Source organism: Rhododendron vialii, chromosome 9a (assembly GCF_030253575.1).
Source record: "Rhododendron vialii isolate Sample 1 chromosome 9a, ASM3025357v1".
NCBI classification, from domain to species: Eukaryota; Viridiplantae; Streptophyta; class Magnoliopsida; order Ericales; family Ericaceae; genus Rhododendron; species Rhododendron vialii.
In genome coordinates, this window is record NC_080565.1 from 25,183,882 (window position 1) to 25,255,970 (window position 72,089).

General features: G+C 36.8%; 3 protein-coding genes across 3 annotated transcripts; all 3 read left to right on the forward strand.

Moving 5' to 3' along the window:
* Positions 1-14,029: 14,029 nt before the first annotated feature.
* LOC131301858 (21 kDa protein-like) lies at positions 14,030-14,979 on the forward strand. The gene has a single exon (XM_058328340.1). The coding sequence runs from the start codon at positions 14,045-14,047 to the stop codon at positions 14,726-14,728; it is 684 nt and encodes a 227-aa protein (XP_058184323.1). The 5' UTR covers positions 14,030-14,044; the 3' UTR covers positions 14,729-14,979.
* A 24,867-nt stretch (positions 14,980-39,846) lies between these two features.
* LOC131301857 (pectinesterase-like) lies at positions 39,847-42,538 on the forward strand. Its single transcript, XM_058328339.1, has 2 exons — positions 39,847-40,828; positions 41,601-42,538. The coding sequence occupies exons 1-2, from the start codon at positions 39,946-39,948 to the stop codon at positions 42,290-42,292; spliced, it is 1,575 nt and encodes a 524-aa protein (XP_058184322.1). The 5' UTR covers positions 39,847-39,945; the 3' UTR covers positions 42,293-42,538.
* Positions 42,539-61,201: 18,663 nt separating this feature from the next.
* LOC131299735 (pectinesterase-like) lies at positions 61,202-63,348 on the forward strand (the record flags this gene model as incomplete). The annotated part of the gene is made up of 2 exons (XM_058325316.1): positions 61,202-62,054; positions 62,493-63,348. Coding segments are annotated over 2 exons (1,545 nt in total), but the record flags the coding sequence as incomplete, so codon positions are not given.
* Between the last annotated feature and the right edge of the window lie 8,741 nt (positions 63,349-72,089).

Here is a 72,089-nt window from a genome sequence, read left to right on the forward strand (position 1 = left end):
TCCATGTTGATTTGGTTAGTAGGAACAACTTGAATTTGAGTTATAGTTACCCAAAAAAAAAAGTTCCATGATTCTAATTCTAGGTTCCTATGGACTGGAATGTGTCTATTTGGCACCTAACAACAATTCTAAATTGAGCCACACAATAGGAATAAACAAGATCACGATTTGGAGTCTATTTGGCGCCTAACAACAATTCTAAGTTGAGCCACACAATAGGAATAAACAAGATCACAATAAATCAAATATTCACTCCGTCTGGCGTCCAAAAATCTTATTCTATTAAGAATAGGCATCCAATTTTTGGATCAAACAATAAAAACACTTCCGTATAATTAAAATTAAATCTGCTCGCAATAATTTAAAGACCTAATTGAGTTGTTTAATTTGGTGCAAAGAAATCTCTAAACTTGTGCGAAAAAATAAAAATACTTTATTTTTTATAAAATAAAAATTACATGTCTTTTCGTAATTAATAGACTAAAATTTTGGGACTGAAGTACTATGCCCATATTCACTTTGGTTCGGGCCACATTGCACTAACCTTAAATTCACATCATACACTTACTGAATACTACAATAGTTTTTTAGGTATTTTTTTTATTGTACATGGCATAGCTATACTACACACATTATGTTATAGGGATAAGGTTTTAGGAAGCTAAGGAATTGAGTTCACCCACAATTTTCAAAGCCATCCTCAACCTCATCCTCATGCCCTGGCACTTGTTGTATCTTATCCCAATTCCTTCACGAGAACTATGTTTTTCTGTTCCCCGCATAATGTTGCCACAAAGTCACATGGATTTGTTTGTACCTCGAGTTTGTTCTCATGATATCCGAACAAATTAAATAAGTATCATTTTCGCACCATTGTTTGCATCCAGCTCAAGTCAACGTCTGGGTCGGGGTGAAAGACAATCGACTGCCTTTTGTTAGTTTTTCTTGTTTTGCGATAGTTAGATGATCAGTTTGGCTTCATCCAATATATTTGTAATGAACTATGTTATGTAAGTGTCGTTGGGCTATTATTAATATAATCTTCTCTATTTTTTCTAATAAAAAAAAGGATACGGTTGTAGAGACCCGAGAAAATTACCAAAATATTTGCTTATCAAAAAAAAAAAAAAACCAAAAAATTACTCCAGTAGAAAAATGAAAATGAGGACACAATAACAAAATACCGGTTAGTTGATGTAAGCACACATGAAATTAGTAGAGAACACATATGTTGGTCTATGTTTGAAATGAAGACAATCTTCAGCAGATGGCTTGCAGGCCTCAGGCGACACACAGTAAATGAAAGGCCGATGTTCCTTGAGAGTCGATGAAAGATGTGTGTCTTCAGCAGATGGCTCGCAGGCCTCAGGCGACACACAGTAAATGAAAGGCCGATGTTCCTTGAGAGTCGATGAAAGATGCGTGTAATTCCCACCTTCAATATAGTGAGAACTGGTGTGACTCCCAAATAGATGTCATGCTGCCAAAGATCAATCATTTATATGTGTCTTTCGTCTTTTTCTATTCCTTTTATTGTGTGATTTCTACGTTCCACAATCACTAAAACCCGAGGGTCTGAGGATTGATTGTGTTGTTTAACTCCTACTAGTCTGGACCAGCGCATCTCGACTAGTCCCGAGATTTTCAATTAATATGACCAGATAAATTTCCGGTAATGTTTTGGGCAAATTATAGTTAACCCCTCTAACTATGCCTCGCGTACACTTACCCCCCTTTAACTTTTTTTTTGGCACTTAACCCCCTCAAACTAACGGAAATTCAAACGGTCATAACTTCAAACGGTCATAACTTTTTCGTCCAAAGTCGAAAATATGCAAATTATATATAGATTTCAAGATCTTGGAGTCAGCTTTCTAATGACACCAAACTCACATCACGATTCAAAGCACACAGAAAGTTATGATCAAAAGAGTAAGCGCTGGTAGACAGAAAGACCGTTTTGATCATAACTTTCTGTGTGCTTTGATTCGTGATGTGATTTTGGTGTCATTAGAAAATTGACTTCAAGACCTCGAAATCGATATGTAATTTGCATATTTTCGATTTTGGATGAAGAAGTTATGTCCGTTTGAAGTTATGACCGTTTGAATTTCCGTCAGTTTGAGGGGGTTAAGTGCCAAAAAAAAAAAGTTAGAGGGGGGTAAGTGTACGCAAGGCATAGTTAGAGGGGGGTAACTATAATTTGCCCTAATGTTTTTAAAAACTTTACTGACCGGGAGAGTCAAACTTACGAGATAAGGGGAATAAACCCCTTATTTGCTCCTTATCCAAAAAATATACTCTTCCGCTTTGTCTTTTTCTTTTCCTCATCTCTTTATTCGTTTGGAATCCAAGAGGGTAATAAGAGTCATGCTCGATCCCCTGGGAGAAACCAACTACTAGATAGATAACGGTTCAATAAAGTGATGATCAGCTTTGACCAAGGGTTAACAAGCAAGCTGGTTAGTGCATGTGAGCTTTGAAACATTTACTAGTATTTAGGAGTATTTATTACATTACTTTTGGAAAGTAGAGCAAAATTTCAATGATCTTTGAAACAAAGTTGGCATGATTTGCGGTTGCTCAATAATCTACACCGGATTAGGTTATGTTAGTTATCTAGTCATACTTTGATTTGACCTCAATTTCCGACATTTGGGGCCCAACACATGGAGTTATTGTTTTGTTTTGTTTTGTTTTAAAATTGCAAGCGTCCCGAGACACAATACTCGATTTGATTTGATTTGGTTAAGCACGATCGATTCTGGGTCAGCTTGCGTGCACTTCGAACAAATTTTTATAGCCTTTTCACACACTTACGCATGGAGATGAGTTACTCCTAAGGTCTGTTGATAAAGAATCAAACCCAAAACCTTAGGTGAATGCAAACCCCCAATTATCCATATTAATGTTGAGAGTTTAGAAGCATACACGATGTCAAAGCCTAAAAGGAGCGCAGGGATGCTAAGCTATGTCCACATTTTACTGGACATGGAGATATGTGCGAAGGAAGGAATATGTTCGCCTCTTCAATTGGAATGTTCTATTCTAGGAAAACAAATTCAGTGCAAATGTAACAAATTTTATATAAAGTCACTGACAAAATAAATGCCACTAATCAGAACTAAGTAGTAAATATTTACATCATGCCTTTTTATGGGTTAAAACTAATTTTGTTTAGCTTTTACTAATCCACTATGCTTTATTTAACTATTGGAAACTTATTTTTCTTAATTACTTTTTAAGATGCGAAAAAACACTAACCAAGTGTTTAAAACCAATGCGTAAATAATTCAAGCCAGTATTCAAAAATGCTTCCTAATCATCCTATCCTAGACGGCGGCAATGCCATTTAACTTGAAGGCCCTGTTAATCCAAAAAGAAAACCGAACTTGAAGGCCCCAGGTCATGATCTTGGTCTCGTTCCGCTAAAATTCTTACAGTTACGGACTATTTTTTAAGTACTTATTTTCGGTTAAGGTTCTTATTTTTTAAGACAAATCATTTTCTCATAATACATCTTACATTTAATTCAAAAAATAAATTTTTAGTTAATGGAACACACCGCGTAAGGCTTGGCCCGCCCCACGTTAATCCAACCATGTTTTGGTTCCTACTACTTTATGGGATTTTGTATTGAATAGTAATACCACCATATAATATGATCGATAATATAATATACACCTAACGCTGAAGTAAAATGCAGCTACTAGAGACAATGAGGCATATTTTAACATTCTTATATCTTTTATTTTCTATTCTAAGTGTCTATCCACACAGGAGTCAATGAGTTGTTCAACGAGTCTTCCTAGTTTTTGCAGTCAAATATTAGGTCTTATTAATTATCGTCTAAAAATATAAGTTTATTTTTCCTATGCTGGAAGGATGTTCCCACAAGTACTATATATTTATATACATATATCCTTTGCTATGAATGAAATGAGTAGTTTTGAGTGTTTGAGTTTAATAGCCAATGGCTTTTGAGAAGATTAGTTCTTCTTGTTAACTCTCAGCCTTCGGTGAATTTCGATAGGTGGCGAGTTTATTTAAGCCTTGTATCCCTTATTACACACCTCAGGTAATGATTATCTGTATCCCCTGGCATCCTATCTTTGTTGGTCGACATATATTAGGTCTTATTAATTAACATTTTGAAAATATAAGTTTATTTTTTCTATGTTGATCGAGGGATGTTCTAACAAGTTCTATATTTATATATCCTTTGTTATGAATGAAATGAGTAGTTTTGAGTGTTTGAGTTTAATAATCGAAGATGGACACTTAATTTTGCAGAATGAGCCTATCTAAAACATAACAGTAGTACTTGTCATTGATGAAGTTGAGAAGTGTTTGTCACATGATGTAGAAGTGACTAAATAATTTAGTTAGAATCAAGCACCAATTTTGGATATGTACGCAAATAGTGAGTATTTTACATTTTGTCATATGTACGCAAATAGTGAGTATTTTACATTTTGTCCAACTTCATCTTGAAAATTTGTCTTCCCTAATGACATCCAATCACACAGTGATACATCAAACAATTTCATGTTAAGGACTTTAACTCAAAATTCAAATTGCACATCAAGAATATGAAGGGACCTTGATTTTTATCACAAAATCAAAGTTGGAGAAATTTTTCCACATTACAAAATTCGATCGAGGAAGAATTTTCTCCGACTAGAGGAGAATGATGCAGAAGTATAATGAAGCTGCTAGAAACGATGAAGCATATTTTCATACTTCTTATCATGTCTTTTATTTTTAATATATATATATATATATATATATATATATATATATATATATATATATATCCACATAGTTTTTAGTGTCATTTAGTCATTTAAAGAGTCGGTGAGTTGTTCAAAGAGTCTTCCTAATTCTGTAGTCAAATATTATGTCTTATTAATTATCTTCTTGAAAATATAAGTTTATATTTCCTTTGTTGGAGGGATGTTCCAACAAGTACTATATTAATATATCCTTTGCTACGAATGAAATGAGTAATTTTGAATGTTCGAGTTTAATAGCGTATGGCTTATGAGAAGATTAGTTCTTCTTGTTAATTCTTATCCTTTGGTGGATTTCGATATGTGGCGAGTTTCTTTAAACCTTGTATCCCTTTTTAGACACCTCAGATGATGATTATCTGTATCCCCTGACGTCCTATCTTGGGTGGTGAGCTTACCCCTTTTTATCCTTTTATCATTTTCTTTCCTTCCTTTCAATATTGATTAGAACACAGCTATCTTCGTAGAGTTTTCATTCCATTGCGTTTGAAGATATCGATAAGAACATGTTCAAAGGAATTTTTACAACAAGAAGAGTAGATTGAAGTTTTCCTCCAATTTACGATGAGAACATCGAAGATGATGGACACTTGATTTTGCAGAATGATCCTACCAAGAACAATTAATACAGTAGTTGTCATTGATGACGTTGAGAAGTGTTAGTCACATGATGTGGAAGTGACTAATAATTTCATTGGAATCAAGCGCTAATTTTTGATGTGTACGCAAATGATGAGTATTTGACATTTTGTCCAGCTTCATCTGGAAAATTTTGTTTTCCCTAATGACATCCAATCACATGGCGATACATGAAACAATTTCATGTTGAATACTTTAACTCAAGAATCAAATTGCACATCAAGAATTTGGAGGGACCTTGATTTTATCACAAAATCAGAGTTGGAGAAATTTTACCACATTTCAAAATTCATAAACGAATTTTCTCCAACCAAGAGAGAATGATGCAAAAGTATAATGAAGCACGCAACTAGAAACAATGAGGCATATTTTTATTCTTCTTATCATGTCCTTTATTTTCTATTCTAAGAGCATCCACAATGTAATAATCAAAACTAAAAGGTTGCTAAAATTAGCAATGTTTGCTCAAAAAAGTGCTCACATTGTAATAACCAAACTTAGTAACCTCTTAGCAAATCATCAAATTTTGACATTTGAATAACCAAACTTAACAACTTTTACTAATAACCAAAACTCAATAACTAAACCCAATAACCAAATTCAAACTAAAAAATTAAAAAACATCTTACATTAGAATCGTCTCATCGTGACGAATAATTTGGTGTGGTCGGGTGCATGATTAGAACTCGTTTGTAATTGGACATAGGTGCATTGCGTATTGTGGGGGGTTTTTTTTATAGGGATACAAAAATAACCAATGTGGAGATCAAGTTTGTTATGTTTGATTATGAACTAAATGAATAATCAAATGCTGACGTGGCACATTTTGATTATCGATTTTGATTATTCCCATTGCGGATGCTCTAAGTATCTATCTACACAGTTTTCAGTGTCATTTAGTCATTCGAAGAGTCAGTGAATTATTCAAAGAGTCTTCCCAGTTTTTGTCGTCAAATATTTGGTCTTATTAATTATCATCTTGAAAATATAAGTTTATTTTTTCTATGTTGGAGGAATGATCTAAGAGCATCCGCAATGGGAATAATCAAAATCGATAACCAAAATGTGTCATGTCAGCATTTGATTATCCATTTAGTTCATAATCAAACCTAACAAACTTGATCTCCGCATTGGTTATTTTTGTATCCCTATAACCCCCCCCCCCCCCCCCCCCTCACAATACGCAATGCATCTATGTCCAATTGCAAACGAGTTACAATCACGCACCCGACCACACCAAATTATTCGTTTCGATGAGACGATTTTAATGTGAGATGTTTTTTAATTTTTTAGTTTTGAATTTGGTTATTGGGTTTGGTTATTGAGTTTTGGTTATTGGTAAAAGTTGTTAAGTTTGGTTATTCAAATGTCAAAATTTGATGAGTTGTTAGGTGTCTAAGTTTGGTTATTACAACGTGAGTACTTTTTTGAGCAAACATTGCTAACTTTAGCAAACTTTTAATTTTGATTATTACATTGTGGATGCTCTAACAAGTCCTATATTTGTATATCCTTTGTTATGAATGAAATGAGTAGTTTTGAGTGTTTGAGTTTAATAACCTTTGGATTGTGAGAAGATTAGTTATTTTTCTTTACTTTTATCTTTTGCCGGATTCCAATAGGTGCAAGTTTCTTTAAGCCATGTATCTCTTGTTAGACATCTTGAGTGATGATTATCTGTATCTCCTAACGTCTTATCTCATATGATGAGCTCACCCTTTCTTGTCCTTTTATCATTTTCTTTCTTTCCTTTTAGTATCTGCTGTCAACCCCATACCTCCCATCATGGGCAAGGGAGGAGGAACTCATCATGTAGGCTATCACTTTTATTGCTTTATTAATTGCAGAAGAAAAAAGTTTTTTTTTTTTGGATTTCATGAAATTACACAAACCACCATATTTCAAAATTAGTACCAAGAAAACAAGAAAAGGCTCACAAATAAAAATAATAAAGGAAGAAAAAGTGGGTGATTCAAAGATCATGATGGCCTGTGCTGGTTGATCAGGGGCCAAACAATCAGTTAAAGCTACCACAAAAGTGGCACGCCTGGGAAACATCGATCGTATGTACTTATGTCATTATTCTTAATTTTCTCTGGCTAAAATGTAAGTATGACTAGATTGGGATTGTATTCGGTTCTTTTAGGGTACGGAGGATTGTATTGGTTTAGTGGAGATATAAGAGGTAGAAGAGTCTTTCGTTTATACCTTCCCCTATAACAAGTGGTCGGAAAGTTTGCTCGATGATAGATTTGGTCCTGTTTCGCAAAGGTTCTTAATTATTAAGTACTTATTTACCGCTTTACGATACAGGTCATTCTCTCGCAATAACTTTGACACAAGTCTTGCAAAGATTTATTTATGCGTGTGTGTGAGGCGGAGGGAGGTAGCCAATCTGTTTATATGTTGGTATTTCCAAGTTTTGGATTCCCAACATGTGAAGCAAGGCTCGCCCAAAACGTGGTTCTGTCACAAAATGTTTTACTATTTCAAGAAGAGATTTTAGTCCCCGATGTTTTACTTATTTATCGCTTTACGAGAAAAATCATTCTCTCATAATAAATTACTTTTAATTTAAAAAATAAGTATCTATTTAAAAAATAAGAACTTAATTAATTTTGTTAACGGAACGGGGCCGAGTGGGGAGATCTAGCAATGATTTTTTTATTTTTGAAAAAGAGCAATGATTCAATTTCACACAAGAAAGACAATCGGGAGAATTGACAATTGACAAAAATTACGTGCAAATCGATTGATTGCAGCTCGTTGGATTTTTCTCTGATTCTTGTTATTCCCTCCGTCTCATATTTCTTGGTCTATGCAGAAATTTCAACTTAATAACTTTAGGATTTAAGTCAAGAAATCCCCTCTTCTGACCTAACTACAACCTCTCTGTGTTTGGACCAAAAAATAGAGTGGGGATAGGTGCAACGATTCAATTCACACAAGGAAGACAAAGTGAGAGATTTGAAAATGGATAAAAATTACGTGCAGATCGATGGATTGTAACTCGTTGGATTTGACTGACTTCTATTATTCCCTCTATCTCATTTTACTTGATCTATACGGAAAATTCAACTAAATAAGTCTAAGATTATTTAAGTCAAGAAATTAAAGTCCCACTTCCAAGATACAACCCTCTCAATGTTTCGATAAATAAAAAAATGTACCATATATACTTGTATATATTGTATCTGGCCATGACAAAGTTTTTCACATTTTCTCAAAAACAAGAGTAATTATATACTCACATATTTATCAATTTAAACTTCGTGGAGAATGAAAAAAATTGAGATCCTTGACAATGACTAGCATTAATTACCTGGCTTCGTAATGTAAAAAGTCGAATGGCCACCATATTTTGAATATTTTATTGAATAATTTGACAATTGCCAAATTTTCCACATCACTTTTAAAGTGTGAAAAAGGTAGTTGTAATGGGAGAAGAACTGTTGTACCAAAATGGCATTGCACTTGTGGAGCAACCGCCATCCTATTGACAAAATAACATTGAAATTTGTCAAAAATAATTTCATACGGCGTCATTTTGATACTAATGAACTTGCTCTAATATAAAACTATTATTCACACCTCATGATATAATCTATACTTTCTTATTTATAAAAAATTTATCTGTAAAATGAATCTTGTTTGATAGATCTCACTTAATTTTATCAAACAAATTTTTTTAAACAACAAGAGGTAATATAAATCGAGAGGTACTTTAATAGTATGAATCTACAATTGGTGCCTAGTCAGCAAGATTGGTTGTCTGCTTCGCTTTACTGCCTTCCTTCTAATCTTTTTTATCCCAGAAAAGTAATATAAATTCTCCCTCCGTTCTCATTCTTAGTCTCTTTTGTAGATTCCAAATATATAAGGGAACACATACACTTTTAAAACTTATTTTTCTTATTTTACCCTTCAATCATTACATTTTCTTACTTTTTTTGTACTACGAATTTTAAAATGGAAGGGTAAAAGAGGAAATCCCATGTATATTACCCATTTAATTTTGAAGTGGGACAATCTTTTTGGGACAAAAAAAAGTTTTAATTGGAATCAAAGAATGGGGACGGAATGAGTAATTTTTTAAAATGTGTGAGTAGTGATTTCGAATATTCTTTCTGGGTCGAAGTATAATACTCTTTCCGTCCGGATTTAATAGTCACTCGTTCAATTCTAATCGAATAAAAAATGAATTATATCTTTAAATTGGTAATACATTTTATAGTATATAATATGGATCTTATTTGATAGATCTCAATTAGTTTTATAAGATAATATTTTTAAAATTACATAAAATATTATAAATTATAAGATATAATAGATTAAAAAATGACACGAACTCTTAAAAAAAAACTATTAAATCCGGACGGAAGTAGTAACGTACTAAAAATATAAGGAAACTGATTGGTACACCTGACTAAGCCTGTACCCTAGAAACACCCAATCGCTTCTCTGACGAGGTAGTTACGATGGATTGTTAACCGCTTAAATTATTTTCCCCGGTCGTGCGTATCGACCATTAAAAATACAGTAAATAAATTCGCACCACCACCACCACCGCACGGTGCGCACCATTAATAGCCGCCGTTCTTTAAAAAGGGACCGACCGAAATTGGCGGCCGGGTAGTGCTCCTCTCCTTTCCCCACTTCCACCCACCCTCGCCCTCTATTTTTAACTGCCCCAAAACGCCCTTGTTCTTCTCCACCAATTATGAAGTTTTGTCAAATCCATGTATAAACAATTCGGGGGCGGGCCCGAGACAGAGAGACGGGAGATGATCCATAAGCCTCACAGAATGGGAGGGGCTATAGTGAACCCGTCGTATTACACCGTATAGTACAGTCGATCCGATAGTCTATCTCGGTACGAATAACTCGGATTTAATCCAAGCTCTTACAAATTTTAGCCGTCCATTATTCGGATGAAAATCAGAGCCATCCATTGCCGAGATAGACTATCGAATTGGCTGCATTACACATGTAATACGGCAGGAGCACTCCAACACCCAAGTCCAAGACTCACATTATGTAAGAGAGAATTACAAGTTGAATTAAAGATTTTTTCTCACATTGTGGCAAGTGAATGAGGTCAACCCCTGTCACTTACAAATTTTTTCCACTGTACATTTAGACCTCTATCAGTTGCTGATAAATACAGTAAAGCTACAGGTACAGCAAGTAGTGTACAACAGTCGCGCATAGACCGCTTTTGCGTCCGTCTTGAGTCCCGCAAAAATAATCGGAGCAGCTCATTTTGTTCGAAACTAGTTTTTTACAGGGATCCTAAACGAAGTTTTTTGAACAAAATAAGCGGCTCCGATCATTTTTGCGAAATCCGAGACGGACGCAAAAACGGTCTGTGCGCGGCTGTTATATACTACCTGCTATACTTGTAGCAGCGTTTTGATAAATAAAAGGAAAGAAAAGTTCAAGAATTTTTTAATTTTCTAGGAGTATGTTTTTATGTGTTTAGTTAGCACGAAAATTGTGAGGCTCACGTCTCTAACCTTTTACAATTCTCTCATACTTCTTGCAGGAGAAGTACGTGATTTTACAGGGTTCTTTTCAAAAAACAAAAACTAGTTTTTTGCACAATTAAATTATTCGTTTTCACTGTACTCAAAAAAGTTTCTAAAGGAATTTATGAGCCCTGCCATGCGTACAACGGTTTCCCTAGGGAAATCATACCAACGGACACACCAGGCCGTCTTCAGTTATTGGACGGTCAATTCGAACCATTCAAAAATTCTAAAAAAAAAAAAAACGAGGGAACCTTCGCGAAAATCAACGACATCCGATATGTGTAAGATGTTTAATCTAAAAAGCCTATTTTTTGCTGGAGACGACCCCGATGCGACCGTCGGTATGATTTCCAAATGAAAACCGTGTGCCTATAGGAATTCCTTATTTGCACTAATTTCTTGACAAGCTAGTGAACCTATAGGAATTCCATATTTGCACTAATTTCTTGACAAGCTAGTGAACGTAGTTAACAACATTGTGTTGTTGGTTGGTTGAGTTTTGTTCACCTTTTACTTAAGAAAGTGAACATTATTCTCCTTCTTATTAGTTTAAATAGTATAGATTTCATCATAAAGTGATGTCATGCTTACCAAAAAATATATTATACGGGTGAGATCTATATCATTTTAACCAATAAAAAGTAAAATACTATTCATCATCTTTTAAGAAAGATAAACAAAATTGCACTCTCCGGAACCACGGAATAACTTCTTCGGTCAATGCACTACAACTACAAGTGAAGCAATTGACATAAATTAGAATTTCTTGTTGTTAGAGGAGTTGTAGAAACTGTGACACACCTTTTACAGAGATGGGAAATTAATTTAAAGTTAGCGGCACGAGATTCAATACAAAGGTGTGTCGATCAATAAGTCTTTATTCATCTTATTTGGTTGTATAAAAATTGAAAAAAATATTTTTACATGTAAAATATTTTTTATTAATTGGATAGAAATGATTACACTTTTTTTTTGATAAGTAAAAAAAAAAAAAGTTAAATAAAAAATAAGTAAAAATGATTACACTTAAATCTTCCATAAGTTATTTATGAACCCCTGCCTTCTATTGCAATTCTCACTGCTCAGTTTCCTCGATCGTCAATCCTGATCCACGTTCAATTCCCTCTCTCCCTCTCTCTCTCTCTCTCTCTATACACTATTTTGTCGATTTCTGAAAATATTTTTCAAGTGCTAACCAAACACTGGAAAATATAAGTTTGAAATTTGTTTTCTGAAAAATAACATTTTACATCGAAATAAACGGAGCCTAGATTTCTTAGTATTACCAAATTTTAAATTAATTCATCGGCAAATTATCTTGCAATCGTACTTTTCTCGCCTGAAAAACGAATGCTGGGAGCGTGCTGCACAGCTACGTGCTGTGCAGCGTGCTACGCGGCTGCCGGTGCCGCCTTGCCGGCATCGGCCCGACAATCGGAGACGTCCACTGCGTAGAGCTCGTCGAGTACTACAAGTATACCAAAAATCAACCCGATCAAATATCGTTAAATACTTCATCGGAATACATATAACTTGGAAAAAAATGAATCCTAATAGATACAAAACACTGGATCAAAACCACTTAATCCATTCTTTTTGAATTATATGTGTTCCGATGAGGTATTTAACGATATTTGATCGGATTGATTTTTGGTACACTTGTAGTACTCGACGAGCTCTACGCAGTGGACGTCTCCAATCATCGGACCGATGCCGGCAAGGTGGCACCGGCGGCCGCGCAGCACGCTGCACAGCACGTAGTTGTGCAGCACGCTCCCAGCATCCCTGAAAAACCACGAGTTGTCAAAGAAACGTTCCCCAAGCATATTGAGTTTTTTGAAAAATAAAAAGGATAAAGCAGGAAAATTTTCTTTCAAGGGAGGCGTAAAATGGGTGATTCCTACTCCATTTCACCAAAAATACCATAAAATCGTTCTCATCCGAATTGAGGTATTAATATTGCATGAAAACAATTTTGCAGATAACGAATAAACTTACAAACCATTTTCCCAAATTTTAAATGATTAATGTATCAACATGGAAAAACTACTTTATATGAAAGTTATATAAATTTTTTCTTCCCAGATATTTCTATTCTAATACAATACTCCAATTCGGAGAATAAAATATTGCAATGATGAAAATCTTTAAAGGGTTTTATAGTTTAATATTTGAGTGCACTTTGCACTATAACCTAAACAAAATTTTCAGGGGCCCAACCGTTTGATTTTGTCAATCCCATTAATTTACTTTATGGCCCTAAGATTATCTCCAACTTTTACTCATAATTTCCCAAAATAAAGTAACAATTTTAATAAAACTTTCCTATATTATAAAGAACTTCAATGAAAAAGATTAAAATCATACTCCTATATGATTTCATTAAATGTACTACTGAAACGAATGAATAGTGATTCAAAAAATAGAGCTAAAATTTTAATTGTTCCTGAATCTAATTAGTTTTTAATTTGGTATTTATTCGATAACAAAGAATAAAGTGAGTTTTAAAGATTTTAACTCAAATTCTCAAGTTTGACTTAAAATTTGTTTGGAACCAGTTACTATCCGGACTTTGAAAGGGACGAACTGGCACGTCTTGTTAGATTCTTTGTAGAGAGGATGAGGTAACATCACAAGCTGTTGTACACCTTTTTTACGAACATTATTTTTCCAATGTTAATTTATATAGTACTTGATAAAATTTAAAAGATGAACAATTCGAATCATTAAAGTGGACTTAAAAAAACTCACTAATGGTGGAAAAATGACTGCTCCAACATGAGAAGTATGACAGTAGGAAGAGTCCCTGAATCCCTAAATTTCTTAAGGCATAAGGAGTGTGAAAGCAGGAGGAGTCCTTCGATTCCTAAATTTCCGTAAACCCGAAGACATAAGGAGTATGAAAGCAAGAAAAGTTGCTGAATTCTTAAATTTTTGAAAGCCTAAAACGGTCGCACCTCATATAGCTCAAGGCCAATCCTGCTACAGACTAATAGTTTAGAACAATGACACTAACAAGGGCAAAAAAGTAAATCCGGGGCAACCTAGGAAAGGTGTACATATATATATATACACATAAACATGTTCCATTCCATTCTATTCCGTCTCATCATCGAAGCAGCACACAACACTTCTCGCATTATGAAAACCCAACACCCTCTCTTCTCTCTTTTCTCTCTCCTTACCCTTCTCTCACCTCTCATCCTCCTCCGCCCAACTGCCGCAGCCGCTTCCTCCGCCCCCGCTTCCAACAGCACAGACTTCATCCGCTCGAGCTGCGGCGCAACCCTCTACCCGGAACTCTGCTACAACTCCCTCGCCGGCTACGCCAGCGCCGTCCAGGAAGACCCGGCCCGGCTCGCCCGTGTCGCCATCGCGGTCAGCCTCACCAGGGTCCGGTCCGCCTCCCGGTACCTCCTCAACGCCTCCCGCCGCGCCGACTACGGCCCCGACCCCCGCGCCGCCGCCGCCGCGCACGACTGCGTCTCCGTGTTCGGCGACGCCGACGACCAGATCCGCGGCTCGCTCAGGCAGATGCGCCGGCTCGGCTCAGGGGGCGAGTCGCTGCAGTTCCAGATGAGCAACGTGCAGACGTGGATGAGCGCCGCGCTGACCAACGAGGAGACGTGCACGGACGGGTTCGAGGATGTGGGCGATGGCGACATGAAGACGGACGTTACGGAGCGGGTGGTGAAGGTGAAGGAGGTCACGAGCAATGCGCTGGCGCTGGTGAATAGCTACGCTTCCAAGGTAACGACGCCGTGACCGACGTCGTTATGGGTAAAATTGATTAGGACGTTAATTACGTCGTTATGTGCAAAGGGTATATTATAGGATTATAGTAATCATCACTAATCAAAAAGAAAAAGAAAAAGAAAAAGAAAAAGAAAAAAGATAGGAGTACTTATGTTAGGTGAGTAGTGGGCTTGTTTAATTTCTTTTAGGCTTGTGAGTGTGTTATTACCCCTTGATTGGAAAGAAATTAAGAAGGTTTGTTTAGTCCTTTTGTCAGAAAATTGTTATTATTTTTCTTTTGATTGTTTTTTTTATTTTATTTTTTCGCTTTTTATGATCTGTTGGGAATGATTTTCAAACTGAAAATTAAAATTTCAAGACAATATATTTGAGTTTTAGGATAAAAGTTAAAATTATGTTTGACTACTGGGTGGTGACATAACATGCAATCTATTGCAATAAATAACAAGTCCACCAAGAGTCCTCCTCCTCCTCCTCCTCCTCCTTAATATAAACACCTTATTAAAGAGACAGGGCATGCAGGAGACAGGAATTCTCAACAACATCAAAACCTTTGTCTACCGTAACAACAAGTTAACAAAATGTCATAATCAAGGTCTCGACTACCGGGAGGAGTATATAATTCTAAACGTCAATTAGAAAATATGTCCTAAATAAGTACCACATAACCATTTGCAGAGGATCGTAGTGGTACCAATTAATTTAGAGACCGAAATTAAAATTTCGGCTCGTGCGATGGGTACGAGGGAATGTGTTTAACTCGATCAAATGGCTATGACGACAACTTCAACTTAGCATTAATTAACAAGAAACTTCAAGCATTTTATCATCTAATCAACCACTTAGGTGCCGTTCTGCTTTCTTTTTTTTTTGAAAACCTTCTTTTTCAAAAAAAATGTAATTTCAAGCTCAAATATAATGAAAATGAAAAATAATTTTTTAAATTTTTTTGGCACCGTTTAAAAGATCTCAATGAGATCTATCAAACAAGATCCATATTAACAGAAAAATTATTTGCATAAATACATAATTTTTAAGCTTGAAATTACATTTCTTTTCTAAAAGTTTCCTTTTAAAGAAACCGGAACGGGGCCTTAACTTGTACACCCATGTCCACCCATCACAGACAAGTTTCAATTTCTACAGTTTCACTTAGCTTTCATATGAACATGACCTACTCATATCACGGTTGACATAGCCATGATTTTCTCTACTGGGTCTGTAATAATTGTTGCTAAAAATGTAGTGCTTACCGAATTATCCGGCGTTAAAATCATTTGAGATGGTTGGTGAAAATGTTATTGATTGCTGAAGGACAATGATTAAGGATAAAGAACAAAAATGGGAAGGCAAAGACCCAGTTGGAGAAAAAAAGACCCCTTGATTGGCTCAAATTTCGTGAGGAAAAAAAGAAAAGTAAAGAAAAGATTGGCTCAAATTTGAAAAGAACGACGTGAACTCTTTCTTTAAAAATAAAAATAAGACTCTTATCAGTATTCATTTTTCGATACAGTCTTCTTTTGATCAATAATTTTTTATTTTTGCAAACATTGAACTTATAGAAAAAGATGAATACGGACTAACTCATTAGGCCAGGATTTCCAATTCATTATCCTAAAAAATGAAACTAATATAGCTGTCACGATGTCCATAACTCCCACTAGAACTCGGAGACCCTGTTGTCTTCTAGGGACAGCAGAGCTGTCCATTGCCTAGCATAGACAGCCCAGATGGGGTCAGCACCCATGTCCCGGGTCCATTACTTATTTTTTTGTACTCAATAAATCAAATACACTAAAATCTTGAAAAAAAAAACTATATTTATAAATAAAAAAAAGTAATCTTCTTTAATAAAAAAAAGTTATGTGTCCAAATCAATTCCTTGTCTCTTATTGAACCACATATATCTTGAAGAGTCCTACTATTGGGACAGATCAGATGTACCGCTTTTATACCGATTGACGTGGACTGTGGGCCATTCTCTAGCTCCTCTCTCTTGTTAACCAAAACTTCTGAAATTTTTGAAATGTGGGGCCTACACCTTTAGGGCACACGCGACCTTTACCAAAAACTGCTCTCTCTCTCTCTCTATTCACTAATTCTTTTCTCTCCACCATGGACGCCCACCTGCACGCCAAAACCACCAACGCTCTGCGCCCACGACACTGAGTCCGACTGCCACCATTGTCGTCGTCCCACTATAAGAACCATCTCTCTTTACATACTGCATCAGCCGCTACGCCATCATCGCCAAAAGCAGCTCTACATCTTTCTCTTCGCTGGCAACGCAGTCACAGATGCTCTGTCAAGCCTCTATCAATAAACACAAATCACCTGTCCCCAAATCAAAAGTATCAAAGACATAAACATCTTTCTTTTTGCTCTGTTTTGAAGAGAATTTTGGGTCTATCAAGCCTCTATCAAGAAACCCAAATCAACAGTAAGCCTCTGTTCTTGCTCTTTTTGGAGCCAATGTTGAGAGGTCTGGATTCGTAATTGAATAACAAAATTTTTTGAAGGATAAGATTAATTTGGAGTAAGGAAATTTCATGAGCAACTTAATTTGAATTGCACCCTCTTTTTACTTCCTTCCAACTATTTAAAATTTCCCTACGTTTGGGGAGAAGTTCGATTGGCATTGGTGTTCACTTGCATCTTGAATAATGATTTCAAGTTTATTGATGCAAATTCAGAGGCTATGGAATAGGCAGAGGGGAGGAATTACTTGCATCTTCAATACTGAAGCCAAATAAGTTTAGTTTTGGGTCCTCGTTACCTAGAAGAAGCATCGTTTTACTTGTGGGAGAGAGAGAGAGAGAAGCTAATGTTCTAGGTTTTGCTTAAGAAGTAAGTAGGAGGAGAAGAGTGTTGGGAAGAAGAGAGAGAAAACAAGTTTAGTCAGAGGTGGGCGGGGGGTGGGGGTGGGGGTGGGCGTGGGCGCGGGCATTGGTGGAGTTGGTGTGGGGGTGGGCATCCATGGTGGTGGTTTTGGGAGAGAGAGGGATTTTGGACTTCGTAAACTCAGAACCTGAGTGTGAGAGAGAGAGAGAAAAAAAGGAGTTCGAAGATAAAGGAGGTGTAGTGGCCCTAGTGGGTAAAGGCATGGACCCCATTATTTTCAAAAATATTGAAAGTTTACTGGTGCCAGTTTTGCAAGAGACGGAAAGAGTACAGAAGGGCCCACAGTACACATAATCGGTAGATTATCGGTTCGGCCGATCGGTCCTTATAGCTTTTTCGTATCTTGAATCATGACAAGCAATCTGCAGTATTTATAATGCAAAGACAAAGATTTAGACACATTGTACGTATTCCCGGTGTGTGTATATATATATCGGGACGGTTCAATGGACAACTATTTAAACACCTAAAAAAACACCTTATAGTTTTCGATCAAATTTTGATGATCCGAGCCGCTCAATGTAATCAGAACGTGATTTTAAAGGTACCCGCAAGAAATCAGCAAAAAAAAGACCGAAAAGGGCTTGATCTGAGCAGTTTTTAGCTTAGATTTAATGAACGGTTCAATTAAAAACTGCTTAAAACAAGCACTTCTTCGTCATTTTTTTTGCTAATTTCTCGCGGGCACCCTTAAAATCATATTCTGCACACATTGAACGGTTCGGATTATAAAAATTTGATCCGAAAATATGTGATTGAGATTTAAGGTGTTTTTTTAGGTGTCTAAATAGTTGTCAATTGAACCGTCCTGTATATATATATAGTCCCCTTCTTATAAGGACTACCTTATTTTAATAAAAAGAGGACCTCCCTTTCCCGATCGAATTTCGATAATTCGAGCCGCTCAATGTGTTCAGAACGTGATTTTAAAGTTACCCTTTAAAAATTAGCAAAAAAAAAACTGGGAAGGGCTTCATCCGAGCAGTTTTTGTTTGTTTTTTATCTAATGGTTCAAATAACAACTGCTCAATCAAGCCTCTCCCGATCATTTTTTTTTGCCGATTTCTCATGGGTATCCCTAAAATCACGTTCTGAACACATTGAGCGGCTCGGATCATTGAAATCCAATCGGGAAAGGCGAAAAATGGGAGGTCCGCATATAAGGTTCTCATTTTAAGGTCCTTACCTGAAGATTTCTGTATATATATATACACACACACACACACACACACACACACACAATCCGTCTCCCGTAAGGACCACTTCATTTTAATAAAATGCGGACCTCCCTTTCCCGATTGAATTTCGATGATCCGAGCCGCTCAATGTGTTCAGAACGTAATTTTAAGTGTATCCGCGAGAAATCAGCAAAAAAAATGACCGGGAAGGGCTTCATCCGAGCAGTTTTTGTTTGTTTTTTATCTAATGGTTCAAACAAAAACTGCTCGGATGAAGCCCTTCCCGGTCATTTTTTTGCCGATTTCTCGCGAGTACCCTTAAAATCACGTTCTGAACACATTGAGCGGCTCGAATCATCGAAATTCGATCAAAAAATGGGAGAAATGAGAAGGTCAGCATTTTAACTAAAATAAGGACTCCCTCATTTGAGACTGATATTAACACAAGGGTGTGGGGACAAATTGTTGGAACGGTTCAAATTCATTTGATCCAAAGGCTGTAGTGCATCCTCCCACTTCTTGGTTAAGTGCCCATGGTTTTCACATAAATCACACAACTGCCATCCCCTTTCACGTGTTTGTTTTTAATCCTCATTCCCTTTCCGTTTTCTTCTGTTCAGAGAGAGAGAGAGAGAGAGAGAGAGAGAGAGAGAGAGGAAAAACGAGGAGAAAAGAATTGAAATTCAAAATTCACAGTTCTCTCTCTCTTTGTGTTCCAGTGAAAACTCTTTTATCCTAATTGTCGCTTTGTGCCGTAAGCACGGGTAATTCTCTTTTATGCTACTAAAAAGAGGATCACATGCTACACATTAATGAATCGATTTAGTGTTTGAGCCACTAGCAAGTGCCGTAAGCACGGATAATTCCAACCGGGATGTGTAGTGCCGTAAGTACGGGCAACCACTAGCATATATATATATATATATATATATATATATATATATATATGGATAGATGAGCAGTCCGTTTCACATGAAGGGATCCTCATTTTAGTTAAAATGAGGACCTCCCCATTTCTGTCTTTTCCCGATTGAATTTTGATGATCCCAGCCGCTCAATGTGATCAGAACATGATTGTAAGGGTACTCTCGTGAGATCAGCAAAAAAAAATGACCGAAAAAAGCTTGATTTGAGCAATTTTTATTTGAACCGTTCAATAAAAAATTGTTCGGAACTCACTACAAGAAAAAATATGTTTAGTGACGAAAAAGTATCGACAAAATTTAATTTCGTCGCTAAATGAGTATATTTGGCGACAAAAAAATAAATTCGTCACTGTTTTGATAACTTTCTTGATGAAATTATTTTGTCACCAATTATAACTATTTAGCGACGAAAAAGATATTTTTGTCACTAAAGGCTCCTATTTGGCGACGAAATAAAATTTTCGTCGCCAAAAGAGTAAAAAAGGAGACGAAATTATTTTTTGTCGCCAAAGATAATTATTCGGTGACGGAAAAAATATTTTGTCGCCAAATGAACTAATTTGGTGACGAAAAATATTTTCGTCTTCTTTTTATGTTTTCAATGACGAAAAATTTATCCTTTGGTGACGAAATTTATGAATTACGCTTTGTCTCCAAATATATTTCGGACATAACTCTTTGCTCAGAACTCCGATTGAGATAATTTAAATTGGGTTTGAACAATAACATAAAGAGCTACGACTTTCATGTTTATTAAAATTGCTAATTTTAATGTTTAATAGTTCAAAATGCCATTCAAAATATATTTTAGTGTTCAATATATGTGTTATATATTAAATATTTCAAACATATGCTGAAAAGTTTGTGTGGTGTAGTTGGTTAAAGCTTGCGTGCAAAACTTAGGAGACTCGGGTTCGAAACTCCGCAGGAGCAAGAAAGTGAGATTTTTTTCACATATAAAAATGTCTTTCGCGACGAAAAATTTCGTCACCGATGGGCCACCTTTGACGAGCTAAAGGGAATAATTTGTGACGAAATTTTTTGTCATCAAAAAAGCACAATAGGTGACGAATAAAATTTTGTCACCAAGTCATTTTTCCGTGACGAAATTTTTCGTCACCAAAAGGCACTATAGGTGACGAAAAATAGATTTCGTCACCAGGTAGGAATCCTCGACAACCTTTAGTCGACAAATTTTTTTTCGTCACGTATATTATTTGTGACGAAAAACATACAATTTGCGACGATTTTCATTCGTCACCCAATGCAATTTTTCTTGTAGTGACTATTCGGTTGAAGCCCTTCTCGATCATTTTTTTTGCTGATTTCTCACGAGTACCCTTAAAATAACGTTCTGAAAACATTGAGCGGCTCAGATCATCGAAATTCAATCGGGAAAGGGGGGTCAGCATTTTAACTAAAATGAGGACCTTCTCATTTGAAACAAACCGTATGATACAGTATTAAACTAATTTATTTAAAATCCCGTCTATACAAGTCCACGTCACCTGGCTGAAGGCTTTTAAGATTCATTTTTCAAACATTTTTGGTCACCTAGCTACATTTGGGGGTTTTGAATTTTTGGTCCCGACTGAAAGGCACTATGCTATTGTTTTATAGTTTTTGAATTTTGAACTTAAAACATCTACCTACAAGCCTTAAAAAAATGCAACTTCGGAGGCTGATTAATTGTGCATGCATGGGTCGGGTTGGGCAAGTTAGGAGTGTCTTTTTCGACCAATTTGTACGTACTTGGTGGGTTGATAATTTTATAACCAGCCGCCAACTCACCGACCTTTAAAACCAACGGATTGGTTGATTTTGTTTTTGACAGTTTTGAGTATCTTTTGAGTACTTAGAGGGTTAATTAGGTGGGTTGAGCGGGCCGGAAATTAATTCACTATTTGAGCAAAGCATGAAACCAGTAGCTAATAGCCAGCATAGGCCATGTCCTAATTGTTCATACAAAAACCAATGAACTAGTCGCTAATACTCCATAAAAACCTATAGACCACAAAATAGTTCATTTCGAAATGAAAACTTGATATATACTCCAGTAGATATTACACATATGGATACTCCAATAGCTGTTATTTGATACTTATATCTTCTTGTCTTATCTCTTTTTGATCATAACTGATTTATGTATATGTTTTCTGATTTTCTTGATGAGATTTTGTTAAAAAGATTACTTTTCATATTGATTTTGCCAAGAGAAACCTATCGACAACGCGCGTGTTTTGTATGGATCAAATTCAGGAAATTTAATTAAGTTAAAAGAATAAGTAAATTAGAAATCACTTCTTAGTCTCCTTTTCTTTTTCTTTTTCTTTTTTGAATTGTGTTAAAGTTTGGCCCCAATTTTTAATTTTTTTTTTCCTTTTTGAGGAATCAAACACTAGTAGAATCGATTCAAAATGGTGGTTTAATTGGTGGGAGTGTAAAATATTAGTGGTTCTATGGACGAGGGAGGCAAAAGTCACATTCAAGGCACATCATGTCGATGTGTAACCTTAATTAGGTTAATTTAGTTTCATCTGCCACTTTCTTTATCTAAAAAAGAAAATTTTATTGATGAACTCGATAAGGGTACAAGAGATGGAGGAAGTAAGCTAAAGCCTCGCAACCATACCTTACAACCAAGGGCAAAAACAAAAGAAGAGAAAATGACATCATCCAACAAAGCATTATTGGATGATGGAAGGAAAGCCGAAGCCATTGGAATGATTATTTTTAGTTGGTAGTAACATGGTACTTAATCACCAATTTTCGGCAAATGTCCCATTTTAGTTTTATTTAAACCATAACGTTATCAGGTATAGTGGCGAAGCCAAAACTTAAAACTGGATACGGTGTTTAAAAGTTAACCATTAATTATGATACCAAAAAATAAATTTTTTGATTGTTTAACTATCCACCGTCATATAACGGAATAAAACTCGACATTCTTTTAAATCTTGAAATTCATCACAAGAATGATTGTAATTGAATTCCAGAGAAATTTATTGAAAAGAATGATTTTGCTATTGAATTGGACCGAGAGAGGAATAAAACAATTTTTATCTACAGAGAGGGTGTTCTTGTGTAGCCCTAGTTTATTACCCCTATTACTTTTGGAACGGGGGCCACCGCCCCGCCAATTGCCTCCGCCCTTGATCAGTTATCATAGAATAAAAATGCTCATACTTCCTCCGTCCCAAAATAGATTACAATTTTTGAAACTCGTGTCATTTTTTATCGCTTATATCTTTCAATCTCTAATTTTTTTCATGAGTTTGAAAACTTTATATAATAGAACTAATCGAAAACTATCAAACAAGATCTATAATTTTATTGCATATTTTTTGAGATCTGTATTGAAAGATATAAGGAATTGAAATTAGTACGGATATAAAAAATTGGCATCCGATAGTTTTTAAACTCATGAAAAATATTATAGATTGAAAGATATAAGTGATGAAAAATAACACGAGTTTCAAAAATTATCAAAAACATTAGTTCTATTATATATACAAAGATATAACGTTGGATGTTCCAGCCACAAAGTGACCCGGTGATAACATAACATAAGAAAATAATGACGGTGGTAGAAGCCAATAATGTGACATCAATGCATGAAAGGAATGGGAGAGGCTAGAAATTAAAGCATAAAGCACGTTGTGGGCGCTGTTCAAAAAAAAAAAGTACGTTGTGGGCTGGTTCTTTTTGGAAGGTTTTGAGCCTTCTGGTTTGGAATTAACCAAACATGCATACCCATATGATCACAGTGAGAGAGAGAGAGAGAGAGAGAGAGAGAGAGAGAGAGAGAGAGAGAGAGAGAGAGTTTATTCAGGGGTAGTTGGACAACTTACTTTAAGGCTCACGGGTTGCCTTTCACAATCATGTGAATGTGATTGGGCCATGTTCTTTTCCCAAACTACGATTTTGTAAGGTCGTCAGCTCTCGCGGCAGAGGCGTGGGCTGTTCGTGTGGAGTGTTTTATGGGGGTAAACAAGCGGAATAGAGCTGAACTTTGTTCAATTTTCGAAAAGTTCGTTTAAGTCAGGTTTGAGTTCGGCTGAGGCTCAAGTCGAGCCAGGACCAGTGAGCTCAAGTTAGACTTGTAGAATAATTCAAAAGCTTGGGCTCGACTCGTGAAGGCTTATTAAACTCAAATTTAAGCCAAACCCAGCTGAATTTAGACTCAAATAGTGGTTGTCAGTAATTCTTTTCAAAACTCAGGCTCGGCATGGCAGGGCTTGTCAAACTCAAACGGAGCCGAATTTAACTAGGCTCTAATCAGTTCGTTACTAATACATTTTTGTGAGTAATTTTTTTTTTTCAAGTATATATACTACATCAATATTCCCTGACATATGACAACACAAGGGGGAAAAAAAACATCGTGATCAAGACGAAGACATTTTTGTGCGACAGAATAATACTTCTAACCAAGTTCCCAACCTCCCTAAGACCACAAGAGCATCCACAGTGGAATAATCAAAAGTTGCTACATCATCTTTTGGTTATCCATTTAAGGGGTTGCTAATGTTAGCAATGTAAAGGTCCACAATGGTACAATCAAAATTAAATAACCAAAACTTGCCACATCACATTTTCAACTTATAAAATCTAAAAATTGTGACATAAAAAATAATTTTTTCAAAATAGTTTTCAAACTAATAAAAACAGGTTATTGGAAAAAAAAAAAAATTTTTGAAAACTTTGATTCTAAAAAAAAAAAATTTTGGGAAAAATTAAAAAAAAAACAGGTTTTGAAAAAAAAATATAAAGAACAGTTTTTGAAAAAAAGGTTTTAATAAAAAAAACTGTTTTGGGATATAAAAAAAAGTTTTTGCAAAAAAATAAAAAACAGTTTTGAAAAAAAAACAGTGTTTGCAAAAAAATAAAAATAGTTTTCAAAAGTATTTTTCTTAGAAACATGTTGAAAATGAAAGAGAGAAGGTTTTTGTGTAATGATGGTGTACTTGATTGAGGAAATGTATAAACAACTTAATTTGGTTATTGGCAAAATGTTGCTAGTTTTGATTATTCAAGGGCAAAAATTTGATAAGTTGCTAAGCAGTTGCTAAGTTTTGGTTATTCTAATGTGAGCTTTTTTTTTAGCAAATGTTAATTTTAACAACCTTTTGATTTTGATTATACCACTGTAGATGCTCTAAGTCTTTTTATGGTTACGTTTATCGTTTATCACCAAAAAACATGTTTCATTTGCTTCAGGTATGAGGATTTCTACCAATTCTTGATTTTTTTTTTTTCCCGTCAAATCTCATAGTAGGGAGCGCTATCATAATGATATTTATCTTAAGACATTACCTATCGACATTATTATTTTTTTGAGCGGTCTTGCTAACATCCGCACATTAGGCAAAGGATAATATGCCAATTATTTCAAAAAAGTTCAAATATTAATATATTTTCACAAATATCAATACATTTTTGTTCGACATCAATGTACATTTTACCTATTATCTGAAACTCTCTAGGCTGAGGTAAGAATAATCTACAAGGCGAAATAGGGATGGAATACCCTTCCAAGTTCCAAGTTCCTACCATAGGGCCAGAAAGGCTAAATGGATTATATCATAGTGCAATTTTGTTCACCCTCCTTGAAAAGGGTGAACATTATCCTCTTTTTTATTGGTTGAAATGATGTAGGTCTCACCCGTGTAATATACTTTTTGATAAACATGACATTACTTTGTGGTAGGATCCACACCATTTCAATTTCAACCAATAGAAAAGAAGGTAATGTTCACACTTTTAAGTGAAGAGTGAACAAAACTCAACTCATCATGTCAGGATGGAAATTTCCTCTTTGATTTTGCAGAGAAAAAAAAAATTTCCTCAACATTTGCTTTTTCATGGGGTTTAATCACGTGGAAGAGCTATATTAATGACTTGTGATTTATCTTCTTTTAATTTCAGATTTAATTTTATTTGGTTTTTGTTAAGTCAAGCTTTTGATTTTGTTTTTGGTCATTTGAATCAAACTTGTTAATGACCCAAAAGTTGAAACAAGCCCATCTACAAACATGGCCTGGCCTAAAAGACAGCACAAACAAAGAGATTACATTGTGGGCCTTATTATGCTTCTGGGTTGAGATAGACGACATTCGCTCAGGTTCAGTATGATGTAATACCTGGGCCAGACACAAATAATTAAGCTCGGCCTTGCAATAAATATTTGGGATTGGCCAGCTTAAGTAATCACCCAACGGCCTGTAGTAAAAAAAAGCCCAGAGTGCTAATTGAGAATTAGTGGTAACATCTGCAGCATTTATGCAGAATGAGTAGACGTGGGCATCGTGTCGTATCATGTTATCATGTTGTCTTCGTGTTCGTGTCAGAATTCTTTTAACTTTAACCTGACCTATTTACGTTAGCTTTTCGTGTTATCGTGTCTTGTCATATTTGTGTTCCGTGTAAAAAATAGCCGACCCGCTAACTTCGTGTCGGGTTATCGTGTTCTTTTATAAATTCACACCCCGCATAGTGTAGTGTCGTGTCATCTCGTATTCTTGTCCGAATTCTCTCAATCCTAACCCAACCTGTGTTAGCTTTTCGTGTTTTCGTGTCGTGCTATATTTGTGTTCTGTGTCAGAAATAGCTAACCCTAACCTGCTAACTTTGTATTAGGTTTGTGTCGTGTTAGAAATTTCCACCCCCTAAGAATGAGTTAGGATTTCTCTCAAAAAATTTCTCTATAGCTTAAGGACTTTAGATAACTTTAGACAAGTTATACATTTCCATTAAACGGACTTTTAGTTAATGTATGTAAGAAGGTTTTGTCTCGAAATCCTTGTTTTTGTGGGCTTTAATCTGATTCGTCTCGACGAAGCGAATCAATAATCCACAAAAGTTTGACACAAAACTAACAAAGGCAAAAAAAAAAAATTAAGTAAATACGAAACTCAAACAGCTCCTCCAAAATCCCAAAAAGCTTGGGATAGGGAAAACTTAACCTTAGATTTTCCATGAAAAGAGCAAAGAAAATTTAGCATTTGAATCAGGGCCTGGTGAACTGAAAACTTGGGTGAGTGGCCGAGACCGGCCCAAAACATTTTACAATGAAGTTGTGAAATTTAACCAACAAGCTTCACTCCATATGGATGTGGTATCAATGGCGAGGGGCACCAAATCCATCGAGGCTTCTACTCATAACTGGGCTGGACTAGACTAGAAAATAGTGCTAGTTGGATTCCGGTTCGGTTTGGTTAACTTCAATTTTTCCCCCTCATAAATCGAAGCCCAATTGACTTGTAAATTTCTTTAATACAATTCAAAACCAAACCGAACTGAATGACTTATAAAACTGACCGGGATTGCAAAAAATTGTTCGGTTCGGTGGGTCAGCTCAATTGTTTTGGTGTTCAATTTGAGGCAAAACATGGGTGTGCTTTCTGGTTTTCAATTTGTTGGTTTTGCTTTTGTATTTCTGATAAATCAACCGGACCAAAACCGATTTATCCTCCACCAAAACGGAACAGTTTTCTCCCTCAATCGGTCAGCAGCGGTTTCCAATTTTCACAAACTGACTAGTCAGTAGCTCTGTTCGGTGAAAAAGTTGGAAAAAACCAACCGAACCGAACCGAACCGAACCGATTTCATCTCTATTTGTCTGCCAGAAACACGAGTGTAATAACGATTAGTGAGAAAAGAAAAAAAAAATTTGGTCCCCTCATAAATCATTAATTAGGAGTTGTGGAATAGGGTCCGATTACATCAGTATAGTTTGATTTTAAAGATTCCGAAAGCAATACTACCATTTTGAGACTCATTTCGGTAGGAATATCTATCGGGCAATTAATTCCGATCAGCAACTCGTTCTGTGAGATTACTGATTGTTTGAATTTTGACGTAGAGTCATGATATTGCAGGCACTTTAACTAATTAGCAGGGATTCAAAAAGTTACTAAATATCATGATCTAATTATGTTGATCATCAATATTAGAGTATAGTACTGGTTGATTGCTAATCAAAATGCATTATGAAAATGAAACTGAACGATTTTGGCCAACGAAATTGATAAAGGCACCGACCATACGGGAACCGACGGTGCACAGACGGCACGCAGGGTGCACTTTGAGTCCCGCACCGGTAATTCGAGCCGTTCAATAATTATAAAATAATTTTTCGAGTGGCCCATTAATAAATCAGCTCAATTTGATATATGTAAGTGCTTGATCCAAATGAAAAATTGAAAGATTAGATCAAGCAATCTAAATAAAAAATTAAAAGATTGGATCAAGCGCCTACACATGCATATCGGATTGAGCTGATTAATTGGGCGGCCACCTGAAAAATTGTTTTATAATTATTGAACAGCTCAAATTATCCGTGCGATATTCGGAGTGCGTCCTGTGTTCTGTCTAGGCATTGTCGGTTCCCCATATGGTCGGCACCTTTATCATTTTCGATGGCAAATAATCGTTCAGATTCATAATCGATGTGGTTGGTTCCCATAGCAGCGTCGTTTTGCCATTCACGGCTTTATAAGATGGATGCATCTTTTCTTTAGCTTGGATGGGTGAAAAGTGTATTAACTTTCATTTATGCCTTTACCAAATGACGAACAATAGCTTTCAGTTGATGTGTAATGTGATGAATTAAAGTACTCTGGTATGTATTAACTACTGGCTAGCTCTTATGCCTTTTCCATGGAGTATGACTTATTCACGGAGCCGCTATAAAAAAGTAATTTACAAAGTGTTTAATCTCAGCCGTCTGTTTCAGCAATGAACGAGCCGGATTTTAATGAAATTTCTTCGGATAAAACTTTAAACTCTTTTCCGAAAAATTTCATTAAAATTCGGAAACTGTCCAATACACTTTGAACGGACGCGATTCACCTTCCTAAACTACTATTCACAGAAGGCTAAGTGAAATAATTTTTCTCTTTTTAATTAAAATGCAAAATATCAAAGCCAAACAGTTGATGGAACCCCCCAATTTATTTTGAAGTGTGGTTTAAGTCTTCCAAAATGGAGGGTACTTGTAATACGGCTCCTTGGTTAATGATTTGACACCCGCAATTTCTACGAAGCACACGGAACTAGTCGATTAAGTTTAGCTTAAATCAAGTCGGAGTATTTAAATTGGATCAAATAATTTGCGGGATGTTACGTTACGTAGCATATTTGTTTTGTCTGAAAGACAACACAACCTGATCGTCGTAGTATTCCGAGTACGATTTGAAAGCATCGATATTTTTTTTCCTTAACATTGTAGGATGTTCGGTTGGTCAGCTTTACCTGCACCTTCACTGATTTGTGAGGTACCAATGTCACTGTCCACTAACATGGACTCATTTTAAAATCAGGACAAAGTCCATTGTTGACAGACCCCACAAGAATTAACAACACCTAGGACGTTTCGAACTTAAAAACTAAAAATGAGCAAATCCCGAAGTCAATAAGTACTTTTAATTACTTGGCCAAACCCCTTAGTGTTAAAAGGGTAAAGACCATTGGTGTGTGTTTTTTTGGTGGGTAAGTAAATTTTTTGGGTTGAGTAAGTAACTATCCACATTTACAAAAGATTTATATTAACAAAATATTAGTCAAGTAAGAAAAAGCCAAATAGCGGGAGCCCAATAATTACACAATAAATCAAGCAAGAGGTCCATAATGGGAAGAAACACACCTCTCAAAAAAGTCCAAAATGTATAGAAATAGTCGGCCTTTTGTGTTTTTTTTTTTCAACCGATACAAGAGATCATTTAATTCATTTTATATTAGATATGAAGTACATAGTACAATCCTGAGACACTACATTCATTGTGAGGGTCTACGAGATAATCAAGCCCAATAACTTAACAAATACAAGAAATAAGTCCATTATAGAATAGAAACAATGAAAGAAAGGAAAAGTCCTCTAAGGGAATAACACCCACATGCAGGTAGGGAGACTCGAACTCCTAACCTTATAGTGAGATGTAAGAGTCCTGACCAACTGAGTTAGCCCCAATAACCCCAGTTAGTTAATTGCTTGTTGAGTAATGAGCACTGAACCTAACTATGGGAACACAATTTGGGGAAGACCAAATGTACAGTACATAGTGTGAGCAAATTAAATAGTAGGTTTGATTATTTGTGTGAGACTTCGAGATCGGTCTCATATCCAATTGGTGCACACCAAATTTTATACCCATTTCTTTTTCTTTTATTTTGTCAAACGAAAATTCGTACCCATAGTTTTTTCTTTTTCCTTTTCTTTTATTTGGTCAAACGAAACCCATTGTTTTTTCTTGTTCTTTTTCTTTTATTTGGTCAAACGAGAAAATTCGTACCCATAGGTTTTCGTTTGAGTGACCAAATACCAATGTTCTGTTTAAGCAACCCACTGACACCTTATTCTTTCTTTTTCTTTTTTTGTCAAAGATTATTATATTATTAATGATTAGAGGGTCAAAAGACCAATACATCAAAAAGGGCTCTCATCTCCTAGAATCAAAGAAGAAAGCCAAGGGGGAATAAAATTCCCAAGTACGTACCCCGTTCTCTCTCATAGCATTCTTGGCCACTAAGTGAGCTACATAATTGCCACATCTCCTAACAAAACTAGCCTTCAATCCATCGAAGGACAACCGCAACTTGTTCACATCAGAAATGAGAACACCCACTTCCGAACTTGTTTCCACTTGCCTTTGAATCAGATTGATCACATGCTGCGAATCCCCTTCCAAATGAACCAACTTCAAACCCAATTCCTGTGCAAGAATAAGACTCTCTCTGGCTGCCAAAGCTTCTATCGCCACTGGATTTGTTAAGTTGCCGTAGTGCACTGCTCTGGCTGCTCTAAATACCCCAAATTCTGAAAATAAACACAATTGTGGAGTAATTTTCTGATAATTTCATTCATCGTAGTTGTACAATATATATAGTACAAACATTAACAAGGAAAGAATACAAGATTACATGGAAATATTCTACACTTATGGCATAAAATAAGATTACACAATTAAGGATATTGACCAAATCAAATATTGACTAAATCATATCCTTAATTCTAGCACTCCCCCTCAAGTTGGAGCATGTATATCGCACATGCCTAACTTGTCTAAAGAGTGACTAAAAACACTGCTGGCAACAGCTTTGGTAAGGACATCGGCTAGTTGGTCTGCAGACTTCACAAACGGGAAAGCAATGATTCCGGCTTCAAGTTTTTCTTTAATGAAGTGCCTATCAATTTCCACATGCTTCGTCCGATCGTGTTGGACTGGATTATGAGCAATCTCTATAGCAGAAGTGTTGTCACAATACAGCTTCATTGTCTCCTGAGAGTGAATACCCAAATCCTTAAGCAAGTTCCTCAACCATAGTAACTCACATACTCCAAAAGCCATGCCTCTATATTCAGCTTCTGCACTTGACCTTGCTACCACCTGTTGTTTTTTACTCCTCCAAGTCACAAGGTTGCCCCCTACAAAAGTAAAGTATCCTGATGTAGATTTTCCGTCGTCAGATGAACCAGCCCAATCTGCATCAGTGTAACCTTCTACCTTCAAGTGATTATTCTTGCTGAACAATAACCCTTTACCCGGAGCAGACTTTAAATATCGCAATATGCGTTCCACAGCATCCATGTGAGGTTTACGAGGATCATGCATAAACTGGCTTACTACGCATACTGAATAAGCAATATCTGGCCTAGTATGGGACAAGTAAATTAATTTTCCCACAAGTCTCTGGTATCTTGCTTTATCAGTAGAAGTTGCATGTAAACAATTAAACAACTTGTGATTTTGTTCAATAGGGGTATTTGCATGCTTACATCCAAGCATACCTGTTTCAGTTAACAAGTCAAGAACGTATTTTCGTTGAGACAAGAAAATACCATTCTTTGAGCGGGCTACCTCGATTCCGAGAAAGTATTTTAAATCTCCAAGTTGTTTCATTTCAAACTCTAAGGCCAAGTGTCGTTGTAAGCTCTCAATTTCTTCTTGATCATCTCCTGTCACCACCATGTCATCAACATATATAATCAAAGCAGTAATTTTACCCATTCGATGCTTTAAAAACAACGTATGGTCTGAGTTGCTTTGTTTATATCCGAAGCTCTTCATAGACTTGGTAAATCTACCGAACCAAGCTCTTGGAGACTGTTTTAACCCATACAACGCCTTTTTAAGTTTGCATACCATTGTAATATCTGAGTGCTTGACCTGTCGGGTGTATTAAAATAAAGACGCGAAAACGTGTCCCAAGCGTAGGACTCTCGACCAATGTAGCACAATAATTCCGGAAGTACCGGAGTCGAACCACAGAGACGGACGGACGGTGTTGACTCAATTGTGATGAACTTTAGTTTAATCTGGCTCTTAGGTAGCCACCCTTTTGTTTGATTGATTGATTTACTACCTAAATCACTGAATTGATTTAATTAACTATAAATTTAAAGGAGAGTACAGCCGTGGGAACCCAGCGTCTGCAACTAGCCTAACCAATATTCACTCGGGACACAATTATTTGATTCACTGATTTCAGAATAAGGGAAGAGGGGGTTCCCAATAAATGCCTACCGCCTGTCACCAGCCCTCATGCGCATTTGAAATCTGATGATGCCTGGGTTTTGTTTATTAGAAAAGGATTCTCTTTCGTATCCCAAAATTGTCGGAAAAATAAATTAATACGTACCCGAGGTAAAATACTGATTAAATTAGTCACAGGACTCCTTCGTCCCGTGGCTGCACCCTAAGGAACTACTCACACATGCTTGGAGTAACAGGCAATAAAAACCTAGATAAAAACATGATCATCTATTTTTAATAGAAATGGAAAATAAAAGAAAGATCTACGAAGAGTAATTAATAACGAACAACTTTAATTAATGAAGAAAATCTCAAACGTTACCAGAATCCAAGCGATTGAAGGAAGTAGTGCAGAAAACTTAAGAACTGAGAGAAAACAAAACAACGTTAGTTGAAAAAGCTGCTACGTAAAGTCTGCAATGAAAAATCTACCCTAAAACTAAGTTAAAACGGGGTATTTATATTAATCCCCCTTAAAAACAATTAAAATCCTAATTATAATCGGAATTCGAACCGAGACGACCCCAAAACGCCGCCGTTCCATGCACTCGTAAGCCCTCGGTAGCGCTACACCAAAATAGGTGTAGCGCTCGCGAATCCATTAAGGGCGTGTTTCGTTGACCTGCTGACGTGGCCGTTGACCCCCTTCAGTCTAAATGTAGCGCTATACCCTTTTGGGTATAGCGCTCGCGAACTCTCTGATTCCTTCGTGCTCCTTTTGTTCCACTTTTGAGCGCTAGGTCTTTTTATTGTAGCGCTCACGAAGGCTTCATTCACTTTTTCACGAATTCTTGCTCCCATACTTAGTCCACACAGCCCTCTTGCTTTCCGAACTCCATCTTGGCCTTTATGAATACCTCTCAATAGCGCGAAAACATCTCAATTCCCTGCAAATTAGGCACAAACACAAAATCCAACCACGTGCACGCATTAAATGGAAAATGAGACTTAATCGCACGTCTAACGCGCTAATTTCCCTACTTAGGCGCTAAAATCCTATGCATTTCACGCGCCTATCACTGAGTATTTTTCCACACCTGGAGGGGGATCCATATACACTTCCTCTGTAAGATCTCCATGTAAAAAAGCATTTTTTACATCAAACTGAAGAAGTGGCCAATCTCGGTTCACCGCCAAAGACAGGAGCACTCTAACTGTATTAAGTTTGGCAACAGGTGCAAAAGTTTCCTGATAGTCAACCCCATAAGATTGCGTATATCCTTTCGCAACCAATCGAGCTTTATACCTCTCAATTGTCCGATCTGCTTTATGCTTGACCGCAAAGACCCATCTACATCCCACGGTCTTTTTTCCTTTCGGTAGAGTCACAAGCTCCCAAGTATCATTTTTCTCAAGCGCTGCCATTTCTTCTGCCATGGCTTGAGTCCATCTATCATCTGCTAGAGCCTCCTGCATTTTACTAGGAATAGGAACAGATGATAACTGTAGCACATAAGACGCATATGACTTGGACAGTTTTTGACAAGACACATAATTACTAATGGGGTATCTAACGTTGGATTTAGGATCAGGCTCATATTTAACAGGTGGTACACCACGATTAGAACGAGGCGGAAGACGATATTGAGACACTTGAGATTCAGAAAAAAGATCATCACTACCAGTGGAGTTAGGGTTAGTGGATACCTTTGGAGGAATCTCAGAAGAAGACTGGCTCAGTGGTTGTGTTGAATTGTTGGGAGGCATTGTACTATCATGAAGAGCATTATCTTCAGTATGAGACGTCTCTGGTTCAACAACCGATAACTCTTCCCTTTCATCTGAAAATTCACCCTGTCCTGAAGAATCTCCGGACGAAGAAATATTTTCTGAGGTAAAAAATGCTTCCAGTTCTGCATAATTTATCACTTCGTCTGAATTCTCCCCTGGAAATGGTAAATTAGGAATTGGCGCCCTGTAAAAAAGTTCGGTCTCGTGGAAGGTAATATCCATGGAAACATAAAGCCTTCGAGTTTTTGGATCAAAACACTTGTAGCCTTTTTTATTGTTCCCATATCCCACAAAAACACACTTCAAAGCACGAGATTCAAGCTTAGTCCGTTGGCGAGGATGCAAATGAACATAAACCACACACCCAAAAATTCGTGGAGCCAGAAGTACTACCGGTGGGAGAGTGCAATGGTCAGAAAGGGCATCCAATGGTCTTCGAAAATTAAGAACACTGGATGGCGTATGGTTCATTAAATAGACCGCCGAATTCAAAGCTTCACCCCACAAGTAAATAGGAACATGACCCCCAATTAAAAGAGACCGAGTAATTTCCAATAAATGTCGATTTTTTCGCTCTGCGACACCATTTTGTTGAGGAGAATCTGTGCAAGATGTTTGGTGAATAATCCCTTCAGAGTGCATAAATTTCATCAATTCTTTCTTTTCGTACTCACCACCATTATCAGAACGAAAGACTTTTATTGGAACACCAAACTGAGTAGTTATCATTTGATGGAACATGCGAAAAATTGAACAAACATCACTCTTGTGTTTCATTTGATAAACCCAAGTCATGCGAGTGCAATCATCAACAAAAGTTATAAACCACCTCATCCCATTAAGAGTAGAAATTGGGGCCGGTCCCCAAACATCTGAATGAACTAATGAAAAAGGTAAATCTGTTTTATGATCACTCAAATGAAATTTAGTACGATGGCTTTTTGCTTTCACACAAGTTTCGCAAACAAAATCTGAAAGATTACATCCATGAAACAAGGATGGAAATAATTTCCTAAGATAGCCAAAGGAAGGATGTCCCAATCTCCTATGCCATAACCAAATTTCCTCCTTTTTTTTATTCATCGAATCTCCATTTACCACAAGAGTGTGCCCTTTTTTATCGGATTGTTGGAATCCATCTTCAAGATAGTACAATCCGCCCATTTGTCTACCACTGCCAATCTTCTCCCGAGTATGGATGTTTTGAAAGACACGGTGAGTAGGAAAAAATAGAGCAACACAATCATGAGATTTGGCTAATTGATTCACAGAGAGAATATTACAATTTAACGACGGCACAAATAAGACATCATGGATTTTTAACGTGGAAGATAATGGAACTGTACCAACTCCAATAACCGGAGATGATACATCATTAGCAGTGGTGATAGTGGCTTTGGAACATTTAGGAGATAAATGACTAAACTTATAACGATCACAAGTCATATGGTCTGTTGCGCCAGAGTCAATTATCCAATTACTATTTCCAGTAAAAGACATACCAGACTTAGCAGTAAATGCAAGGGTTGTGGCTAGATTTGCTTTTGGATCATAATTGGTACCGTCCAGCCGTTCCGGAGTGATGAGAGAGGATGTTTCCTGCATATGGAGACCAGACACAATAGTCGAAGATTCGTTCTTCTTTGGTGATTTAGCACCACTTACTTCAGCCATGACGGCACTAGAAGAAAATTTTGCAGCGGAATGATATGAACAGAAACACCAACAATTGTGAATACAGGACCTACTTCAATTCCTAGAGTTTAAGAAAAGGAGATTGAAGGTGGCTCTGATACCATGAAAATAAACACAATTGTGGAGTAATTTTCTGATAATTTCATTCATCGTAGTTGTACAATATATATAGTACAAACATTAACAAGGAAAGAATACAAGATTACATGGAAATATTCTATACTTATGGCATAAAATAAGATTACACAATTAAGGATATTGACCAAATCAAATATTGACTAAATCATATCCTTAATTCTAGCATTCATCCCTTGTAACAACCCCTGCACCACTCAATTGTGTTCGGTTTACTCTCTTATAATTATTTGCATGTGTCTCTTCTATAATTATGGTGGAGGGTAAAAAGAAATCATCATTGTAATCCGATCTCATCCGGTCCTAAACAAACGCGGTATTAATTAGATATTTCCATCATTCAATCCCATCCAAATCAATCACAAAAGAATGACTAACAACCTCGCTATTAATCACAAAAGAATGACTAACAACCTCACTATTAATCATACTCATTACGAATCCTAATCTCAATCTCATCTCATTACCAAAATCCACCAAATCTATTATAGTAACCAAACAGGGCCAAAAAGTAAATACACAAAATTTTGAATTAGCTCTACCATAAGAGATTTAATACCCTGTTCCACAAATCTTCTTAAAAAATAAGCAGTTTATTTCACATTTTTAAACTCAAAAATAGAGCAAATGAAAAATAATTTTTTATTTTTTTTTGCACCGTTCAAAAGATTTCAATGAGATCTATCAATCAAACCAGATCCATATTATTAAAAAATTTAGTTGCGTAAACAAATTATTTTTTAGCTTAAAATTGTCTTCTTAAAAAATAAGTACTTAATTTGAGTTCTGAAACACACTCATTTGTCTCGAATCTCTCTCTACACTCTTACCTACAACCGGTCGACCTCTCCTACCATGTTAACTATTAGCAACATACTAGTAGTAAATTTGCTTTTTCAATCAACGACCCAAATTCCTAGTCTTAATACTAATTTAAGGCAACCAAATACAAAACGTTCATAAAATAATACTACCACATTCGGAAATATATAATAGCGATACGTCAAGGAGACTTTTACCTAATGGATAGGGTTAGCACGTTTTTATTACTGTATCATAAATCAAGTCAGTTTTGCGTATGGAAATTTTTTTTTTGCATGGACTTATCATATTATCCAATTGGTGATAGTAAAGAAACATGTGATTAGGTTAATGTTAAGATCAATGGTCTTTATCTTTCACCCATATTCTTGCAAGTCCGTGAATTCGTAAATATCTATATATATAGTATGTACCACAAGTAGAAAAATCCTTAAAAAAAATTATTCCGACTTCGCAGGGGTAACACATGGATGAATGCTCTCTGTCGCAAAATGTTTTCCCAGTCTAGAAAACGAGGACGTACAAATAATAAATTTGCAAGAAAAAGTCTGTAATTTATGAATGAGTTCTTTTAATATATCAACAAAACTTGAATTTTTTCTTCACAAAAGTGTTATATTTCAATCTTCGTTTAGCGAATCGGACAAATATTTTATGATGGAGGGAGTGGTTAGTTAACCCGTGGCCACGTAGCAGATTAAGAACTTGATCTTCCACGACCACCACATATTTTTGAGACTGACTGACTGTTCACCTAAAACCAGCTAAAGGGACGACTCTGTCATAATCAAAACCATTGGTCCTTCACGGGTCATTTCGTATACTGCTGGCAAGAGAGGGTGGCGGTCAGATAATTCCAACTTTTAGATTTAGACCATTATTATACCAACAGCCCAACATTTATTGCACTGGATATTGTTAAACTTTTTTTTTCTTATTCATAAGTCACCTAACAAAAGATAGAGTTCAAATATAGTATTCCAAAGTTGAAATTTTTTTTAATAATCAGATGTTCGGGCCAACTTGTACACACCTTATATATGGACTGGCAAAAGTTAATAAAAGTTTTGAATCTGAGACCTAAGAAGAGACCAAACCCCTCCGCCTCAGCCTTCACCACAAGGCCATAGGTTTCCAAAGTTCACATTTCATATCCTCTGGAGTGTGGACATCCAAATTTAAATAATAACCAACTTTTTTGTTAATTTGTGTTTGACCTTTGTTCATTTATTCATTTACATTTTATATTTGTTCGTGACGTACCTTCAATCACGACGACAGTATAAGAGGCATGGGTCATCGGTTTCTTGGAATCAGCTCAACGGCGACAGCGTCTACAGCTACTTCAGCCTTCAATCTGAGGCGGGAATGAGCTCAAATTGGTGTGACGGGTCCATCGAGGAGAGTTTGCTCTGTGTCCCTACCTGGCCACTCCAAACCTCCGTCACGAGTGTGATCGACGACTCCAGTGTCTTGACTCCAGGCGGGTTTTTTTTTTTTTTGGTGTTTTTTGTACTTTCGGACTGGTAGTGTCCGCTTTATTGTACTGTGTTTTTCTTTTGTTATATATAAATCGAGTTTAATTCTGGTAAAAAAAAAAAGGCATAGGTCATCTGTCCCCATTAAAAATAGACAATTTTTACTCTAGTATTGTGGTTAGTACATGTTTGACTTCACTAAATTGACCCCAACGTGAGCCAAAGTACTGAATAATTACAGTACTTCTTAAAACATGTCAATAGTTGATGCGTCTATGTGTGCGTGTGTGTGTGTTCGATAAGAGGTACTTATAGTCATGTAGTGATCTCCACAATCTAAACCGAAAATCATAAAAGACATAGAATTAGCAAAATGATTGGACTTTTATACCAGTTAGCAACAGCTATCAAACATGCTTAGTTATTTTGCTTATCGATCTTCAAACAATAAACCAATAAGGAAGTGAAGCAAATTAACATGCTCACCATATAAAACTCGTGGAATTTAAGTATGTGGATGATGCATATATGGCCATTCACAAATTTCTAAATTCGCAACTGCGTACTTTAATCTTTAATTTTCTTTATCCTCGTATGTGAATTGGTCTTATAATCCACAATCCAAAAGCAGGTCAAGTGTTTTTGTCTTAATTAAAGTTGAAATAAGATGGAAGCTAGCAACGGATAGATAGGAGTATTTCATTTAGTCTTTGTGGGTCTATTAGTTTTGTGGCTCTTAACCAATTCTAGTGGATAGGCTTACGATTGTCTGGCCTTCTATGATTAAGAAATACTAATAGCTAGGATATATTAGTACAAACCGTCCTGTGGATAGACTTACGGTAGGGTATTTAAAGAATGATGATCACATTTGACGACAGTATTCGCTAGGTTATTTATGCTGTATTATTTTAATCCTAATAGCATTTATCACATCATTCACGAGTCCACTCAACAAAATAACCGAAAGCCAATAGGCTCTAGCTCAGTTGGTATATTCTGGTCCTTTCCGTGTTAGAAGCCAGGGTTCGAGCCCTATCGTGAGCGTTTGGGATTCAGGTTTATGAATAGCTTTTGAAATTCACTGTAAGCTAACCTACCAACTCCCCGCTAATTCTCGCCGATGTATACCATATTGTCAAAAAACAAAAAAAACAAAAACAAGCTAGTCAGCAAAAAGACCAAAATTTAAAAGGTAAATTAAACAGAAATATCAATGAAATAGTCTAGCTAGATTTGAATTGATATGCTGACCACCACTTCCAGAATGGGTCTTTCTTTCTTTTCTTTCGTTTCATTAATCTATATTAATGATTACAAAGATTAAACGGATCAAGTGAACATCGACAAAAAGCCACCCGAGACCGAAATCTCAATATTCTGTTAAAAAATAATTTCACTAAACATTTAATCAAGCTTAAATATTTCGTACCAATATATGAAACGCATGCTACTTATATTAAATTTTTTTTTTTTTGCTGATCAAAAAAGAATACTCATTTTAAAATAATCAAGTCATTGACCTATTCATTTTCGGCTCCAAGAAAAAACCCTAGTTGTCATTCTCATACAACCGTAAAAATTGATATCATTTGAAATATTCGTTTCCCACGTAAGCATGATCACTTCCATACATCCAATGGGTTTTTGAAATGTCTACTCCTGCCCCTGCTACAGTTGAAGCCAACTGGTGGCCTATAAAATGAGCTCTCTTTCTTCTCATATCTCATCATCTAATAGAGAGAGAGAGAGAGAGAGAGAGAGAGAGAGAGAGAGAGAGAGAGAGATTTGTTATAAGTTGTTAAAAAGTTTGGTGTCACAACGTACATGGACAAGTTAGTCGTTATTGTTGTAGTATTAGTCATTTTGGGCCTTGGGTTGACCCATGGTGCAACAACAACATCACTATGCACCAAAACCCCATACCCGGAATTATGCAATTCCCTTGTCGTCACTAAACCTAATCTGGCCACCACACGCGAAACCCAATTCGAGTTACGTGAATCAGCCCTTCAAACCACTTTAGATAAAGCTGCACGAGCACATGGGCTTGTTGCGGCCATGGACTTGACCTCATTCGACGAGCGAGCCAAGTTGGCATGGGCTGATTGCATGGAGCTCTACGAGGACGCGGTTGACAAGCTCAACTGCTCTCTAGGCTCCGCCGATCAGTCCAGTGCCCAGACGTGGCTGAGCGCTGCCATGACCAACCAACAAACATGCCGGAATGGTTTTATTGACTATAACTTATCTTCGTACTTGAACTCTTTCCCCGTTGTTTTAAGTGATTTTTCAAAGATGCTAAGCAATTCACTTGCAATAAACAAGGCTGCAGCTCCGTCAGTGACTGCACTCTCTAGTACTAAAAAGACACGGAGCCGACGCCTTCTTTCTGACGATTTCCCGGAGTGGGTTTCCGCCAGTGACAGAAAGCTTCTACAGCTGTCCGGTGAAGCACCCGCGGCGGATGTTGTGGTCGCTCAAGACGGTTCTGGCAACTACAAGACCATCTCGGAGGCGGTGGCGGCGTCAAAGAGCGGGGGTAAGAGACTTGTCATACACGTGAAAGCTGGTGTTTACAAAGAGAATGTTGTGATCAAGAGGTCAATGAAGAACCTGATGTTGGTAGGAGATGGGATTGGTTCTACGATTGTTACCGGTAATAAGAACGCTCAAGATGGCTCCACAACTTTCGCCTCAGCAACTTTTGGTAAGTTTGCCACCTAGTCCAATCTCTTACTACTATCTATTTTCACAACATTTTTTTTTTTTTTTACACCGGTAATGCTAGAAAAATTCATCTTCATTGAGAACTTTTTTGGGGGTAAATTAATTAGATTTAATTAAGGAAACAAACCAGAATCAAAAGTATTTGAAGGAAGGCGCAGTGCATGGAACACCTTTTTTTTTTGGTTTGTGGATGTTCAAGCCATGCCAGCTTTGTCCACATCTACTATTATTCTCTTCCTCCGTTAAGTCAAAGGCATATCGAACTATTGCCTGCGATTTTTGGTTTTTGCAAGGAGGAAACTAATAATAAATATTTTTAATAAAATATCATTCGTGGAGTGCACACGCAAATTTGTTCGTTAATTGGCCACCACAAGGAGGGTGAAAAAAAAAAGAAGAGAAACTTTCTTTTCATACAGTATTTTAGATATTCGTATTATTTATCCTGGCCTCAATTAATGAGATAGACTTCAATTAAAGGATTTTTTCTGAAAATTACAATCCATCGTTTTCATTAATTTTCTAGTCAAATTTTGAGGGAGAAACTATAACGTTTATGCATCACTAGTTAGTCTTTTTTTTTTAACAGTATATATGTCAACGACAGAAATTTACTTTTCAGAGGACACAAAGTCAATTTTATTGCTTACCAAAAAAAAAGTCAATTTTATTGTAAAGAAAAGTCAATTTTCTTATGACAAGAAATTTTTATGTTTACTTACATATATATGGTCGGTTTTGTTTTCCCTCAGCTGTTTCCGGAGATGGCTTCATCGCTCGTGACATGACCTTCGAAAATACAGCTGGGCCCCAGAAACACCAGGCAGTCGCGCTACGTTCTGGCTCAGATCTCTCAGTCTTCTATAGCTGCAGCTTCGTGGGCTACCAGGACACACTATACGTCTATTCTCAACGTCAATTCTATCGGGACTGCGACATTTACGGCACCGTGGACTTCATTTTCGGGAACGCGGTGTCAATTCTCCAGAATTGCAACATATACGTGAGAAGACCGATGGGCAATCAGTTCACCACCGTCACGGCGCAAGGAAGGGAGGACCCTAACCAAAACACCGGAATCATCATCCATAATTCTCGCGTCACCGCTGCTTCGGATTTAAAATCGGCCCAGGGTTCAATCAAGACGTATTTAGGCCGACCGTGGCAGAAGTACTCGAGGACCGTGTTCATGAAAACTTCTCTAGACAGTTTGATTGCCCCGGCGGGTTGGCTTGCGTGGAGCGGGAATTTCGCATTGAGCACGTTGTACTACGGCGAGTACATGAACACGGGACCCGGTGCGGGTACCGGTGGCAGGGTGAAGTGGCCGGGGTACCATGTCATGACGAGCGCGACAGAGGCTGGGAAATTCTCCGTCGGGAGCTTTTTGGCCGGAGGTTCGTGGATTCCGTCCACGGGAGTGCCGTTCACTGCTGGATTGTAAAAGGGATATGTGAAAAGTTGGTTGTGCATGGGAAAAGAAAGTGATTTGTAGTATTGTTATAGTGATATATTGTGTGATTTTGGGTTGGCTCCTTGCTGTACAAATTAGGTACCGTGAAAGCAAAATGTGTAGGCTTTTATGTAAAACCTGTACTATTAGTTGTCATAACGTGGTGTATTTGGTTGAATTTTGATGTGAATATTTAATTGAGATTCATGAATACAAGTGTACTACTATTTCCTTTGAGATGGTGCCCAATAGTCGATGCGGCCGTTTATTTCACCACGAATGGTTCGGATCGAACCTAAGCGCATACAAATCTAAATTCAATGAGTTTGTGTACAAACATTTTAAATTGCTCAGTTTAAATTCAAGTCATCGACTGCCAAGATGGACGCTCTACAGGGAGAGATGTTTGGCAACATCTCCCATTCCCACATGTACATACACGCAAACTCACGAACACTGTAAATTCAATGCGAGTGAGTTTGTGTACAAACACTTTGAATTCTCGAATATTTATGCAGGTGTTTGCACTTTTTTACGCACATGTAAAAACACGCAGATCACAAACACTTTAAATTCAATGCGAATGAGTTTGTGTGTTTGTACATGTGTGTAAGTACTGCTTGTGATACTAGAAGCATTGAATTTAATAGTTGCTTGAGAATATTGTTCTAGCCAATCAAACTGTAAAAGAAAAAACCCTGTTTCGTTAGTTCCAAAAGTAGTCTTGTTTTTTCCCTACAATATAAGAAAAAAGAATTTTATTAACTTGAATAGCTATTACAACAAGCTAAAAGTGAGAATTAGAGATACAGACACCAAATACATACAATAAAGTGGTCCAGACACCCGAGATAAAAAAAAAATGCAATAAATTGGCGTCTTGTTTGATGTTTGATACGTGCAAAACAAATGTTTATGTGTTATTGTTATGCATATTGGTTCATTCTCTATATTTTGGGCGGCAGAATTTAATGAGATATTTATAAAATTTGATTACTCCAGAGAACACATACAGAAAGATAACCGTAATCAATAGTATTTCATAAAGGAGACGATAGATATGTATGACAATTTCATTATACTTCACCAAACTCTAGAATGGAAAAAATTACGAATTTTCCAGAAGTATAACCAGTGTCAAAGCCAGGAACTGAAATTGAATCGGGCAGAACAATGAAAGAAAGTTTGGTATAGTTATCGTAGGGTATCATTTAATTCAAACATACCACAAAAATTGAATTTCTTCTTCGTAAAATTAATTTTTATTGTGTTTTTATATCAAGGTATCAGTAAATATGCTCATCAAGTTCCTGAACCCACTTTTATAAAACTGACACCCCCACTAGGGTTTACTGGATCTCAAAAATAACTCAAGACTTCTAAGATCATGTTCTACTTAGAGAAATAAGTAAATAAGTACTTAATTATATTTTGAATTAAATGTGATATTGTATTGTGAAAAAATGACCTGTTTCGAAAAACAAAAAATAAGTACTTAAAAAATAAAATTTTTACAGAACGGGACCTAAACTAAGCGTGATGTTAAAGCCTAGTAATGATGAGCAAAGTTTTGGACTCTTTGGCCTAGACGTCTCGTGCCAAGTCCCTATCCGAGTCACTTTCTTTCCTTTTGCCTCTATTATATAGTACCCTCCTACGTAGGGTCCGAAATAAAAATGGAGTACTACGTTTATATGTGGTGCTCAGATGGGCCCTTCAGAAAGGGCACTTTATCTTAGAAAGGCTACGATAAACTCCAATTTTATCGTTTTCATGCCAGCCCAATGCGTGGACTTTTGAACACGACTGCACAAACCTTTAGAAGCATCTCCAATACCAAGAGTATCTCCAATCCCAACACCGTCCAAATCTCTATTTGAGATAATCAAATTAATCTATTTTATTTGAAAAGTAGATTTAGAAGATTGTATTATTTATCTCAACTACAACCCAACACTCTATTTATCAACTCCAACACATATTTGGAGGAGATTCTCTATTTTTTCTTTCATCCTTTATATTTAGAAAATCAAAGTTTATCCTTCCAAATGGAGGAGAGTTTTAGAAGATGGGTTGGAGATTGTTTTTCTCCAAAATAAAGAAATGGAGTGTAGGTTGGAGATGCTCCAAGGGCTTTGATTCTGTCCAGTGAACTCCAAATCGGTTTGGTCTAGTTTGTGGCCAAAACCACCCAACCCACCTTCTCCTAAATCAAGGGCCGGGATCTTTGCAAATCACACCCAACAGTTGTTCCCCTCAAATCAAAACCCTCTTTTCCTCCAAACAGTCCGAACGCACCGATCGTTGTATCTTCGTTGCGGCCGCCATTACTGACCACCGCCACCACTAACCACTTCGATCTCTCTCCCCGACTCCCGTCTTTCTCTCTCAACAAAACCCAACTTCTTCATTTCATCCTCGTCTGCTCTCTCCTCTCCAACGCCGATCCGCTGTTTACACCATCGCCTCCATTGCCTCTTTTCTCGGAGACAAAGAAGAAGAAAAAGCATTGTTCAAGTTTGAGTGTTTTTTATTTTTGGTAATTTCAAGTATAAATTTATTCTTCAATTTCATGGGACTTATGAAGAACAGAATTGACACCACATCACACTAAAGAAAATGGAAAAAAAGAAGAAGAAGATAATAGAAGGCAATTAGTATAACAAGCAGTCTTTTTTAGCTTGGTGTTGGTGGTGGTCTCGAACTGTTTTGAGGGAGAGAGAGGGTTTTGATTTGGGGGGAAGAAGGGTTGAGTGTGATTTGGAAGGATTCTAGCCCTTGATTTAAGAGAAGGTGGCTTGGCTGGATCTTGGCCATGAACTGGACCAAACATGTTTGGGGTTCACTTGATAGCGAAAAAGCTATTTGCACCGACGGTCACGTGTGACCGTCTCCGGCCACCGGACGGCCGATCTATATATACACGAAAAAAGAGTGTTCAGATCAAGCACCCTGCACACATCGGATGCCATTGATTCCCGCGAGGGCTCCCTTGATTTTTTTTTTAAAAATTTTTGGACGGCTCAGATTGGCCGTCCGGTGGTACGGTTTCCCTACGGAAACCGTCGGTGCAAATAATAGTACTCGATAGGATCTGAGCCCCAATACTTTTGGCCAATCGGTATTGCATTCCCATTGTCCCCAATGTGGCAATGTCCCCCCCGGCCACAACTCCCTTTCTGAAAACAAACAGGGTAAATTTGACTGACCTCCCATGAGGTTTCTGACACAAACAGAAAGCTTCCTTGAGTTTTCTTAAATCTCAATGACCTCCCTTACTTTTGCTAACATTACCAAAAGTCCCCCTTCTGTTACCAGCCATTACATATGCTAACAAAAGTTGATGATAATGTCATATTATGTGCTTTGAAATGCCAAAAATGCCCTTTGACCTCTCTTGCTCTTCTAAACCCATGTGTTCTTTTACCCATATTACAATCCAGATTTTAATTTTGCCGCAATGATGCTCACTTATTTTGGATATTAGATAGAAAGCATATGAATCTATCAATTATTCTATTTCAAATGTAAATATTTAATTAAAAATATTTATAATAATGACTATATTTATAAGCTCAAAAAAAAAAAAAAACAAATTCTTTATTTACTTTGTAAAATAAACTAAGGAGTGGTTTGACATAATAATTCTTTTCAATTTTTTTGGTCTTTGTTCAAATACTTTTTGCCTTAGTAGTTTTGCGTCAATTTTTGATGAATTTTTTATTCGTTTCAACAAGAGAAACATAAAATATACAAAATTATGATCAAAACCTTTTAAAAGTTTACTAAGGACATAAACAATGCAAAATATATTTTATTATGTCTTATTATTCTAATTCTTTCAATTTTAGTTCCTATTTTTAATTTTTTAATTTCTTTGCTAGATATAAATTAATAAACTAAAAAAATTGAACGCTAAAATTGTTTAAACCCTAAGGGGTTAGCCTGGTAGTTAAGACTTGAGACTTAAGAGTTTGTTCCATCCTAGAGTCTCGAGTTTGAAATATCTCAAATGCTATCAACTACTTTTGGACTGCCCATTTCTGCCTTTAGTTGGGCTTCCCGTAAATAGGCAGTGGGATTTGGCCCCCAGAATTATTCAAGGTGCGCTTAAACTAGCCCAAACACATGAGTTATTTAAAATACCTAAAATGTCTTAAATGAGAAATTCTAGAATATGAACTTGTTGTATTGATAATCTATCCATTTTTCTTGTTTAATACAGACAACGAGCTCTCAAAACCTCTAACCCAGCCTAAATTGTAAACCTCTAGAAACCTCTTCCATCACATTATTACCACCCTGGCCCATCGTCAAAATTGCCCAAAACGGCCACACCCAATTTTGCCACAACGCACCCAATTTTTACCCTTGTTTTACCAATTTCAATTCACATGCTGCTCACTCCATTCGCCAAAAAAGAATAATTTGCCCGATTATACAAAAATGTGTGTATGTTTATTTTATTCGAGCAATAATTGCATATGCAGAATAAGAGCACAATTGGATTAAAAAGTCGGGAGTAACTTTTTTTTCCTCTATTCAAATATTTTTTACATTTATTAGTTTTGCGTCAAACTTTTGTAACTTATTGATCCGTCTCGGCGAAAGAAATCAAAAAATTATAAACTTTTTATCGCAACTCATAATTTTATTTAAAAAGACAAAAAAAAAAAAATCAAAAAACTGTCCTTTTGACTTACGTTTTTTTCCTTTTTTAGAAAAATTATATAAGACTTTCAATCATTGTTTTTACTTTTTTGATTTCTCTCGTCGAAACAAAACAATAAGTCAAAAATTTGAAGCAAAACTAATAAAGACAAAAAAAAAAAAAAGTCACTCTTGACTTTCTAATCCAAACCCATCCTAAGTGAGGTTTAATTATTTCTCATCCATTATGTTCTTTGCTTATGCCGGCATCCAAATCGGCAATTTCCATTGGATATCTCTGCAAAAGGAGGAGAATTTATTAGTAGAGGGCAAATGAAGATACAAGTAGAGGGCATATATGTCATTTTGTCACAATAGTTAATGCCGTTTAAGGTTAAATTAACAGAAGGGGGAATCTTGCCAATGTCAGCAAAAGTAAGGGAGGTCAGTGACATTTTAGAAATCTCAAGGGAGGTTTCTGTTTGTGTCAGAAACCTTATGGGAGGTCAATGAAATTTACCCAAACAAGAATGATGGGGCAGCATTGTTATCATGGTGTGGTTGCTATCAAATTCTGTTTTTCGCCCTCGCCACACAAACTAGTAGACTAGGATTTGCTTTGTTTAAAAAAAACTTCACCCCTTAATGGCTCAGCCATTGGATATCAAGTATATAAAATTTTGGGAATTTTGGCTTGTCGACTCTGGTTATAGGAGAATTGGAATCCTAAGAAGAATTTATCTTACCCAAAACTATTATTACTAATGGTTCTATTTTCATACCAACCTATTGAAATCATATTGGAATCATACGCACACAAATAACCCCAAAGAGCGATCTAGGATTGCGAACATGAGTAAGCTGTCTTACATCTACTAAACTTTTTTTTGAAGCGATTCTTGTTATTTGTACCCGCACACTCCAAACACAACGGTGTAGTTAATAAAAAATGGCTGCAGCAATCGAAAGGTTTCAGTTCAAAACATACAATTATTGTCATGACTACCTAAGTTTTTCTTTCTTATTTTCATTGTACAAGTGTATTTGACTACCCAGCTTCTTCTTTTTTTAAAGGCCTGCTTGGATGGAGTAAAAACCGGGAGGGGGGGGGGGTGGTTTGTTGTATAAGAGGTGGTAAATGGGATAGGGCTCACTGTTTTGTCCTTGTTTGGGAACCAAATTTGGAGGGGTCTTAGTTTTCACCCCTTCTTCCTTTTCACCCATTTCAGGGATTCTCCGGTACAATTTTTGGGCACCTCTTGGCCTCCCCAAATTTAATCCGGCTGTAGAGGGGAGGAATTTGGACGAAATCACCCCTACTTATCCCCTTTCTCCAACCCGAAAGACTCTTTATTTAGTTTCAGGGCTTTCTTAGGGTACTCATTGATAGGCCTTAGAGCCAAAAATCTATTATGACCATCTAAGATAAAATTATCAGAAAAATAAGATCTTCGCACCGGTCCAAACGGATTGAAAATCGGAACACTTAATTTTTTAACTATATTTTTTAATATATAAATGGTGTAAAAACGTTTTTTAATATAAAAATTTTAGAATAGACATTTTTTAATATTAATTTTTGAATTTATATACTTATTTTAATACATAATCAAATTTAACACTGCACATGGACAAAATAGTCATTTGACAGCTTTTCCCACCATCTACCCCTTCTTATCCCCCCATTCTATAAACCACTAAACAAAGTCAAATTTTATCCCCCTATTTAATACTCCATCCAAACCACATACTATTTTATCCCCCTTTCATAAACCATCAAAATTAATACTTTCTATTATGTTATCCCCCTTCATATTTTTTACCCCCAATTTTTTACCTGCATCCAAGCAGGCCCTAAGTGCAAAAATATTCCATAAATTTTAAAATATTGTCCTAATAGAAAATAAATAAATAAATAATACTCCTATAACGTTGATAAGGAGGCACTTGACTTAGCAGCCTCCATCCCATGCCATTAGCAGTTTCTAGTTATCGAAGACAATGACTTTTCACCCCACCATAGAGACTGATCACTTGGATGTCTTCATCGTCGGGTGCCTGGTCATTCAGCTATTGGAAATGGTCACAAGCATACATAATTTTTTAAATTGTTTCGTTGATGATTCATAACGTCCGAATCAGCTAGCATACAGATTATCATTACTAGATAGATACCTATCATCATCCATAAAACAAGCGACTTCTTATCGATTTAATTTTCAAAAACGCGTATAAGCAAAAAAAAAAAAATGACTAAAGAGAGAACAATTCCAAATAGATACTGCAAAACTAATATTCCCTCCGTTCGTATTTGTTGGTCCACAAATATACTACTTTTTTCCGTCCCTTAATGTTGTCCATATTTAAAAGACAAATGAACAAATTGTGTGACTTTTACTATTTTACCCTTGCCTTAAAATATTGAATTAACAAATCAAAAGCAATCATGATGTTTGCCATCTACTATTATCATTTAAAAATTGGAATGGCGCCAGATTTTAAAAACAAAAGACTTTGAGTGTTTAAAGGGTAATATTGAAAAGATCAAATTATCCAAAGCAATTATGATGTTTCCAAAAAAGGAATGTTGAAATTTCGAAAACGGATTAACAAATACGGATGGAGAGAGTACTATTACTTTTTTGTGATAAAATCCATGTCACAAGTGGGCCCATGGGGGTACATCACGAACGACGGGGCTTTGGACCTTGGATCGTTCCTTACTGCACACAACCATACATAGATGATGTTTAAATCACACCTAATGGGAACGGATTGGATTTGAGTTAATTGCTAAATACGAGTATTAGGCACTTTTTGACTAATAAAGTGCTTTTTTGGGCCCACTAACCCAAAAAGAACTCCCGCTTTTTGAATAATGAAGTGCTTTTTGGGGCCCATTTCGACTTACGTGTCTCTATGACATCCTAATCAATCTTCTAAAAATTCCCACTTTTAGCATCAACCTTGGAAACTTGTGTTGTTCTCTTTCGCTTTTTGTATTGGTTTTTTTGAGCTTTTTTGGTCGAGTCGTTATTCAACCTTTTTTTTTTTTTTCGTTTGTTAGTTTTGCGATAAGTTTTTACGGTTTATTGTCTCGTCTCAATGAGACAAATAGAATAAGTAAAAAATTATGACTTTTACACAATTTTTTTTGAAAATATCCAACAAAAGCCCAACTTTCGAGATTTTTGAATTTTTTCTTGGATGTTTTCAAAAATATTTGGATAAAAATAGTAAAATTTTTAATTTTTCAATTCCTCTCGTCGAGATTAATCTAAAACTTTTGGTCAAAACTAACAAACGCGATTAAGTCACCAATTTAAGAGGAATTGAAGTTTAATCAATCTGGTTAAAGCTAACTCACCAATTTAACATCCGATTAGCTCCTCTAATTAAAATACTGCAAGTTTTTAATGGCTCAAGTAACATCGTTTGAAACCAAATTGATTAAATTTAGCAAATCAATGAAGGACCCACAATCCTGAGGCACGTCAATTCCCAGACCTACTAATTATTCAAAGAGAGCTTTGGTAATCCAAAATACATGTTGGGAGGAAAATAAAGTGATTAATTGTATACCCTCTCTGACCTATAATGCGAAGAGGACAATGGATGATAAGATAATGAATTATTGTTATCGATCATTTTGGGAAAACAAAATGAAAAGGAAGTAATTAAGCAACTAATAGAAACGTCAGCCAAGGCAGTAAAGTGCTCAACAAACTTAGGCCCTTTCTTCTAAGGTTCTTATTTATTAAGTACTTATTTTTCACTTAATTTACGAGATAGATTATTCTCTCACAATACATCATCTTTAGTTTAAAAAATATGTGTATTTTAATTGATGGAACACACCCTTAGCAGTATCAATTAAGAGGCAATGGGAGCTAATTATTGAACTCTTAAGATTTAGTAACCCACAATTGGAGAAAGGTTTGCTTTATATAATGCACATGTTTTATGGGACCCTTAAAAATGATGTTTTAACTGTTATCTTAGTCAGGAGATCAGATTAGTAGTGGAGTAGTATTATCCAGATCTACATGATCAATTTTCTTATATAGATGGGTTCACTTCTCCTAATGAGGACTTATTGTAATTATTTATTTTGCAAAATAATGAGAATCAATTATGGAAATTGTTATAAATATCGATTTTGCAAATTAATTATTCATTCCAACTACCCAATCAATTTGTCTGATTTGGTATGTTTCATGTTATCTATATGCTAACTATTTATTTTGTAAAATAATGAGAAACTATCAAATATATAAATCAATGTGGTAGCCAAACGATTTCCCTATATTCTTAATTTTGCTTATTGTTCATCCAAGCTAGTCTTCAAACAAGCCTTAAAGAACTAAAGCAGATTAAATTATTTGAATGTTGTACATTCGAAATATGGAAGTCCTTAAGGCAATTGTAAACGAACCATGTCGCACCACTTTGTAGTATATAAGGTTTTGAGTCGTATTCATTCCGCTAAGATTCATATTTTTCAAGTAATTATTTTTCAGTTTACGATACAGATCAATCTTTTATAGTAAATCACTTTTAATTTATAAAATAAATACTTATTTTTTTCTGTGGAACGGACCCGAGTCTAGCTAGGACAAACCCCACAAATTGGTGTAAACACCTGTGAATAGTAAGAGTCTACAGACTCTACACCGATGTAATTTTTGGCTTTGGATCCTCTGTTCCAAATCACTGTCCCCACTCCATGTCCCACCCTTAACAAGACGACACGTGTCCCTCACTAGCAAAAAATGAGAATGTCACTCCACACCCAATCCCTCCTTTGTCTTCTCCCCTCCCCCCCCCCCCCCCCCCCCCCCCCCCCTCTCTCTCTCTCTCTCTCTCTCTCTCTCTCTCTCTCTCTCAACGTACACACCCAATAATAAGTGAGCACATAAAGGTTCTTTCAAGGGAAAATTAGTTATTATAACGGTAAAATAGTTTTCATTTAAGAAAAAGACGCCAGCAAAATAGTTTTCAGTGGAAGTCTTTCAACTTTTTAAATTTTTTAGCCATAAGGCCAAAACATGTTTAGGTGCTTTCATAGGGATAAGATTTATTTTTCTGTTATAGGGTTTCAGTGGTTTAGGCATTTTTATAGGGAATCCTAGGGTTTTAGGTACTTTCATATATAGAATACCTTAAGATTTTAGGTACTTTCATAGAATACCCTAAGGTTTTAGGCACTTTCATAAGGTAATATAGGGTTTAGGTAATTTCATAAGCACATTTGTCCTTATGTTTAATTGCAAAATATGTTTGTTCTTAAGCTCCAAAAAATGTAAATATGAGATTTTTGGCTAAATCTCCCTTGTTTCATCAGGTTTTCGATCTCACGAATTAGCGTTCTGTGAGTAAGAAACGAGGAGTGATAAGGGGTTGAAGCGAAGTGGCCGTTTGCAGCGGTGCTGGCAACCGCAAGAGAGGAGGTTAGTGAATTTTTTGGAGCAAACGAAGCATACAACATCAGTGCACTTTCTTCTTAGGCCTAGTTACCCAGAAAAAAAAAGAAGAAAAAAGCCTGTTATATTCTCTCTCTCTCTTTTTTTGGAGACTTAAATATTCATCCTCAGACTTTATCCCACGTAAGAATTCATCCCAATCATTTTGAACATTTATGTTTTCATCCTTTCAAATTGTGAATTAGCTATCTTACCCTTCTAATAATATATTCATATATATTTTATTAAATTGACATCCTAAATTAGTGGGATTCAACCATTTTTTAATTTAGTAGGATTCAGCCATTTCCTAATTTGTGGGATTCAATCTCAATAATTACGGGAGATAAATATGAAAGATGATTTCAAAACTCAAAAGATTCGTAATAACCAAATTTCACCGATTTACATTTGAAAACCATATTTATTTTTTCATTTCTATCACGTATTATCATGAAACCTTTTGGAACATGGTGGATTGACCATATTTTTATTTTTTGCAAAATTATAATTAAAAATATTTCAAAACATATACAATATTCGTACTAACCATGTTTTTCATGGTTAATTTATCATGAAAACAATAAACCAAAATCATGATTTCTCAGCGGAACTTGAAAACCCATAACATTTCGAGAAAATAGCTCTTTTTTGAAACATGGTGGATTGACCATGTTTTTATTTTTTGTAAAATGATCTGAAGAAATATTTCAGAACATACACAATACTGACCATGTTTTTCATGGTTAATTTATCATGAAAAATAATAAACCAAAATCATGATGATTTCTCGGTGAAATTTGAAAATCCATAACATTCCGGGAAAATAGCATGAAAAACTATGAATATAAAATGTTTTTTCAATCTGAAAAATAGAACTCTAGTCATGTTTAGCTGGAAAAAAAAAAAGACGAAGAGGAAGAAGCCATGAAACAGAATGAACTTGCCGTCGTCGTCGTCATCCAAAACTGCGTGCCCACGAAGGTCTCTGGATGATGGTGCCATACACAAGGGACGCCAAGTAGAGTTACTAGCGTTAAACACCTCGCCCGTGAGAAACCCATCCTCCTCTTTGCTATGCTTGTGACCCCTAACAACGTTTTCGAAAACATACATCTTACCATCGACGGTGACGGGGTAAGGATCTGTTCTAGGTCTAAGCATTTACAACCCTTTCTTCCACCCGCCTGTGGGACTGTTGGTGTCTATGTAATAGACGTCGTCGTAGTACCTTTCGGAGTGAAGGTCTTCTTCTTCCTCCTCCTCCTACTCTGTGTCACTCCAGGCGGCAGCAGTGGAGGAAGATCGACAAGCATCTGTCGAACAGCGTCGGTTCCGCTGCCTAGGCAGTTGCAGTCATCCCGTTGTGACTTGGTCGACGACGATTTGCTTGATTGGTGACGACGGTTGGCCGGATGAGTTTTGCAGCGACAGTGGTCTCGATTGATGGGGGTGTGACCATCCCGTTTTGATTGAAATGGTTGAGGATGAAATGGTTTGTACGGTTTCGGGAAGGCCAGGTGGTGGTCCAAATTTTCGGAAGAGATTTACGGGATTGGATTGAATTATGGGCCGAGACTGCCGGAGTTATCTTTTCATCCCATTTTTCTATGATATATATATATATATATATATATATATATATATATATATATATCCGAGGACACTATTGGTATTATGAAAAATGAGGATGAAATCATAACTGTTCAAAAAATGCAGGATGGATACTTACGTGGGATGGGTTTTGAGGATGGATAATTAAATACTCCCTTTTTTTTTGCATTTGTTATATTTGAATCAAATTTTTGTGAATTGTTAGTTCGTTCCACAAGAGGTATCAAAAAGGTAAAAAATTATGACTTTTAGTCAAGCTTTGGGTGGAGTGCCAATAGCTAAAAATAGGGTGTCAATATCAATTTCATATCCAAAATTTAGCCTTTTTAGTCGAGTTTTGGGTGGGGATTAGGGCTGTAAACGAACCGAATCGAGCCGAACCCTGTTAAGTTCGGCTCGGGTTCGTTAAGATATGAGTTCGGCTCGGGTTCGGCTCGAGTTTGATTCGAGCCTGAACAACTTGGCTCGAGTTCAGCTCGGTTGGGTTCGTTAAGATACTAGTCTGGCTCGAGTTCGTCTTGGATTCGGCTTGGGTTCGATTCGAACTTGAATATCTTGGCTCGAGTTTAGCTCGTTAAACTCAAATGAATCGTCGAGCCAAGCCAAATCTAAACTCGAATTGAGCTCGTCAAGACTCAGGTTTGATTCGGCTCCGCTCATTAAACTCAAGCGAATCCAAACTCTCTCATTGATCGTATAGAATTTGGGAGAAAAATAAGTATTGAATTATGTATACAACCTTAAAAATTTTTACATTTACAAATAGACCCCTATTGAATTATTAATTAAATTTAACTATAGGTTCGCGAACCTAACCGAGCTGAATACCGTTAGGCTCAGGTTCGGCTCATTTACGGAACGAGCCTAGAATTGAGGTTCAGGTTCAGTTCGTTTAGCAGACGAATCGAACTCGAACGAGCTCTTACCGAATCGAGCCTCGAACAGTTCGCGAATGGCTCAGTTCATTTACAGCCCTAGTGGGGATAGTGGTGTGGGCACATACTATAGTCTATAGGTGGAGACAGTGGGGTGGTGGTCTCAATATAAATTGATTACTATTTAATTTGACCTTAACAATTACATGATGGCAAGTTGAAAATAGTCATAAATACTTAATTCTTAAATGGGCAAATGAAATTCACTTTTGTGATGGAGGATTAAAAACAGGAGATGCCAAAGTGGTGCTTTTTCTTTATATATTAAATGAGATTTCAGGTCTTTGTTTTCATTAGGGTAAGCAATGGGGTGGGGTGGGGCTAGACACCTGTCACGATCCAAATCTAGCGGATTTAAATATCGTGACCTGCCAGTGAGTCTGTCTCACCAAAGGCCTCTATTGACCCTCTCTTTTTTTTCTATTTCTAAAAGAAATAATCATAACATATATGGAAGCCTTCTCTAATAATCAACAATCACTATTTATTTATTATGCTAAGATTAACATAGGCTACACTCTTCTCTTATTCATTACATAACCATAACATAAGCTTAATAACATTGTTACTTGGCCAGCCCTTCTAATCCTAATTACCTGAAAAATGAACATTTTCAACAACATAATTCACTGCTTGTGTGAGATTATGAATTACCAGAGTTACATGAGCTACCATGGCATTCTTTTTATCAAAGAAAAACAGGAATCATAAATTTAATTTTTCATGGCTTGAACTGTAACCAAAACCATAAATTCAATTTTTCATGGCTTAAACTATAACTAAAATCATAACTTCAATTTTTCATGGCTTAAACTGTAACCAATATCATAAGCAAAATCATATATACAATATACCATCCAACGATTACCGCGGGTACTAAGGGAGCGACCCCCAACGCGTATATAGTGAATTGATTAATTCAATTAGACACCCGACTGTGCCCCCTTTCTTTCCGCCATTATAACACCGTTCCGACTAGTATCTTTATCGTCCCCTAGATTCCAGGGACATTGTTCGGATGTATCAATTATACTTTTTCATAAACTGTTTAAAATATCATAACTCCATGGTATATTTGCTACAAAATAATTCAAATGTTAAATAAACATACTTTTGTAAGTCAAAAATATAATTTTACGAAAATTTATGTAACAGGGATAATTCATAACTCACCTTTCGTTCCGTCCAACTTGGCTTATGATCAACTACTTCGAAGGGCTCATACCTAATTCTTTTCCTCCTCTTTTTTCTCTCTCTCTCTCTCTCTCTCTCTCTCTCTCTCTCTCTCTCTCTCTCTCTCTCTCTCTCTTCTATTTACTTGGTGGTGTGTGGAGGGGAGGAGGGTTGCCTATTTATACTAGTGAAAGAAGAATCTAGATCATATCTAGAAAATCCAATCAAATCTAGATCATAATCTAAACATAATCTTATAATATTTAATAATATCTAGCAAAATCTATATAATATCTAATAAAATCCAAAATCAAATCTTAGTGAATCCATATCAAATCTTAAGAATATCTAGAATAATTTTCCAAAATCTAGGTACATCTAGAATAATCTAATAAAATCCAACATAATCTATATATAATCTAATAAAATCCAACATAATCTTATCATATCTTGTAATATCTAGAATAATCTATAATCTAATAAAATCCAAGTATATCCCACAAAATCTAGGAATATTCTAATAGGATTTGATCTGATTCACCCTATAATGAGATGTCACCTCTTTCCAGATTATTTGTTTCGGTTCGTGGGGACAATGTTCACAGGGTTAGGGTAATAACGTTTTATAAATTGACACATATGCAAAAAATAAGTCACAAACAATTTACTTCCTAAATCGTAACGGTAAGCGGCTCATTAAATGATTATCCCCTCACTTTTTCCTTATTCTTTTTCGTTCTAAGAAGTCGGGGTGTTACAACACCACTTTCTTTGTCCCAAATTCCTGAACTCGTATCCAATCCTCGTCCCTGCACCAATCTCCACCAGAGACTTTTTCATACCCTCCATCCCGACCACCCCAAATGGGGAAGGATCCCTGTGAAAAATCAGGAACCTAAAAATAGAATCTTGCCTTGTTCCACACCATTTAGTAACAAAATCCAAAAACAAGGCATTAACATACATTTGTCACCACAAATAAGTCACATCCCATAACGACTAAAATGGCCAAACCAAAGTATAACTCATTACAACCCAAAATTCAACATAGGTTCTCAACCTCCAAGTTCCAACTTAAGAGAATCGAACAAGTCTTCTTGAATAACAAAAATTAGGTGCAAGAAAGAAAAGTAATGAAAAATAATAATAATAATTCGGATAGGCAAAAAAAAGTTTTATTACGAAAAGTTGACCAAGGTACATCAAGTTGGGGAAGGGGAGAAGGAAATCCAACCAAAAGATGCCAACGGGCCAAACCCAAAAGGGCAAGAGACCAAACACCCGTAGGGCCAAGGGCCAAGGCCCAAAAGGGCCAAGCCCATCCCAGAACCTAAACCTAACGCTAAACTACACACCACAACCACAACCACCATCACCACCGCCCCTTGCACTCAGCCCCCGCCATCATTTCCAATGTAGCAGAAATGCCACCACCCAAGGCATCGTCGAGACCGTAGCCACCCAGCACCCGCCGACCAACGGCAATCCACGCCGTCGCAAATCTCACGAGAAGCCAAACCCCACCAGAACCCGCCGAGAAACTGTCGATTTAGTTCTTACAAACGGCTAAGATCTGACTCCTATGCTTCCATACACCGCCGTGAACCACCATTGCCCGCCAACCAAACCGCCCAAACAACGCAGACGTGCAGCGCCTCCACCACTAGCCGCCACACCACAGATCTGAAGGTTCCTTAACTCAAAAATAATATACATACATATATGTATATATATATATATATATATATATATATATATATATATATATATATATATATATATATTGAGTGGGGAAAAACGAGGAGAGATACATATACACCCACCTCCTACCCGTTTCCTGAATTTTTTTAAAAACTATCTCCTTCTTCAACTGAGTGCCCTAACTTAAAAATAATTTACATACATACATAATACATACATATATGTATATATATAATAGGGATTTGAGTGGGGCAAAACGAGGAGAGATACATATATACCCACTTCCTACCTGTTTCCTGAATTTTTTTAAAAACTATCCCTTCTCCAACCGAATCCCCCCCAAAAAATCATCGAATCCCCAACCCGTTTGAGGCAGCGATCAGAATGGGTAGGGTCGGATCAGACGGAATGATTATCCCTAATTTCCATATAGAGGTATCCAAAATTACACAAAAGCAACCAGGACCGATAAGTTTATGGCTCAAACTAATTTCAAAAAACTAACGGAAATAGAGTCCATCCGTTTGTGAGCCTAACCAATTCTAGTAAAAAGATAAGGGGGTGTTCCGGATTTTCAAAAAAGTATTTTTTGAAAAAGAAGGTAATTTCAAGTTAAAAAATCGTGTTTACGCAAATAATTTTTTTATCAATATGGATCTTGTTTCATAGATACCATTGAGATCTTTTATGCGATGCAAAAAAAATTAAAAAAAATATTTTTCATTTTCATTATATTTGAATTTGAAATTTTTAAAAAAGAACTTTTACAAAATGAAAGTAAACTAGAACGGGGCCTTAAGGGTGTCCTCACACCACTAGTACTCACTTTAAGGGCATGTGAGTTGGACTCAAGTCCCATGGTTTCAAATTAGCTCATTTGTGTCTTGAATTTGGTTACAATTCGGGGGTGGGATTATAGATCTACCGTCAGGGCCGGTACTGAGATTTTCAAGCCCTCAGCGAGGGTAAAGACATATTATTTGTGTATATATTAGTTGTTCGATATGTTAGTTAAATAGATCAAGGATAGAACACACGACCTAGTGGTTAAAACACATGCATCGATCTTACCGCTGAATTGCATTGACGTACTAGTGAAATACTTGTCATACATAAGATTTAGGATGTTCAGGGATTTGGAGGCCCCGTTATTGAGAAAATGCCAGGCCGGTCCTACTTTTCACTTTCATAGCCGACTAAGTCCTATACACGATATGTGTGTTTCCTTACAGATCCTGTGGGTGTAATTTTACAAACTTACCCTAATCCCTACCTCTATAAATACCTAAATGTAATTATTTTCCTCTCCTCTTCCCAAAGACCCCCTAGCCGCCATCGCCGCCCTCTTGCCGCCGCCGCCCTTCCCTCCCGCTTGCACCAACGACGGTGCCCCTGCCATCCTCTCCTCTTGCCGCCGCCACCACTCCGATCTCCTCCTCACCCGCCACGATCTCCTCCTCCTCCTCCACCGCGATCTCCTCCTCCTCCGCCACGATCTCCTCCTCCTCCTCCGCAACCCGCATCGAGTCCCCGGCCTCGCCTCAGTCCGGATCTGGATCTCCATCACCAGCCGCCGCCGCCGTCCTCTCCTCTTATTGCCACCCTCCTTTCTTTTTCTTTTTTTTTGGTTCATGTTTTATGTATAGAGCATGTGGTTTTGTAAATTGAGCATGTGAATTAACAATTAACACTGCTACTTAATAGTAAAAAATCAGCATTTAGGGTTTGGGGATTGAAAATACTAGTAATTAACAGTTAAAATTTAGGATTATGGGATAAAAACACAATTAATTAACAATTAAAAATTAGGGCTTCATGGTTATGGGATTGAAAACACAGTTAATTAACGATAACAAAATTAGCAGTGTTTTTAAGGAGCTAAATATGTATATTTTGAATATATAAATTTAAAGTAAACAAGAAAAAACAAAAAAAGGAGGAAAAAAGAGAAGAGAGAGGATAGAGAGAAATGAAAGGGTATTCTTGGAAAAAAAAATATGGCTAGGACCTAGTCAGGTATGCATTCTTTTTTATTTGTGCGCTAGGACTTGAAGGCAAGAAGTCCACTCTCATAGGACCGGCTGGGAAGAATTATTAGGCCAAAAGCTGGGGGCTTAGGTGGTAGGCTCGTGGGCTTACGTCCAGAGCTAGCCTAGTCTCTCGTCCAACTTTACCCCATACACACACACACACACACACATATATATGGAATATAAATGGTGATTCTAGATAACTCAATATGAATTTCCGTTTGACCAAAAAAAAAAAAAAAAAGATAACTCAATATTTTGACTAGTGAATCAACCAATTCATGGAATCAATCTCACTATTCATTGCCGAAGAGTCCTATTAAAGGCGAGCAAAGTGTCATATGTTCTTGACTTGGATGTCCTAGAGCTAAGAATCGATCTCACCTATGGCTGAGATCTTGTAAATGTGTGTAAAACTTTTTCGATATTTTTTATTTTCCATAACTTTTTGTTTAGTTTTTCATTGTAATTTTTTGGATTAATCTATCGTCTCGACTAGAGGAGTCAGAAAAGTATAAAAATATGGATCGATGTTGAAAAAATCATATAAGATGACACTTTAGACAAAAATACAGCTATTTGAGGTTTTTTCCGTCTTTATTATTTTTTTTTTAATCTTTGATCATAGTTTTTTTTTACTTTTTAGACTCCATTCGTCAAGATGAATAATTAAACAAAAATTAGATGTGAATCTAACAAAAATTTAATAAAAAATCAGATGTGAATCTAACAAAAATTTAGAAAAAACAAACAAAACACACGAAACGAAAAAGTGAACTCAGCGTTAGTCATTTAAGGCTGCAACCAAGCATGACTAAAAACCTAACAGAACTTGAAAACTTGTGATGTATTTGGTTCAAGCGAAAAGAAGAACGAGTAAGAGTAACCCTGGGTACCATTCAAACTCAAAAACACCCACAAAATACTCTATCTTACTTTCCACGTAAGCATCACTTATCTGGGCCCCATTGCACTTTTTGCTTTCCACGTAAGCACCAATTGAAGACATGCACCCACCAAAAGGCAACTAGTGCCCTATAAAAGGACTTCCTCCCTTCACACTTAAATCATCTAAAGTGAGAAAAAAATAAGTGTGTTAGAAAAAAAAAAGTCTCTCAAAATACATGGATAAAATGTCCATTGTTGTTCTAATAGCCCTTTTGGGTATTGGGTTGGTCCATTGTGCCACAACAATGGCTTTGTTTGGTTTAAGTCTAAGAAAGTTATTTTTGAGAGTTGAGTGATAATGAGTGGAGAGAGATAGAGAGAGAGATTTATTAAAAACTGTGCCGAGAGTTAAAAGTTACTCCCAAAGTTGAGAACCAAGTGGAGTGAATATCACTATGCACCCAGACCCCATACCCTCAATTATGCGCCACAAAAATATCGCTATGCACCCGAACCCCAAACCCTCAACTATGCAACGCTCTAGTTGTCACTAAACCTCTAGCCACCATATATGAAACCCAATTTCAACTACGAGAATCAGCCCTTCGAAACACTTTAAATAAAGCTGAACAAGCCCGTGGACTTGTTGCGGCCATGGACGTGAGCTCATTCGATGAGCGAGCCAAGCTGGCTTGGGCTGATTGTCTGGAGCTCTACGAGGATGCGGTCAACCAACTTAATCGCTCTTTGGGCTCCACCGATCAGCACAGCTCCCAGACGTGGCTAAGCGCTGCCATCACCAACCAACAAACGTGCCAAAATGGGTTTATTGACTTCCACCTATCTTCTCACTTAAATTCCTTTCCAGATATTTTAAGTGATTTTTCAAAGTTGCTTAGCAATTCACTAGCAATAAACAAAGCTATATCTCCATCAATGGCGACACTGTCTAGTAAAAAGACCCAAAATCGACGCCTTCTCTCTGACGGCTTCCCAGAATGGGTATCCGCCACTGATAGAAAGCTTCTTCAATCGTCTGTCGGACCACCAATAGCGAATGTTGTGGTGGCTCAAGACGGTTCTGGCAACTACAAGACCATTTCTGAGGCCGTGGCGGCCTCGAGGAGCGGGAGTAAGAGATTTGTGATATATGTGAAAGCGGGTGTTTACAAAGAAAACGTCGAGATTAAAGGATCAATGAAGAACTTGATGTTGGTGGGGGATGGTATTGGCGCTACAATTGTGACTGGCAGTAAGAATGTTCACGATGGATCCACGACTTTTGGCTCAGCAACTTTTTGTAAGTTTTACCTCGTGTCACATAGTATGTCGTATCCACATCTAAAACTTTTTCCAAAATAGTAGCCGGCATACATAGAAAAATCTCGCTAAAAAAAGTAACGACAATAAAACAATTACTGTATATTGAACACACTATTTTTTCCATAATTGTACTCATTGTCGCCTCTATCAGTGATTAATGACCACAAAGCACCGACAGATTACATCATTGTCTAGTCAACTTTTAAGCAAAGATTATCAGCTGTTTATGCATCATTAATTAGTCATCAATAATAAATTACAACTTATGTCAACGACCAAAACAAATACTCCTACTACAATTTTCAGAGGAAAAGTCAATTTTTTCCACGGACCATGCATAAGAAGAAAAAAAAAAAAAAAGTGAAATTTCTGAAAAGAATTAAATCATATCTTGACTGTATTTACTTTCCCTCAGCTATTTCGGGCGATGGATTTATCGCTCGGGGCATGACCTTCGTAAACTCGGCCGGGCCACAAAAATATCAGGCGGTCGCTCTGCGTTCTAGCTCGGACCACTCAGTCTTCTACAGTTGCAGCTTCGTGGGCTACCAGGACACATTGTACGTCGACACGCAACGTCAATTCTACCGGGACTGCGACATATACGGAACCATAGACTTCGTGTTTGGAAACGCGGTCGCAATGTTCCAAAACTGCAATTTTTACGCGCGGAAGCCTCTGGGCAATCAGCAAAATGTCATCACGGCTCAGGGAAGGACCGACCCGAACCAAAACACCGGTATCATCGTTCACAACTCGCGCGTCGTCGCTGCCTCGGATTTGAGACCGGTCCAGGGTTCGGTTAAGACGTATTTGGGCAGGCCGTGGCAAAAGTACTCGAGGACGGTGTTCATGAAGTCTTCCCTAGATAATTTGATCACCCCGGCCGGGTGGTCTCAGTGGATAGGAAACTTTGCTCTAAGCACACTATATTTTGGCGAGTACATGAACACCGGACCTGGTGCAGGCACGGGCGGCAGGGTGAAGTGGCCGGGATACCATGTCATAACGAGTGCAACGGAGGTCGGGAAATTCTCGGTGGGGAACTTTTTGGCCGGCGGTTCGTGGATTCCGGCTACCGGAGTGCCTTTCACTTCTGGGGTGTGACAGTGATAATTTGGGAAACGAAGAAAGTTATTTCTAGTCTAGTGATGTGAAGGTCTTGCGTTGTTTCGTGGTGGGGTTAGCTTAATTAGTTGTTGCTGTATAAAGTGTACTCCTCCTATAACATAAATGTAAAACTTGAAGTAATTGTTTAATAAATTTGTAAATTAGATCCCGTTTTCGCTTAACTTTTAACACTTTTGTCCTTATTCAAACGTTTTTTGCATGAATATTTAACCCAAAAAAATAAAAATTTGCGATTGTTAATTTTGTGCCAAACTTTTATGAATTATTAATTCGTCGAGAAGAATCAGAAAATTTTCTACTTTTATCCAAATATTTTAAGAATAACCACTTTATTCTTAAGAGGTGTTTCCGGTAGTGAAAAATTTGTAAATTTTTTTTTGTAGTTGAGAAGTTATTAGGTATTTTCGATAGTAAATAAATTGTTGAGAAATGTCAAGTTATTTTCAGTAATAAATAAATTGTTGATGGGTTTATGAGTAGAGTTACTGTAGGAAAAAAAAACTTTGTTAAAAAAAAAATTGTAAAATGATGAAATTTTTTTATTAATAAAAAAATAATAATAATACGTTAAATTTGTAGTGTTTTTTTAGTGGAAACATCCACTATTCTACTGGATTAAGTATCTCCCTTTCGGATTGAATTTTTGATGCACTTGTACGTAGATCGTACGCAAGTGTCCTGTTTCTATGTCCCAAACGAGTGGGGCCACAGAAAAGGACGTCTAATTGGCTGTGCTTGAAACCTCTGTTTGAACTACTACCATAACACGACAGAAAATCTACTTTCACCGTTTTATTTCGTCGCTTTCCATACTTTTCAGTCTTTCCTAAAAAAATCTTTTAAAATCGAGACCATTAATTGTTGAGATAGACTGTGAGATTGAGCGTTGTAGTGGATGAGCGGTGAAACAAACTGGTGGGGGTAGTCTCGCCCTAAAAATGTAGTAATCCAATTTAAAAAGTTGATAAAAATGTCACAGGATCTAAATTTTATGGCTCTGATACCATATTAGAAAAGAGAATTGACAAGAAACTTGTTTTATTGATGTATTAGTACTTACCCATGCTTACAGCACTATACACCCCGGTTGGAATTGCCCGTGCCTACGGCACTTACTAGCTAATGGCTCAAACACTAAATCGATTCATTAGTATGTAGTATGTGATCCTCTTCTTAGTGGCACGAAAGAGAATTACTCATACTTACGTCACTCCCCAAACTAAAATTTTAAGCTAGCTATAAAAAACATTTCTAACACCAAAAACTGTCAACGATGATCCCAATAGAGCATTGCCTTTGCTTTTAGACACCAAAACTTCAAAAAAAAAAAACGGAGACAAAAAAATCCCAATCCCAAAACCAGTAAACTCCAAAAATTTCTAAATACCTTTGCTTTTAGGGAGTTTTCTTTACCCACCATCCACGGAGCTCATAGGCTTTTTCTTCCAAATGGATATGGTTTCTTTGTTAGACGCCCTTTGCTGACACCAAAACTTCAAATAACAGAAACCAAAAATCTTTAAAAAATCTCATTAAACTCCAAAAACGTCCAAATACATTTGCTTTCACGAAGCTTTCTTGGCCCAGCTCCCACCGTTCACGATACTCGACAGATTTGAAAGATTTTGCCGAGTAAGGAACATTCCACGCAACTTTATTGGCTCAGATTTGAAAGATTTCGTCGGAGATTTGAAAGGGCGGTGTCGATCAAGAGAGAGAGTGTTGGCCGAGATTTGAAAAATTTCGTCGGAGATTCGAAAAAGCGGTGACGAGAGAGAGAGAGAGAGAGAGAGAGAGAGAGAGAGAGAGAGAGAGCCAAACACCAATAGAAGGAGGGTTTATATATATATATATATATATATATATATATATATATATATATATATATATATATATATATATGTTTCCGACAAAATCTGATTTGGGTAAAAAGAACCAATGATATTTTTGTAATATATTTGTAAGAGTGTGGGTGTTTTCTTAAGAGGGTTGGAGAGCACACATCAGCCCTTAGATCAAATAAAACTCTGCCCTCTTTTTAATTTGTGTTTGTGTGGTCCCCACACCTTTATGTTTTATTAGGTAGATTCTCATTAATCGTATCTAAAACATAACACTAGCATATCTTTATCTTTATATATTAAGAACCTAAATCGACTAGGAAACATGTATAATAAGAAACCAAGACTAACTAGAAAAGATGAAAATTTTCAGACTAAATAGGAAGCATAATAAAACTTGATTACATGGTAACATAATATTCCTAATTATTCTAAGAGACTGAAAATTTATAAGATTGAATCAAATACTTAAATTGTCCGATTTAGCCAAATTTTTTCGATTGGAAACTCAAAAAATTGTTTTAAAATTAACGAACGGCTCTGATTATTCGTGTGGGACTTTAAAGTGGGCCCTATGTACCGATTTGTGCACCATCTGCGCACTACCAGCCATCGGTATGCATTCGGACTGGTATTTGAAATATACTATTGTCTTTGATTCTTCTTCCCTTAAGGGATTATTACATGTCAAAAAATAAGTTACCTGTCATGTTTTGAGTTTAACAACTATGAAAGCAAAAACAAAAATAAATCCCTAAACAGAACCCAACGAGCAGTCCAACCAAAAAACCGATTGGTAATTTGGAATTTTAGAAATTATTTTCTTCACAAATATAAGAATTGTTGGTCGTGGGCGCTTGATCCTAACAAGAACCATTCGCGCATCCAACTCATTCTCTTGAATCATCTTGTACAACCGTAGATGATTATTCGAAACTTATCTAACAATGGATATACAATTTGGATGCATATTTTGGTCGTAAAAAATCATATTTTCGGGGTGGGGGGGGTAGGGCAGGAAATTGAAAATGTCTCGTATGATCTATGTGGAATCCGATGTGTGTCCCACACGACACAAGAAGTCGATCACTACATTTTATGTGCCCGCTCTGTCAGTATCCATAGAGTTACTGTTAGAAAATTGTCGCATATCAACTCTGTAGTTACTATTACTTCTAGTTAGCTCTGGGCTGGGCTAGAATACAGTCTTCCTCGTCCTAGTCTCTTTCTTTAAAGCTTTTGTCAATTTCCAGCTATATTATTCTAATCACCTTGTTGCTTTCCTAATTTCGTTAATTACTTGATCTCTCTATCACCTTCTTGAGTGTGAATGTGACTTCGAGCAATATCCAACAAGCATGTGCTACAAGTAAAGGAGATGAGGGCAGTGTCCCCACTTTTAGGAAGGGTCGTTTACCTGGTGAAAATGGGGAATACGGATATGACGTTGAGATCTCCTATGGCCCATCAAAAGTGCGTCCAAGCTGACTCGGTCGTTAATTTCTACCGGAAGTTTATCTCGTCGGTAATTTTAAGGTCTCAAAATTAGTCGTAGTGTGCACAAATTGACCTGAACATCCGATTATAAATAATAAAAAAAAAAGTGCACTTTTATACCATTTGAGACTAAAACGATTATCCTTACACAATTTATATTGCATTCCCATTGTCACATTAATGCCTAATTTCCCCCACTACTCCCTTCTAATAGTGACTCCTGAGAATTATTATTATTACTAGTGCTACCCCGTACCTACGGCACTATGCATTCCGGTTGGAAGGGGGATGGTAGTTGTGTGATTTAGGTGAAAACCATGAGCACTTAACCGGAAAAGGGGAGGATGCACTACAGCCTTTGGATCAAATAAATCTAAACCGTTCTAACAATTTGTCCCAACGTACACCTTCTGTTTTATAATAGAGAATTTTTTTTTTTTTTTGATCCTCACCCCTGAGAACTTATTGGGCTCAATTTCCCCTATGGCCCATCAAAAAAGGGCACTTCTATTATTGGTTTTGTTTACTCAAGTTTAGCTTGTGAAGGAAAAGGTACGCTAAAACTCCTAGTTAAAGGAAATTTTGGAATCTCCTGACAAGAATATGCACAATTTAATTAGGATTAGTCTGGTTGATTGATGGATTTTTTTTTCCCCCCACACAATTGACCAGGGTTCAATTTTTAGGGTCAAAAAAGAAAAAAAAAACCGTTATTGTAATTCTCCTAGTATCAGCTTGAATGGCCTGCCTTTGACTGGAGAGGCGATTAGTCGAGGTGCGTGTAAACTGGCCCGAATACGCCTAACCGTTTGCATTATTTCAGTGCAACCCATAGAATTGTTGTTGAGACATCTTTTTTTTCTCTTCGTATTATTCCTAGCTCTTGATTCTCATAACCTATCTTCCAAGTGCCAAAATTTTAAAATATAACTATATGTGCATGTTTTATTGATTGCTCAAACCAGAATTTGCCAGAAAAAAAAATATTGGTAATAGATACTATTAAATTATTGACTTAGCATAATCCATCCGATTAGCAATGTCAATTAGGGGTGGAGCAATGTTGGGATAGGGGGCTGGGGTTTTAAAATTTTCATTTTGTATATATCTGATTTTGAATATTATTGATAACTATTCATGTATAGCTACTTATAATCTTAATAATTATGGTTTGATTTAATAACAAATCGGTTATTTTAACTCTCATTTCGATAAAAATTTTATGATATAATAAGTATACGTTTCGATATTAAAAAAATATGTTTATTAAACCGGCTCCCTCAGATCAAAATCCCGGCTCCTGCAGTGAAAGCCAACCACAATATTTCAGTGGTTAGGAATTGAAGAAAATGACTTTCCATCCAACTATAGGCTCACACGGAGAAGTCTTCATCAGCGGAGTGAGGGTTCTCAGAAAAAAACAAATTAAAAACAAACGGTAAAAAAAATTCACAGTCCATTTTTTACAATAGCACTCCTCTGTTTTCCTTTAATAAGTGAATTTACAACATTGTCCTTTCATATTTGAAAAAGCTACGCATCAAAATGCGTTTATGCAAATTCACAAGGAAAATGAAAAAAAAAAAAAAATAAGTGCGATTATAAAAAGAGAGTGTAAAATCACTACTCAAAGTAAAAACGAATAAGCTGAGTTTTCCTACGGGGCTAAACGGGCTTATTTTCTGTCACAAAATCCAAAGAAGGAAAAAGTCCATTTAGCTATTTTCCTTCATAAAATATAAAAGGAAATAAGCCGCTTTAACGTATTTTGTGCGTTTAGCTCCATTAGTTCCATAAAAAAAATTACTCCTTCCGTCCCAAATTCTTGTTTGATAGATTTTAATTATTTCTATAAAAAAATATTTTTAAAAACGTAAAAATGATATATATTGAGAGATATAAGCAATTAAAATTACACGTAAAATCGTATAGAACCAAAAATTTGAAACGGAGAGAATACGTCAGAGTACACCAAAATGCACCTTCATTGATGTCACAAGCGGGCCCCAATTTAAGTACATCACGGATGAGGGATTTTGGAATTTTGAGATGCTAAGAAAATATATTCTGATATTAAGATGGACAATGGGATCCTGTAGTGCGTCAATGCACTGCGAGATTGTAGGGCTCCTCATGTTGTCCAATTGGAATTTTGCCATTTTGATATGAATCATTAGTTAAATAATGCAAGAAAAAACTTGAAGTGGTGGGATATCATTAACCCCTTGGTCATATAACATTAGATATAAAAAAAAAATGAATGATCAGCATAATTTTAAAAGCGTACAATGAGGCGAATTTATCCGGATCATGTAGATATCAATGTTCAATTAACTTGATTTTCAATTATGTATGGTGTTCAATAATTTCTACAAACTAAACGGTTTAGATCATGATGATCACTAAATTTCGATTGAACACACTGAAACGCCCTACACTCCCATCGTGCATTGGCGCGCTACAAGTCCCTTGGTCCTTTTGAGATGATGTTAGTTCCCCAGCTAATGGAAAACAGATTGGATTTGAGTTTAATAGTTAAAATGGACACTTTTTTTTTTTTATTAAATGGACCTTTTGCTATCTCCATCCGCTGGACACTTTTTCACCACTAAAGTGCTTTTCTGGGTACACTGGGGAAAAATTCGTTTTTCATTAGGCCAGCTGTCTCCAGGTCATTCTCATGCATTTTACACCAATTTGGAAATCACTATGTTTTTTTTTTAATCAAAAGTGAGAAGATTATATTGATAAACGTCCAGCAGCATTTACAAAATAGAGATCATTACAAAGACCTTGGACAAAGCCAAACTAATCGTCTAACAAATAAAAACGAGTAAATCACAAGGCAATTAATATCTTTCATCCTAACTCAGGCATGACTTGACGCAACAACGACACTTTTAAACTGCCTAACATCTAATTAACCCCAAGCAGGGAGGTACGGCATAATAAATCGTTCGTGCCAACCCCCCCCCCACAAACTATTACATCTAGCACGGCAAAATCCAAGCTCGGATCCGTCCAGTCCAAAAAAAAAAGAAGTTCAGAAGTTCAAAAATAGACAGACATAAAAAAGTTAAATCGTGTCTCAAGCTTGAGTAGTATCCTCTGCTACAGCACCAGCATCAACAGGAGCAACTCCAGTCTCGACCTCAGCCTCGGCGTCCTTGTCCATATTTACAGGCTCCTGCTCGGCCCCCTCAGCTACCTTCTCACCATCACCATTTTTCTTCCCACCAGAACCATCTCCACCTTCGGCGTCGGTGAGGTCGATCTTGGAGTCTCAAATTAGAAAAACTGCAAAGTTAAGGATAAAAGCACCAAATACCCAGACGATCAGATGCACTCTAACTAAGGATGAATGCACCAACGAACTCCCAAGAACTACAGATCTGTCAAGCCGCCACGAGTTGTCTCGCCAAAGACATCGTGTAGGAATAGAACTCTAAAATAGATATCGTTGTGAAGCAACCTCGACTAAGAGAACTCCGATCTGTAGACAAAATTCGTCGTTCGAAGACGAAACTAACAACTCTCGTAAAACGAGAGATAAAACTCTCACAAATCAGAAGACAAGTCGTTGATCTGAAGAGACGGAAGAAAAAAAGAAAAAAGCAAAAAAAGTTGGTCAGAATAGTATCATGACCTTCCCCTCCCGCCGCCACACAGAGATATGGAACCCACGGGAAGAGAAGAAGGGAGAAGAGGATTGTGGTGACTAGGGTTGAGAGAGAGGAAGAGAGAAAATGATATAGGGTCGGCGGCTGAAATTATTACGGAATATGTAGGAGAGCTAAGCTAATCTATCAAACAACTGTACTTAGGTCATCCACAAGGGTTTGTACCGAACAATTCCTACGGAATGTGATTTTGGCAAAAACTATACAACTTCGTAATAGTTACATCGATCCTTCGCAATTATTTGTTCTCATTGTTATTTCATGTTCGATTTACACAGTCTATTCTTCTGTCACACAAAAAAAAAAAAAAAGAGGTATCGTTTGACTCAAGCATAGTACGTCAAAATGACTTTATTCATAATTTTGAAAATGACACTTATTAATCATAATTTTGAAAATGACTTTTTTAACGATCAAGCATAATTTTGCAGAACAGTGGACAAAGGGGCAAATAATGCCCAGGTCATGAACTACTTTTTCGGAATTGCCCAGTCATGAGAAGGAAAACAATAATTTCCCAAACATAGTGTTGAAAACAAAAATATCCTTCACAGGGCAACTTAGATTCATACACGGGGCAACTTAGGGTCATACACGGGACGACTTACGGAGCAACACCAGACAACTTAGCAGGCAACTTAGATTCATGCACGAGGCAACTTAGGTTCATACCCTTTCCTCCTCACCTGCCTTGCTCTCTCTCTCTCTCTCTCTCTCTCTCTCTCTTACCAACAGCTACACCACATTTTCGCCATAAAAAACAGAACCACTCATAAATATTTCTGGGGCAGTGATTTTGCCACACCATTTTTTGATAATGTTACATCTTGTAAGTGTATTTTTTGATGCAAAAATACACTTGCAGGGTGTGGCATTATCAAAAAATGGTGTGGCAAAATCATTAACGAATCACTAACGAAGACCACCACCATCTGAGTTCGAGACAATTAGGAACAAGGATTTAGCCAACAACAACAAAATCAATTTTCTATCAAATTTCACCACAGAAGCCAAAAACCCTCCATTCCTTCACTTCTCAATAACCCATTAGATAACAGTTTTGATATGGGTTTTCTTGATTCCAAACTGAATAGTGGAAGAGGTGGGGTTTTAACTGGGTTCAACGATTTAGGATCTGACGGCAATGCCGGACGGCCGGCGGGAACCGAGGCCAGCTTCGCCGGGGTTCTGTACAAGTGGACGAATTTCGGCAAGGGGGCTGCGATGGTGGTGGTTTTTTGGGGTGGGGCAGCGGGGGGAAGTGGGTATGGTGGTCGGATTTGGTGGAGGAGGCTGTGGTGATGGCAGCTTTATGGTGGTTGGACAGCGGGGGGATCGGGTGGTTGTGGTGGTGGAGGGAGCCGTGTGGGCTATGGTGGGGCGGTGGAGTGGTGGAGAGAGATGAGGGTTTGTTTCATTGAGGGGCATAATAGTCATTTCAGGAGGCCATTTCCATGTATTGGGAAATATTTTTCTCCTGCTCATGTTTAGATGAATTTTCTAAAAACTAGTCCATGACCTAGGCATTATTTGCCCATTTGTCCACTGTTCTGCAATTTCCCTATTTTGCAAGCTTTTATTTAATTTTAACCTACAGTTGACACATGACTTGTTGTTCAGAGAGATCAGAGAGAGCAGGGAAACACATTAACTTATGTGTTGGTATCATTACTTTTGTTTTTGAGGCTATGTGGTCGTGATCCTAGACCTAAACTCCTATTCAATGGATCTTGTGGGTGTCTAGCTTTGTCGCCCTAAATTGCACAAGGAACACACGTCAAAAATCTGGCCGGGTGTTTCCGGCAAGGCCCTCCGGCTTGCTCTTCAAGTACAGGCACATATCTTGCACGGGTTGGTCGGTGT

Coding starts and splice junctions, on each gene's coding strand:
- LOC131301858 (XM_058328340.1), top strand. CDS start 14,045: ATGTTCCATTCCATTCTATTCCGTCTCATCATCGAAGCAGCACACAAC.
- LOC131301857 (XM_058328339.1), top strand. CDS start 39,946: ATGGACAAGTTAGTCGTTATTGTTGTAGTATTAGTCATTTTGGGCCTT. Junction 40,829..41,600: donor TTTCGCCTCAGCAACTTTTG/GTAAGTTTGCCA, acceptor GTTTTCCCTCAG/CTGTTTCCGGAGATGGCTTC.